At 32.3% G+C, this 67,407-nt stretch overlaps 8 protein-coding genes across 11 annotated transcripts; 3 read left to right on the top strand and 5 right to left on the bottom strand.

The window, feature by feature from the left end:
- Window positions 1-9,663: 9,663 nt before the first annotated feature.
- Window positions 9,664-13,662, bottom strand: LOC126686969 (ubiquitin carboxyl-terminal hydrolase 2). Its single transcript, XM_050381295.2, has 5 exons — window positions 13,553-13,662; window positions 11,636-11,682; window positions 10,968-11,014; window positions 10,776-10,878; window positions 9,664-10,661 (listed from the first exon to the last, which is right to left on the bottom strand). The coding sequence occupies exons 1-5, from the start codon at window positions 13,581-13,583 to the stop codon at window positions 9,882-9,884; spliced, it is 1,008 nt and encodes a 335-aa protein (XP_050237252.1). The 5' UTR covers window positions 13,584-13,662; the 3' UTR covers window positions 9,664-9,881.
- Window positions 13,663-15,223: 1,561 nt separating this feature from the next.
- LOC126686975 (B3 domain-containing transcription factor VRN1-like) lies at window positions 15,224-17,370 on the top strand. Its single transcript, XM_050381308.2, has 6 exons — window positions 15,224-15,347; window positions 15,825-15,939; window positions 16,054-16,432; window positions 16,500-16,690; window positions 16,766-17,027; window positions 17,112-17,370. The coding sequence occupies exons 2-6, from the start codon at window positions 15,835-15,837 to the stop codon at window positions 17,123-17,125; spliced, it is 951 nt and encodes a 316-aa protein (XP_050237265.1). The 5' UTR covers window positions 15,224-15,347; window positions 15,825-15,834; the 3' UTR covers window positions 17,126-17,370.
- Window positions 17,371-17,794: 424 nt separating this feature from the next.
- On the bottom strand, window positions 17,795-23,055 carry LOC126686996 (PHD finger protein ALFIN-LIKE 6). The gene is made up of 5 exons (XM_050381341.1): window positions 22,664-23,055; window positions 22,545-22,577; window positions 20,439-20,667; window positions 18,367-18,496; window positions 17,795-18,291 (listed from the first exon to the last, which is right to left on the bottom strand). The coding sequence occupies exons 1-5, from the start codon at window positions 22,758-22,760 to the stop codon at window positions 18,016-18,018; spliced, it is 765 nt and encodes a 254-aa protein (XP_050237298.1). The 5' UTR covers window positions 22,761-23,055; the 3' UTR covers window positions 17,795-18,015.
- A 4,183-nt stretch (window positions 23,056-27,238) lies between these two features.
- On the top strand, window positions 27,239-35,570 carry LOC126685893 (leucine-rich repeat receptor protein kinase HPCA1). Of its 2 annotated transcripts, none has more exons than XM_050379887.1 (19): window positions 27,239-27,347; window positions 28,632-28,752; window positions 28,912-28,983; window positions 29,482-29,556; window positions 29,645-29,716; window positions 29,810-29,971; window positions 30,070-30,144; window positions 30,554-30,625; window positions 30,714-30,785; window positions 30,897-30,965; window positions 31,068-31,142; window positions 31,456-31,527; window positions 31,682-31,819; window positions 31,965-32,443; window positions 32,529-32,684; window positions 32,775-32,914; window positions 33,668-33,887; window positions 34,111-34,346; window positions 34,888-35,570. In XM_050379887.1, exons 1-19 carry the CDS (start codon window positions 27,254-27,256, stop codon window positions 35,359-35,361), a joined length of 2,874 nt encoding a protein of 957 aa, XP_050235844.1. In that variant the 5' UTR covers window positions 27,239-27,253; the 3' UTR covers window positions 35,362-35,570. The 2 variants fall into 2 exon arrangements, with proteins under 2 accessions (XP_050235844.1, XP_050235852.1); XM_050379895.2 differs by lacking the exon at window positions 27,239-27,347 and adding an exon at window positions 27,853-28,205.
- Window positions 35,571-35,609: 39 nt separating this feature from the next.
- Window positions 35,610-37,172, bottom strand: LOC126685908 (probable methyltransferase At1g29790). Its single transcript, XM_050379908.2, has one exon. It carries the CDS (start codon window positions 36,978-36,980, stop codon window positions 35,718-35,720), a length of 1,263 nt encoding a protein of 420 aa, XP_050235865.1. The 5' UTR covers window positions 36,981-37,172; the 3' UTR covers window positions 35,610-35,717.
- A 2,573-nt stretch (window positions 37,173-39,745) lies between these two features.
- Window positions 39,746-45,128, bottom strand: LOC126669067 (uncharacterized). Of its 3 annotated transcripts, none has more exons than XM_050362390.2 (6): window positions 44,841-45,128; window positions 44,510-44,759; window positions 43,619-43,777; window positions 43,405-43,551; window positions 43,131-43,208; window positions 39,920-40,045 (listed from the first exon to the last, which is right to left on the bottom strand). In XM_050362390.2, exons 1-5 carry the CDS (start codon window positions 44,876-44,878, stop codon window positions 43,173-43,175), a joined length of 630 nt encoding a protein of 209 aa, XP_050218347.1. In that variant the 5' UTR covers window positions 44,879-45,128; the 3' UTR covers window positions 39,920-40,045; window positions 43,131-43,172. The 3 variants fall into 3 exon arrangements, with proteins under 3 accessions (XP_050218339.1, XP_050218347.1, XP_050218356.1); XM_050362399.2 differs by having other exon boundaries at window positions 39,946-40,045; window positions 43,126-43,208; XM_050362382.2 differs by lacking the exon at window positions 43,131-43,208 and having other exon boundaries at window positions 39,746-40,045; window positions 44,841-45,124.
- Window positions 45,129-48,063: 2,935 nt separating this feature from the next.
- Window positions 48,064-51,504, bottom strand: LOC126666124 (cinnamoyl-CoA reductase 1). Its single transcript, XM_050359076.2, has 3 exons — window positions 50,978-51,504; window positions 50,135-50,484; window positions 48,064-48,533 (listed from the first exon to the last, which is right to left on the bottom strand). Exons 1-3 carry the CDS (start codon window positions 51,461-51,463, stop codon window positions 48,380-48,382), a joined length of 990 nt encoding a protein of 329 aa, XP_050215033.1. The 5' UTR covers window positions 51,464-51,504; the 3' UTR covers window positions 48,064-48,379.
- Window positions 51,505-52,966: 1,462 nt separating this feature from the next.
- On the top strand, window positions 52,967-59,697 carry LOC126665318 (uncharacterized). Its single transcript, XM_050358082.2, has 9 exons — window positions 52,967-53,357; window positions 53,458-53,822; window positions 53,926-54,150; window positions 54,507-54,766; window positions 56,272-56,504; window positions 56,907-57,032; window positions 58,140-58,325; window positions 58,983-59,120; window positions 59,206-59,697. The coding sequence occupies exons 1-9, from the start codon at window positions 53,289-53,291 to the stop codon at window positions 59,506-59,508; spliced, it is 1,905 nt and encodes a 634-aa protein (XP_050214039.1). The 5' UTR covers window positions 52,967-53,288; the 3' UTR covers window positions 59,509-59,697.
- The last annotated feature ends 7,710 nt before the right edge of the window (window positions 59,698-67,407 follow it).

Raw genomic sequence — 67,407 nt, 5'->3', positions numbered from 1 at the left:
AGAAAGTCAGCTTTAAAGCCATTAAAAAAGATGGATGCTACAGGTTCGATGCTTTTCTGCTAGTTCAGTTAATTACTCCCTCCGTTCCACAAAGATAGGCAAAGTTGCTATTTTGGGCGTCCAAAAATATAGGCAAAGTTCCTATATTAATTTGAATAGTACCAATATTATCCTTCATTAATTTCAACCATTTTTATTATATTTATTAAATCATCATTAATTATCACTTTATTCAATACAAAAACTAATAGAAACTTACTTTTCCAAAATTCAATTACAATTCCCAAAACATAATTGTCTTTCCCATAATATAAATTAATTAAATTTAAAATATCTAAATAATTAAATTAAGGTTAATATTGAAAATTAACAAAAAATAACTAATTTAACCAACATTTCTTAATTCTTGTGTAAACCCTACTTTCCTATCTTTGTGGGACGGAGGGAGTATAAATGGAAAGGGAGTTATCAGACACAGATATTGCAAACATGAATCGGATTGCGAAAGGCATTCAGTTTAATGTAAGTTCAGAACCGACAAATGAAGCACTAGAATCATGGAAACTAGGTTTTGAGCTTGGTCTTTTTCATAAAGACTGTGAAACAAATACAGTGAAACAGCTGGCTCGGAATTTAGCTGAGGCGGTGGAGGTTAAGCAAAGATAAGTTTTTTTCCTTCTCAGGTTTTTTTTTTCACTTTTCTATAGGACTTAGTCTTCCTTAGTTCGAACTTGGTTCTCTTCGACTTATCATTTTTCGGCGAGCCCTGAGGTCCGCCTCGGTGAGCGAATCCTCTACGACTCGGTTCATAATGCTACTTTGTGAAATTGGATTTCCATCAATTATTCTTAAAATATTAAAAGTGAAAGTCATATAATAAAATTTAACTATATGTTCTTCTAGATTGTAATCTAACAAATACTTATAAACAACCAAAAATATAGGCAAAAGCTTAATCGAAAAGAAAAAAAATCAAGTCATGGATTTCGCTAAAGGTGTTATCTTGACTTTCAATAATGAACAAAATTATGTTATATGCAAGCACTTAACGTAACACTCTTTTAATTAAACTGACGATCTGTTTGATCCGATATAGTTTAGGACTTTCTGATCATCATCTGTAATGAGATTCTGAAAAGATAGATCACGATGCCACACAAAAAAATTGGATCATCAATTTTTTTTATTTTAAAGCCTAAACAATTATTATATATTGTTGAATAATTAGAAAAAACTACATACAAACAAACGAAAAATAAAATTATGAAAAAGTTTATTCAAACACATGATAAACTCCAAATTAGAAAAATTCATTGACTAGAGATGAAAAAAAAATCAAAAATCAGTATTAAATGGGCAGAGTGATGGTAATTTTTCGATGGAAACAAAAGAAAACACCTTCTTCCATTCTCTAAAAAATATTTTTAAAAAGAAGTGAAAATAAAAGTTTTAAATTGAGAAAGAATGTTGTTCTTCCTTAATTAATAGCAATACAGAAATTTCATTTTTTTAATTGCTCAAACACGTGATTTGATGGTCAAAGTTTTGTTTTGTATACAAGAAGTAACATGGTTTTACATTATAATTAAGTGATTACTTAATTGTTAATTCATATTAGAACATGTATTTGTGTATGCAAGCAAATGCCAAGTCACATGCACTTTCTCCCATTTTGGATGACAAACATAATCTAATACTCCACAATCTAAAATATTCTGATATTCGTAAATCTTACTAAATTCTAATTTAAGATGCATATATCAGCACTATCATATATGAATTCACCCATAATTATCAATTTTGAAAAGAAATTAAGTGTATAATATGAAAACTAAATTAAGTGTACAAATTGGAAAGAAACAAAACTAAATTAAACCAAAAAGTTCAATTAAATTAATTTTAAAATTCAGTTTAAAATATTTTAAATTGGTTCGATTCCTCACACAAGCGCTCCTCCTTCACAATTATAAAAAAAAGTATTTTAAATTATTGTATATTTATGTTGGGTTTTTTTTATAAAAAATAAAATTTCAAATCGATTTTCTTCGGATGGAATATACATTTCTAATGTTAACAATTGAACTTCCATCGTAGCATTTTATTATTTAATTTAGCAAGTAATTAATTTTTTACATGTTTCGAGAAAGGAATTGCCAAAAGCAAATATGACACACTTAGTTGACCATGTGCATACATTTGTTTTTTTTTAAAATAAAAAGTTCTATTAATCAAAATCTGATTGATCAGCCAGTATATAGATTTTAATAATGGGAGGAGTACATCCTAATTAATTAAATAAATTAAAATAACCATATGCTATCACATGAGATTTTTTTATTATAATTAAAATAATATTTATGCATCTCAATTAAAATAAAGTAATTATGTGTTATCAAACTGATAATATTACAAAATAAAAAGTTGTCGTTGAAGACATTCATTAAAACTTTTAAAATAAAGAGAATTAACTTGGCTTGCCATACTAATACTAACTTTAATCGAACGACTGTTATAACTAGCAGTTATAACTTCATCGTTAAAGTTCTTGATCAAACCTCCTGTGATATATCTCTTATCTTGAACATTAAAGACATCATCTATATTGACGCAAAACATACCTATATTTAGTGAAAACCGTCGTAAGATAGTGGCTCTAATTGTTTCAGAGATCCAGGTCGCTTGAATCGTAAAAAACAATTTCATCTCCAAAGATAAAAAATAAAGTATCCTTAACTTCGATTAGATAAACTCTAATAAAATTAAGATATTAGGGTAGAAAATAATTTATACATTTATACCAAAATTGGACAAGAATGAAACTTTATGCAAAACTGAAGACAAAAACTATGAAAAAACTAAAAAAAACTGAATTTGAAAGACTGAGGAGGTGGTTTTGGCCAAAAGCACCTCCCAAATAAACAAAAAGAAGAAAACTTAAGGGTTTGAGAAGTTTCTCAAAAGAGAAAGACGGCTAGGGTTTTGTGAGGTTTCACTATTTTATCATGTGCATACATTTGTTAAATCGTAAAAAAAAAGGTAGATGACGCAATATTAAAAATTACGCTTAATTGTTTTAAAACTTATTAATTTTAGCATGTTTGAAATTTTAACACAAATTTTTAATTTTGACACATGAATTTTATTCTTTCGCAATTCAAAACATCCAATAACTTTTTGCTAAAAGAATAATAACGTGGACACTAAAATAAATATTGCTTCGAATCAATATCAGCATTTTTTGAAGAAAGATTGCATGGTGACTTGGTGTTTCATTTATAAGAACTCAAAAATTAATGTTTGGCATTGATAAAATTAAAAATTCGTGTTAAAATTACAAAATCCGTCAAATAATAATTTTTAAAGCAATTAAATCTAAAAAGTAGAAGTCCATGATATACAACTTATGGAAAATTAAAGAAACTTAGGCATCAATGATTAAAATTGATCCCACCACCATGAATCAAGATGTAATAGATATCAATGGTTGTTTAAATTCATGAGCTTCCACCACACAAAAACATAAAATCGGCCCAAGATGACATCCAACAACATCTTTTGAGGTGTTCTAAGGCCCACTTCTTTTGTTTGTTACGCAAAATCAGGCGATATAGTTCTTGATATCACAATTGATAATTGAATTTGACAGACATTTTTTCAAAAGAAAAAAGTAAATTGGAATTTAATTGTTTGATAAAAAAGAGAGGGAAAAAATGGAACTTAATTTTTTTATGGAGATATCTATTTTTTCAGAAAAAATAGATAAAATATCCTCATATAGTGGTATATTTTTTAACATGAATATTTATAGAAAACAATAAAAATACTAAGAGTACGTTCTTATAAAAAATGTCACTACAAATGCTCATTAACCACTAATAATTTGTACCTTCGTGTTGGATAAAACTCGCAAGGGCACGACTACTAACTCTAGTAATATAGATTTAGAAGTCCGGTTATCAATCATTAGGAAATAGATATTCTTAAACATCAAATTAATAATTTTTAGAATTGTCTAGTAATAAAGAAGGATTTTTGGTTTTGTTTTTTAAAAATTAATAATTAAAGCAAGATAAATAAAAACTGAATTTAACAAAGGTTTTAAACTTATGGATTGAAAATGAAGGACTGATACTATGTTATATACTTATTTGAATAATGGATTATGAGCATTCATTCCAATTTTGAGTCGAACTATTGTTGGTAAAAATCCGCAAATGTATGGATGCCAACTTGTAATACAAACAGTGAAATTCAGATATCGTACCAACAGAGAAAACTATTAAATACACCAAATTATGATGCTCAATTTGAATAGGCAAAAGGATATTTGAATATTGTAAGAAAAAATTAAAATAACAATTATAACTAAAATTAACTAAAGATATAATATTGAGGTTTAAACTTATGAGATGAAAATCAGCGACTATTAATTATCATTATGCTATTAACCTAATGAATTATGAATTTATTGTCAAATTACGGTTTAGACTAATCGAATACACCTATAGCTCTCTTAAGCCGCTACAGGTCAAAACAAGCAATAAACAATTAACATACAAACTACTCACTCTCGTGTTATAATCAACCTAATTAACTAATCAATAGATGTTTATTAAGCAAAACCTAAGAACACGTATTCGTTAACTCAACCTTGTGTTATTAGCGCCTACATTATTGATTATGTTGGTTTATTTCGATTTAACACTCTCAAGACAAAAATAAAACACGAAACAGTGAATAAATTGGCCAATAATTCAAATATTAAGAACAATAAACAATACGTAATTATGAAAATAACCCATAAATTCAATGTGATTAAATACGCACAAGTCCAATGTGATTAAATACGCATAAATCCAATCAATAATCCCCGAAAATGAGTTTAGCTACTCGTAATCATAAAAAACTCAACAAAAATATAGATGAGATTCATAGTTAATAAGAAAAACAACAATAAAGATCTCTCTAGAATTGTTGTACCTCGGTCGCTAAATTCCCAATATAAAATTGAAGAGACCAGAAAATAAAGTAATCAAATGTAAAGCAATTAATCTATGCTATAACTAGGGTTTATGTCTAATGGAAATTAAACGAACCCTTCACAAGATGTTTTTGGATAGTATTTATACCCATTAAGTCTAAGGTTGAGTCTAAATTTCAAGCTTTGTAAAAATCCCAAAAATGCCCAGGTATTTAGTTGTTTAAATCAAATCTCGCAGGCCCATAATTGTAATTTCATTGTGCAGTAAAGAGAGGTAGCGCGACGCGCTAAGCCATAGCACAACGCGCGACAGAATTTGCAAAGGAGGCGTGATACCTACGTCGTGCCAAACTGCTGTTTGCTCAGCTGAAAGAGGCGCGACGTGATGAGGCCTAGCGCGTCGCGCCATGTGTCTTTTGGCTCCGAAAGCGCTCCATTTTCACTCGGATGCTTCCCGACTCTGGACATATGTTCAATATTGCCCCATTAAGTTCAAAGATCATAAGTTTACATGCATTCACCTGAAATACTTGGACATAACAATAAGAACCAAAACGAGTTTGATTTTAGTGATAAAAGTGCAACAAACATACCAAAAAGTACCTCGAAAATAGAAGTATTTCTACTCCTATTAACTATTCTAAGCCACTAATATCCTTCTCTTTCTTGTTGTTAAACATTTAAGCAATCAATTAAATTGGATTATTAAGTAAATAGCTCTCGTTGTTGTTAATTCTTAAACTCTTATTTATCGATTTATTTAAAACTAGCTCTTTCGAGTCTAATTCAGACAGAAATCATACATTCAAGTGATCAATTTAAACGTAAATATTAAGCATAATAAATAAGACGCAATCAGCTACGAAGTTCAAATCAATAAAAAGTATATTCAGGTAGTAGTCCTTAAAACTGGGATTTAGCTACTCAAGGTGATTAGACCGAAACACAAGAAAAAAAGAAAAAAATGACATAATAGCGGTAAAAACAATTGAAACTCTTACTAACGATGCCATTGTCTTTGTTCATAAATCAATCTTCAAGTCTTGTTACAAGTGTTCTTCAAAACCAATGAGTACTTGAGTAATATTAAGCTAAAAGTTTAGATAATAAAACTACTATAATGTTTAATGTAAGAGTTAATTCCATAAAAAATTATGACTTTTACACGAAATTTCATTTTAATCAAGACCTTTAAAAGTTGGCATTTAAAGGCAAGACCTTTTATTTTATTTCAAATCTATCACCAAAGTAAAATTCGGTATATTTTTTCTGACTAAAAATTCCTAATCCTACATACTCTAACCGAAAAAAGTGATAAATAAATTAAGACAAATAGTTATTTATATGCTTAACCCTTATACTTAATGATATCTAAATTGACTATTTGTCTCCATACATGCTAAGTGTATGATACTTAATCCTTAAATTTCATTACATGTGTTAAGTATGCGACATTTAATACAAATACATGTCTTAAGGAGGAGGTATGATCAACAATGAATAAGATTCATGTAACTTCTTCTTCTTTTTGAATTGATATACATTGAGAAAGATATTTAGGAAGATAAGAAGGAATAATTTTAGAGAAAGTTATATATGCTTGAAGAATTGTATGCATTGTACTTTCATAAGTCTTGTATATCCATCCATCAACTTGTATATCCATCAGTCAACATAATCTAAGAACATAATCTAAGAAATTAGAAATTTTCAAACATCTAAACAATGAAGTAATCAAGCAATGATAGAGCTTTGGGTCTCTATACAAGAGGAATTTGAGTAGATCATGTCAATAAAAAGATTCAACGGAAGCATTCTCGTGTTGATGAATTAGAGGTCGGCGTATTTTCAGGACTTTAAGAAACTTTGGAGAATCTAGAAGAGGTATTTCTCCACAGCTTTCTTAATGCATGCTACTTATACTCGATGATACATGATTCTACGTGTTAATGTTGATTTGATCAATCCCGGTTTGTATAATTTTTATTTTCAATTAAAATGTATGTTTCAAACTCTCGCTCTCTATTGCGCCTATAATGGTATCAGAACCACAGTATCATCGAGTCTTAATGTATTATTGATTAAATGAATATTAAATTGATTACATGATCATGGACTTCAAATTTTTTGATTGACATGTAATCTATAATTCCTAAACTTTAGGTCTTGTTTTGTATTTGTTTAGTATCGTATTCTTTCCTTGGTATTCCAAGGAGTTGTCATATAAAAGTGTGTAATCAACGGGACGGGCGAAACGAGCGAAACAAGTGGAATGACAAAATTGGAGGTTGTTGTACAAGAGGAGTTCTTGCCCGCAAACTATAAGCGGTTCTGCCTAAAAACATAAATAAGTTGATTTTTTTATCCTGGTAGTTCGAAGGTCGGACAAGGATGATCCTTTGGTGCCAAAACAAAGAACAAAGGATCACTTTACACCCTCAACTTGGCGCAAAGTATCAAAAAAGTCCATAACTCAAAAATAGGATTATTTTTACCCTAAACTTGGCAAAATCGGGTCAACCCCCCCTCCTCCCTCCCCCACTCTTACCCAAGAGAGTGAGATATACTCTTCGGTTTTGATAGTGGTTTTTTTTTTCTCAAAGTGGTTTTTAATAGTAAAAAATTTACAATGGTCCTATTTTTTTTTATAAACTAATTCATAGTAATTAAAAAGAACAACTTATTATTTTTAATTTTAAAATTTTACATATCAAATTTATATTAACTAAAAATATGAAGGATCTTTTGTACTCTTTGCCAAAAAAAATTCAATTTTTATTAATCTGATGAGCAGCTTCCAGAATTCTTCACCGGCAGCTGTTCATCGTCGTCTCTGATAGAGACGAGCTCGCCGTCTCTGTCAGAGACAAAGCTCTTCGTCTCCAACGGAGACAAACTATTCGTCTCTCGAAGCCAGATCTGGGTTCGTCTCCGTTAGAGACGAACCTAGATGGGTTCGTCTCTCAACGGAGACGAATCAGTGGTTGGTGTTTTGGACTGTTTTTGATGGGTTTGGGCGGTGGTTGATGGGTTTTGGGTGGTGGTTGGTGGAGGTGGAGGAAGAGGGACGGTGGCGGTGGTGTAAAAAAAACCCTGATGAATTTATCGTTTTTAAAATATAGATTAAATATTTAATTAAATTAGGTTAATTAGGGTTAAATGTTTAATTAGAATAAGTTAATTAGAGTTAATTAAAGTAAATTATTTAAAATTTAGAATCTCACTCTCTAATTAAGGTGCCACATCAGCAATGGATGAAAATTAGTAAGTGTTAGTAAACTATGCCCTAGAGCCATACTTTAATGAAGAATTGTGTCAATAACACCAAAAGCATTAGGAGAATGAGTTTTCCATATCTAAACATATTTTCTTTGGAAACTTATTAAAGATATTCATTCTCGAGAGTTGAGAATACGAGTGACAGATATTTTAGGACAAATTATTCTTATTCATGATCATAAATATATGCATATGATATTATACATATATCAAATAATCATCATCTCTATTTATTCTCTAGATTAGTATGAGATACTAATAGGTGGAGGTAGTACGTCTTATACTACTTGTTGGAGATCAAAATAAACATATACAATACTATGTGATTAGTGGATCGAACATTTGACGTTAGATAATATTTTACATGATATATCACCTAAGTGAACATGACATTATTTAGGTTACATATTACGTATAGTCCACAAATTTGAGGTGACATGATTATCTTATATATGGATGATTAAAGTTTGTACTTTTTATACCTAGATCTTTCATGAGATAGAGTCGTAGGATGTGTTAGCTCTACTTGGTTGTATAAGTTATTCTTAGTAGGAGTTCTCGGCCAAGACAATAATATATGGACAGAATTCTAAATCTTATTTCATAAGAATTAGAACTTGAAATAAGGTCTATAAATAAGGTCTATATGATCGAGACAACAGAGTTTGACTCACTGAATCACCTCAAGACTAAATTCTAATGTATGGTGATTATAATCGAAAAGTTCATCTAAGTCGATTAAGTTATTTATCTCTATTTTGATAGTTATGATATGTAATGATTGCTCATAACTTATGAGAACTAGGAATTACTAAACTAGCAATAAAATGTTTCTTATGATATCAAATAGTTTATTTATTTCTCATTATCATTTAAAATTAAACTTTGTTAATCACATACATAGGGATAAAACATTGCTCGTCTTACATACAAATTTATAGGAATATTAACTACTATAAAAAATTACAAAAATAACTTAAATTTCTAAAAAAATTATAAAAATAACACTGTATGTTTATAAAATTCAACTAATCCAATCAGTTCAATTAATTTTAAAAAATTAATGTGACAAATTAAACCAAGCCCAATTAACCAAACTTTCAAAAAAACTAACCATAAGCAAACTAAATTAACCAAGAAAACAAACCAAAATCAAATTTCAATTTGGTACGACCGGTTAATTCAATTAATGCATGTACACCCCTATTTAGAAGGGTTAATTAAGACATAAATATGATAGAATGTCACACATTAAAAACACAGAATATGATAAAAAAGAAAAAAAAAGACACCAATCTAATCAAAGAAATGTTTCAACTTGTTAGTTAGAAAGAAGGTATGTGTGAAAGTGGAGCTGATTGAAGTTAGGCTGTTGAAGGAGTAAATTTTGAATGCTTTCAAAATTGATAATGAACAGCTGCATTTCATGAGTTAATGAGTTACATCGACCCTCGGAAACCACAGCCAAAACATAAACATATTTAAAAACACAGACCCCAAGGCCCATAAATGCCATTTTGAAGCTCCGACTTCAGACATGCATATGCTTCCAGAGAATTATCCTAACAGTAAATCAGTTTGACAGAAATATTACCACAGTTAGACCATAAACATAAAACACCTATCCTTCAGACATTCCCGCCTTTTGCTTGGCCTTCTCGATAAGGGGCTTCAGCTGCTTCTTTTCAGCCAGAATCTTCAGGAAGTTGAACAGAAAGGGTATGTAGTTATGCTTCCTTCGAATATTTTCTGTTTTCCACTTCTTGAACTTTTCCTCCTCCACCAATATCTTTTCAGTTGCAGCCTCGATCCCAGAATTTACCTCCGATAGAGATTTGCTCAATTGCTCTGGATTGCTATTGTCCGCTAGTCGATCAGACTGGGATGCAGCCAGCTGCTGCAGGATACGTTCCCTCTTCCTCTGGAGCTCCTTGAGCTCAGCAGTGTATATTTCTCTCCTGTTCTTGATCACTGCCATGAGATTGAATCTTATTTCATTTTTGGAATACTTCTCTATGCGTTCTTGGATCACTGGTTGCACCATCCGCAACCAGTCCAGATCATTGGGCCCACCAGTAATTTGCCCCAGGCTAATGGGACCCTCTTTCAAGCCATCAAGCTCATAAAGCACTCCATCAACCGGCAAATAACTAATAAAATGATACACATCATCATCTTTTCCAGCAGCCTTCTGCTCATCGGGAACAAAAGGCTCAGGTCTCGCAAAACTATTATGAGCTGTACGTATAACGTCACTATTGTTAATAGCCAAACCTTTGAGCTCAGGTGGAAAATTCTTAGCAAATTCTTTCAATTTCGACAATTCATCGCCAATCTCAATATCCGGACAGTTCATCAGGATAGATAAAATTGCTTGGGTTGCACAAGCATTGTTAATGACCTATAATGCAATTCAAAGAGAATGAAGGGGTGAGACTCTTGAGAGTCACGAAACACAGAGGGTAATGAAATTAACTAATTTTAACACCAAATCATAAATATCATATAAACAAACCTGACTGGCAAAAAAAAGATTGGGATTTGAATCCTTAATCGCAGGGCGCTCATCTTTTTCCCCTGGATGCCATTTGAAAAGGAAAATCAATCCATATATAGGCCTGGGAAAATGAGGAGATTTTAATTTGACAAAGGGTAAAGATTAAACAAAGATGTTAAAAGAGAATAAGTAAAAAATTTAAACCCCAACCTAAGGTTGTCTAGAGAATCAAGATCCAAGGAATACAGCTCCTCAACCTGACAGCACAAGTCAGGATATCACATAAACATACAAGGGGAAAAAATGGATTGCAATTAGTTTAAAAAATTATGCTATATCTCACACCTACTGAGCACAAGACAGCCTTAAATGAGTAACTATTAATTATTGAACAGCCAATTGAGGACACCTTTAAGATGTACTTCTAGATCTTAATTAATTACCAATTAACTTGCAGAAGTACAAATGAAGAAAACTAATCATCGGACTAACATAATATACATCAAAAGCAGGATAATTCAATCTTAAGATAGATGCACGAGCCATTAAAACTTTACTCTGAAAACAGATGTTACAAAACTTCTACTGTCTGGATGAAGACTCGCTCTCAGTATTTCCATTTCAATAAATTATGTCATAGTTTCATTATGCATTTAAAGTGATGACAACAAAATCACGTAAGAATCACGATCACTAGGAATCAATGACTAAAGAAATAATTTTGTTCGAAGCAGAAAAAAGAGCCTGTGCAAAGATTCACTTAAGAATTAGATTGTAAAATTTACTTGCATATTAAAACAAAGTCATGTGAAACCAGGTAAATAGAAGACCATGATAAGGAAATGCAATAGAAAAATAACATATTATTTAAAGCTTACCTGAACACCTTTAACACGCATGTGTTGTATAAGTTCAGTAAAAACACCTGAAATTGAAAGTAAGAATCTTGTAATTCTCCATGTTATTTAACCCTTCTATTCCATCCCCACTTTTAAACTGATTACTAAAAATGGCATCTATCTTTAGCTGAAATGGCTTTAACAGAGGCATAGCATGTGAGAGCTTATGGTCAACACTTTAGAACAAATTTATAAATGTCTAAGTAACTACAGTGCAGGTTCTTGGATAATGAATGTGTTGCATTCTGTGGATGACAATTTGCATAATTTGCATTTGTATCATCTTTATACCAACACTGTGGCCACCCCTGTTTCCGAAAGAGGATTGCATGTGTATGCAAAAAATGATTCATATAGAAAACAGAATATACAAAGAAAAGAAACTGAACTTTTTTTTTGTTTGTAATTATAACACTAAATAACGCCTTACATATGGAAAAATTCCTTCAAAATCAAATACTCTATCACGATACTGACTTTTTCATGCTACATGATGTATTTGAATAAAAAAGAAAACCATAAGGAGTATAAAATAAAAAATGAATTCTTACAAAGGAATACATTCCCTTTTCACGAGTTACAAAAATCCAGAAACTAAAACTTTGATTTCTAAACCAAGAAACATTTACCTTGAGAGCATAAATCAAGTTTATGAGGAATTCATGCATATACACACAACTTTTTTTTTTCAAATGATAAATCTTTTACACTGACAAAAGCTATGTTTTCCCTTTCATTAAGAAAATATTTGATGACTAATTCCCAAATACCCACAAAAGTCAAAGCGTTTAGTAGATCTTTTGTGAAAAATAAAAAAATTAACTTTGACCAGACCAATTATCAACAGAATCCCAAATATTTGCTTTTTTGACATTTCTTTACGTGTTTGTTTGGATATTATGCGGTTCACATTTTATGCACCTTAAGAGCTAAATATTTTTCTCGCATGTCCATAATAGTGAACAACCTGACATAAGTTATCCTGACATGAGTTCAAGTCTAGTTTGGATTAATTAGAAGCAACATTCTCCTCATTAGCCTTTTTTTTCATTGAAGAAGTCTAGAGAAAAATCCAGGCTGCTCAATGGCACTTATATTTTGAAACTTCCATTTTCAACAGCACCAATAAGTTAACATAATCGGGTATTAACAGAGGCATGATATGTGATATAACACTTTTGCAAATTTAGTGCAAATTTGTGCCTAGAGTACAGGTTCCTAGATAAACGGATATGTTGCATGCTACGGATGATACTAGTTCACATAAATTTTCAATTATACTAGGCATATATGCCCACTCATCATTCATGGAAATGAAGTTTTATACCTATGCATATTATGCTTTCGGCTAAAAGCACATATAAAAATTGAACATATTTTTGTTCTTCAAGTTATAGCACTATATCATCAACTCATAACATGAAATTCAATATCAACGGCAGCAATCACATCGAGCATCATTACTGCTTCGACCATATAAACAGAAAGGTAATACCCAAAAATTAAAAAAAAAATGAGTAAATTATATTCTACTAGTGAACTCGATAAAGGTGTTTAACTAGGCATAAGTTGTTTTCTTTGCTTGGTGAAAACCCCCCAAAACCAAAGAATTCTGATTAAGCACAAGCAAGACAAGTGAAACTCGGATTAAGGCGTTAGATATAAATATGCTGAAGAATAATAGCCAAGAAAACGTATAATATGCGATAATTGGAACCTCAAGTAAATTTAATTAACCAAAAAAATTGGGGAAAATAAATTAATTAGGGTTTTAGCTGAAGTTTCTATAATGTAGCTCAAAGACTAAAAATGAAAGCAAATTGATGCAAATCTCAGAAATAATCAACAGACTGCGAATCTGAAAAACATAAAATAAAATTAGTGAATGAAAAATACCAGGATCTGACTCAATTGTGCACCAAGACATGATGATTCAGTGATGACTTTTCTATTTCTCTGTCAACAGCTTTGTGAGGGTTTTATTTTGTAGATATATTCAGGTTTTCATCTTTTGGTTTATAATTCAACAAAGGTCCATTTTGCCCCTTGAATTTAGCACAAAAAATCAATTAAACCTAAATTTATGGTTTTGAAAAATCATTTTGAACTAGGTATTTTGACTCGTTTTATTCCCTCAGATAAAATGTCAAAAAATAATTCAAATATTTTATACATATTAGAACTGATGTGGCAAAATATTATTATACAATTTAAAGCTGAAGAAATAAAACGAGTCAAAATACTAAATTTAAGGTGTTTATTTTTTTGAAGCTGTAAATTTGATATTAATTTATATTTATATAGTAATACATGGTTAAATAACAAAATTAATCTCGCATTTATATCTGATTTAGACTTTTGTGCCAGTAGTTGCAATAAAATCAATTATTGTGTGTTATTTGTTAGAAGCCTCTAAATTAAATATTTACCTGGAATTACATGTTACATGTTTACTACGATTAATCAGAGAGAGTCATGTATCATTTATAATAGACTTAATAGTGTAAGGTATGATTACAATATTTTTAAATTTTGTTAATTTTTAAAAAAAAATTAGTTCTTTTCTAGTTTTTTTGTATATGTTTGTGAGTAGAATTTATTTATGTTATTACTTGCATAACCTTATATATTTATCTTAGGTCTACCGTTAAATCGATAAAATTGATAAAATAACAAATCTTACGATATGGTTGTCTCCACAAATCGGATTTTTTCGGTCTGATGAACACCATCTTATGCGTCCATAAGTGAGTGAGATATTTTGTCGGTATAAAAGATATTTTTAGCACAATTAGGTGGTGACTCTTTTGTAGTACAAAACCAACATATTTCCATAAGTCTAAGCGAGCATGGACCTTCACGGTCCTTTCCGCATTTAATTATCCACTCATTTATTTTTTTTGGATGCATATTTTTACAATATAAATTGAGATATGCCGTTAGACTAAATACCGGTCTCAAAGGTTATCCCTAGAGACATATTATTTTTTTGTTCTAAGAGGATAATTGAGTTTGTACATAGCTCTTTTTTTTTTAGATATTGGCTCATTAAATTTTTTATCATCTATGTGCAAAGGAGCTTCCTCTATCAGATATAAGAATTTTCTAAGGTTTTAGACCAAATTATCATTATTCGTATTGGTTGTTTTGATTGTAGAATATGCAATAATGAGTATTTTTTTTTCATTTATAGACCATTGAACCGGTCCAACCGGAAACCGGTAGCTCCACCGGTTTCGTTTTTTTAAACACTGGGTATAGGTATAAATTAAGTTAAACTTGTTTTACTTTTTTTATATTTGATTTTTTCAAAAAATTATTTTCCTTAATTTTTTTATTTCATTTACTATTTAAAACTAAAAACTAAAACATATTTAAAAAGTTATTTTTTCAAAAGAATTAAACTTTAATAAATATTAAAAAAAGATTAAATTCATTTAATCATATATTTTTTATTTTTATATATTGAAATCATAAATTTAAGAATTAAAATGAATTTTAATTTTTTTAATTAAATTTTTTAAAAATGAATGGTCATATTATTTGATTTCTCAAAACGCTATATATTCCTGAAAAGAAATTGTCTACAGCCTCATTCAAACAAAGCCCCAACACTTCAAGTCTCACTCTGCACAGCATCACCCTCGTCTACAGTCGTCCCGTGCCACCAATACAGCGATCGCCACTCCATGTAAACTCTTTCTTTCGAATTCAATTCTTACTGTTTTTGTTTGTTAACTAACAACAATATGAACCAATGTAGTAAACCAACTAAAACTTATCTTTTTTCTTATCAAATGGTTGCATGCAACTTGATTTGTTAATTTATTTATTTTTTTGATAATCGGGCTTTAACAAGGCAGACCAAGAAGACCCCTAATATTTGGTCTGTGTGGTACTTTTCAATTTTCTAATAATCCTAGTTGCATGCATCATTCTTCTGGTTATACTTAGACTCTAGGAAGCACGGAAACGGATAAACGGGACACTTGGATATGAACACTGCGAAAAAAAATGAAATTTCGTGTTCCAAACATTTGTGAAACAGAACATATGTAAAAAATGAAGTTTCGTAATAAACGGGCACGTTGATTGAATAAAATATCCGCTCTATCTATGTTAAGTTTGATTTTGTAGTTAATGTGGTTGATATATTGGTTTCCAACAGCCTTTTGCCTATGGCTTCGTTGCTCAAGAAACAGAATGGAAGGTTACTGTTCGATGCAAAAAAAGCTCATTTCTTTAAGATAATACTTGATCGGAGCATTCGTGATGGCAAACTTGTAAGTAGAGCATGGCCTTTTCCAATTCTCTGCTGGTTATAATTTATTTCACTTTTAGCAAAATGTCTTCAGTTTCTCTTTTTATAGTTTACCAGTTTACATCTGTTTTTTTAGGGTATTCCAAAGAAATTTGTAAGAGAATATGGAAATCATCTGTCAAGTCCTGTACTCCTTAAGGTGGGGAATGGTAAAACTTGGAAAATTGGGTTAAGTAAATGTGATGATGGGATTTGGTTGCAAAAGGGTTGGCAAGAATTTGTACATCATTATTCTTTAGTACACGGGTACTTGCTAGTTTTTGAATTTCATCAAAGAAATACTTGTCATTTTAACGTAATTATATTCGACAATTCTAGTTTAGAAATTGACTATCCAATGTTTACCCAAATTGTCAATGAGCGTAATCTTGAAGAAGAGTGTCGAGAGCCAAAGATTAAAGAAAATGATGACGGTTTTAAGTCAAAATCGCCTTGTTACACAAAAAAACTTGAAGGTAAGATAACATATATTCTTGTAAGTTTTCATTTTCAGAAACAAAAGCTTGATGTTGTTTTCTGCAGTGAAAAGAGGGTATGGAAGCATAGCAGATTCAGACGGGATTGTGGTAAAGAAACAAAGATTAAACGAGAAGGAAAAGGCTAGACTTGTGCGTAGAGCAAACGCTATGTTTGAATCTACTAATCCTTACTTCATGCTTGTAATGCAACCATCGTATATATTTTCTTCATTAGATAAAGACAAAGACAGAGTGGTGAGCTTGAATTCTTTTAAAATCAGTATCTTCTGTGTTGAATGTATCACTTTATCTTTGGAATTATTGATGCAGAATATACCACCAAGCTTCGCGGTGAAATACTTTAAGCAGAAGAATGGTGAAGTAACCCTAAATGTTTTGGATGGAAGGAGTTGGTCTGCTAGCTACTCCATTGTATCTTCAGGAAACATAACACAGACATTGGCAACAATCTCCCGTGGTTGGAGAATGTTTGCTAGAGATAATCAACTGGAAGTTGGTGATGTTTGTGCCTTTGAATTGATTGAAAACACTAAAACAACATTTCAAGTTGCCATTTTCAAATGTAACCAAGGTATTGATTTCTGTCGTATTTGAAATGTAATTGTTTCAGAAACTTGCTCTGCCTTAAATTGCATTTGTACCTTGCATTTGACAGATGCTGGCCTGTGAAGCTGAATACTATCTCTATTCATATTACAAGAGAGGTAAATTGTTCTGCAACTTGTTTGAGCTGATTCATTCAGAGACTATGCTCATCAAAGTCTGTTCCGTACCTAATTTCATCTCCAATCTTGAATCTGTTCTACACTCTAGGTTAAGGAATATGACAACTTCTTTGATTTGCTTTTCTTGGGATTGAGGACAATCGTCCACTTTTTTGAATTGAGGGTAATCTTAAACCCTAAATCGTCCAATTTCTTTGAATTTTTGTTACAAAATTCAGGCGTTCTACTTCCGACTCGGCAACCATGTCAAAAAGATAAGCTTGTGGCATTTGACCTGGAAAATATAGGAGAACATTTGTCATTCTGATTGTCACATCAGATGTAAGAAGTTTGGATTTTATAAAATTTGTACTCTGTTAAATCTATATTAACATTTTAATTTATTGATTTAAAATTTATATTAATACTGCTAGTTAATACATGATTTTATCTAATGCTTTGATTTTATATTTTACTGATTGAATCCAAACTTTACACACCCCTAAATGGAAAAGTGCTTGAACATTGCTCTTGAGAAACAAGTCCCATAATACTCTTCCTAACATAGGCAATTCTTGTTTGAATATAGAATAAAGTCCTGTTGGCTGATATACCTAACCATAATTAATCTGAATTTGACTCACAAGCACATAAATTAATAAAACAAGAGAATCAGAAAATTGCATCAAAAACATGTAATAAAAAAAAAAATCTAATTCCTGAGAAGATTAGACATGACAGGAACAAGAAGTACTGAAACTTCAAATTCAATCAGCAGTCATCGACTAGAAACTGGTTCTGTTCCAGAAATTTCAAACCCAGAATTCTAAACCTTTGTTACTTCATCTTCTAATTTTAAACTCTGGCCCTCTTGCCGCTGCAACCCGGACACTTGTACTGCTTGATATGTTCAGCCTTTGCAGGTGTAATCTTTACACATTTCCCATGAAACCATCTCTCACAAATATCACAGCAAATCCAGAATTCATCAGTGCCATAGCTTTCACCGCATGCCCCGCAAGTAGCACCCTGTTCGTCGTCTTCTTCTTCCTCTTCCCCACTTTCATCCTCTTCCTTGGGGAGTGGAGTCATCTTCACTGCCTTCATCTGAGGTTCAGGTTGCCGAGGTTGCTTATAAACCACATCAAAACACCATTAAGATTTGCATAGAAAAATATTAGTAATTCAATTCATAATTTCACTTACCATTTTCCCGCTCGATTTGCTTTTGCTACTGTTGTTATTAATTCCAGATTGCTCCTTGGCTTGTTTAACATTTCCTGACACAACTTCAAATATTGTTGGAAGTTCATTTATCATCTGGAAAAGCCTCTTCCTGTTGATTACATTCAAAGCAATATCAAGCTGCCAATCTTAAAAAAGACAAAACTAGAGCTATGGTCTGCTGAGTGGGAACTTTGAATGACTGACAAACTTTTTAGGCGGTAATTTGTGCCACTACCAATAGTCAAATAGTTAATAGTTGGAGAATCAAATCACAAAAGTTAGAAGTTAGGAATCAACAATTTAGGGAGTTCTAGGTAAACATAACTGACTATACAGCACATACAGCTTTTGCACCATATACAATCCATCTTAGATACACTAGTGATAAGTATAACTACCAACGACCAAATGGTTGTCCAGTAAGCATAAAATGGTCTTCACACGTCTAAAATAGTGAAACCTCCTTAGGGCACGTGTATCTGTATGTGAGCATGAGTTAAATTATGTCTTCTTCATGAGTTAAATTATTTCTTCAGATTTTCATGAACAGCACTAAAACCAAGAATGCAAGTAAGCTAAAGCCATGTGATTTAGGACTTCTTGAATTTTTTTTTGAATAAGATAACATCAATTATTTGTTAGATTACTATGTCCTCAAAGAACATTAAAAATATTCTGCATCATAATAACAAATATCAAATTTAAATTTGTTTCCATATTGTATATGGTTACATAAATTTACCCAGAAGCGCACAAAATACTGAAGCTGTTTTTCTATGAGATGAGATCTTTAACTAGAATTAAAAGAGAATGCAATACTACCACATGGACACTTAGGAATTCTCCAACAAATTCCAGCACAAAACTACAAACAAAAACATGGAGAGGACTAAAAAACGTAATGTTGTTTAATCTAGTTGAACATGAGTTCAAGAAAAATCTCTTCAAAAGCTCCATTAGGATCAAACCATAGAGATGCATTAGTTAATGAGCAGTCAGCAGATATGTAAAACAAAAATAAAAAAGAAGCTACCAAATGAAATATCCAAACTTTATTTTTTTTATCAGATGAAACTTGCAGTTAAAAGCCTAAATGGAAGGGGAAATTGTATGAAAGAATTCCCGAAGCAACTAACAAATGCATGAACAAGAGACAATTCTCAACAGTCTCTGATGCAAAGTACACCAAATTTATTTTTAACTTCTGTACTACGCAGATAGGCATAAAACGTACTTCTCAACGCCCTTAGCAATTCTTGACCTTCTTATGGTTAAAAATCAAAGTTCCTATGAAGTCAGTAACAAGTAAGGTCACATATTTCATATACAATAACTAGATCTGTATTTTAATGAGAACAGTTAATTTGTTGAAGAAAAGATTAAGAACAAATGGTAGAATTGCTCATCCTAAGCTAAAAAAATGAAAATTGCATTCTCTCTCTACCCTGTTAGTCTAAAATATGGCTTCAAATGGTTGCTGATAGACATGTGCATGTTAATAACGCCCTTACCGTAAATTTGAACATTACATCTTCGTACAAAGCGAAGCATATATTGGTGTTAGGCACAAATACCGTTTGGCAAATCCAAAGGTCTTGGGTTTAGGGCTCACGTATTTTCGTTGAGTTGGGTTAAGGAAGATGCATGAATAAGTTTGTATTCTGTACAGTGGTTTCAAATGAATATAGCCTGAAGCTGCTATATTTTAAACAAATATTGGAGAAACTTCACCAATTCCATTAAACATGATTGCAAAATTACTGTATTTTGAAATATCCCACTAGCAAAAGCTACCACAATCATCCACTATCAGCATATTACTTTGCGAAAATTAACTGGCCAGTTACTGTTCACATATAAAATAAAGGGAAGCTCAAAGAACAAAATTCAAACAATAATATACTATAAGGAAAATACATTGCTTGTTAAACGTACGTACATCATATTAATTTACCATCCCATGCAACAGAACCTGAGCAATTATTAACAGCATGCTGCAAAAGCCAATGAGCTATAATTCAGTAATTGACATGAAGAAAAATAATACATACCTTTCATTCTTACCAAACCCAAAGCGGGCACCGAAGTAAAATGCTACAGCAAGCAACCATGAATCACTATGAACTGCAACAAGTGATAACCAGTCCTTCTCTTGCATCCCATCTCTAGCAAAATTTATACCCAGAGCTGGCTCAGGAAGCTCAGGGGGCACCTCCTCCACAGGCAGGTTAACTTCCCAATTCTCATTTGGAAGCCCATATAAACATAAGTTCTCCTTTTCTGTAAATGCAAAGTTAACAATTTCAGAAAATTAACAAAATAAAAAATTGTCTCAACTTGCTGAAACATAACCATTGTATCCTTATCTGAAAAGTGTACACATTTTGACCTTCCTCACCAACTATTCTTATCTATACGGTAAAGAACATGGTTTCTGGTAATACACTTTAAATATTAGATAATAGTAAAGGACTTGATAAAGATCAAAAGGCCAGTGTTTATCAGTCTGGTAACTTTTTATGGTAAAATAAATAAAGCTGGTGCTATTACTTTAAAAAAAATATGACTTCTCAACACAATAACTACAAAAATAAACAAACTAAACCAAATGAGATTTCATTGTGCTGAGTATTACATTCCCTAGCTCTTGTCCATCCAAAAGTAGAAAATTCATTAACTTTCGTGAGAATTCATGTCCATCCAAAAGTAGAAAATTCATAGATACAAAACAGAAGACTTTTAGCCAATACAGCATAACACTTAAAAATATCATTCATGTAAGTCCGATTAGCATTTTTTTCAATCAATCATCCAATAGAATTCGTGTTTAGAGCAGATTCACCCCAGTAATGAAGCTCCATTTTTAGTCATTATAACATCATTAGAAAAACACCTCCACCAAATAAATGTTCACAATGTGATGCTCAAGACACATCCATGACACAACTTCGAACTATGATAAGGATAGTCAAATGGTAATAATCTCTCATTCACTAGTAACTCTACAGCAAAACATACTTACATGAGAGCCTAAAAAAACTGTTGAATGATAAAGAGTAGTCAAATGGTAGTAATCTCTCATTCACTAGAAACTCTATACTAAACATACTCAAAAGAAAGCCTAAAGAAACTATTATATGATAAGAGTAGTCAAATGGTAGTAATCTCTCATTCACTGGACACTCTTACAGTTAAATATACTTTCAAATGCATAGCAGAATGCATAGCACAATGCAAGAAATTGTCATTCTCCTCCCCAATTATTAAAAATAAAAAAAGATACATTTTTGATGTATAATAATGTATACGTTTTTTAAGCATATGTTATATATATTTTGACTTTATATATGTTATAAATATCCTTTTGGCCATATTTAAATAATGTTTTCGCAAATGTTCTTTTAAAAAAAAAAAATTGTCAAACTATGATACACTTTGAAGATCAAAGAAGAAAAGGAAACTACAGCAATTGGCTTTCAGAAAATATCGCAAAAGAGGCATGACACGTTACACTTATACTGACATTAAGCAGGAAAACTGTCCAATTAATTTTTTAAATTCCCGAATGGAAATTTTTCTAATCCATTTTTCCTCCCATTTCCTTGAAACGATGAATATTTCTAATCATATTCTAACTAACGTCATTGCCAAAATTGTCAACATGACATGCGTACGGAACCAAGTCGACAAGTATAGGACCTTCTTGCGGTTACGAGCAAGTTGACAAGAAGTTGTGAGCAAGAACAGCCAAATTATGTCCAAGAACTGGAAAATTGAAAATAACCAATACTTTCAATCCGCCATAGCATGTAAGATATAAATTCAGCTTCGTAATCTGAATTACTAGCTGGAAATTACAGATTCCAGTGCCACATATGAAAACAAAGAAATTGTAAGTTCATGACATGTCATAAACTCAGCTTTGTAACATAAATTACTAGCTGCAAATTACAGATTCAGAAACTTAATGACAAACAAGGGTAACAAAATTACCAGCTGTAAAGAATCAAGAACACAAAAGAGCAGACACCCAGATACCAAATTGTTTATTAAAGAGTCAACGTAGCAGTAGTTCCATTAATAACCGAATAACAACAAAAACCCACACAGAATTCCAATTCTAATTCATGAAAAACAACAAAAAAAAGAAAACCCACCTGGGTCACACTGTTGGTAGAACTTCTCAACATCTGAGACAAACAAAAACATAAACAAAACATGAGAATTTCAGAAAATAAACAAGGAAGAAGAGAAGTTCGTTGAAGAATTGAGATACCGGAGGTTAGAGCTTTGATTAAACCAGAGCGTCTTCCTTTAAAGTCGCTGAAAACTTCTTCAACTGTTCTTGGTATTGGGTGCGGTATTCCCTCCATTCTCTCTTCTTCCTAAATCAATTCACTAATTCTCAATCTATATATATATATATACAGAGAGCTTGATAATTATGTTACAGAAATTTAATTGAAAAGTAAATTATGAAGATTGGATAATGAGTAAACATATATGATAGTTTTTGGTGGTATTAATTTATGGTATTAATTAGGGTTTTTGGGCTTCTAATTTCAATTCATCAGAATTTTTGATTTAAATTGGAGTCTATGGAAAGAGAGAAAACAAATACTAGCATTAGGGTTTGCTGTTTTGGATTTTTTTTTTAATTTTTCGATTGGAAGTAATGGAAAGTGCTTTTTTTTTTCTATTAAATTATTCAATTTTTATTTTTATTTTCAAAATTGAATTCTAATTTCATTTTGCAAGACTAATCTCTTATTTCACAAATGAGCTATAACTCAACGCGAGACTTCATACTGTTAAATTGTGATTTAATTCCTCCCACAAGCACTCTTCCTCCTCAATTATAAAAAAAAACAAATTATTTTTTAATATTATTTGATATAATTAAAAATTAAATATTGGATTTAAGTGTCAAATATAATTAGAGCTGGCCATGGGCCGGGTCAGTCCGTGAACCGGCCCGGTCAAACCCGGCTCAAAATCGGTTAAATCTAGAACCATACCAAAACCGGCCCGAAACCGTGAAAAGACCAGTTCCGGGCCGGTTTCAAACTTTTGAAACCATGAAATGGCGGTTCCAGGTTGGAACCAGCGGCTTAAAGTCGAACCCGTCGATAAAAATTTAATTATAAGGCCAAAGGACTTTAAATACTAAACGTTTAATAAAAATCTTTATTATGTCTCAACGTTTAAAATGGAGTATTCGTTATAATCCAAATTATATTATTTTATTTTAAAATGTACATGTTTGAAAAGGCGCGTGCCTCTATCGATGTGGCTTGCCACTTATTTTCTACACATGAAAATGAACAGATAAAAGGTGCAAATAAGTCGTTGAAATTCGTTTTTAAAAACTTTTACAACTTTAAATTCTAAATTGATTCTCACTTCTTATATTCAGAAATAACATTAATTTTTTTATTTAATATTATTTTATGATTGAATAAAAATTATAAACTTGTAATTATTATTAAATTAATTACAATAAATCTTAATTAATAAATTTTAATTAATTTTTGTAACTAATAGAAAAGATTACACTAGTGGTGTCTAAACTTCTTAAAATCTTCTATTTTAGATGTTTACACTTTCATTATGATTATAAGTGTTTAAACTAGTTGGTTTTGTATCAAACTAGTGTTTGTAACATCTTATAGCGGGTTTTTCATATTAAATGAAAATTATTTATAAATTTTTTTTCAATTTTTTTTATAAATCATTAGTTTAAATCTAATTAAATTTATTTTTTTGATATTTTATTCAAATTTTCATTTTTGATAAATACTATATAGTTATTTTATAAAATAAACTCAAAATTAAAACCTCCAGGCCCAAATCTATAAAATCCAATAATATATAAAAGCCTAAAATCCAAATGTAAAAGAAAAAAAAATCAATTAAGCAAATTGTAGTTGTAGACCTACTTTTCGGACAGATAAAATGTGATAAAAGATTGAAGCGTCCAATGATGATTTGTAGAGAAATTCGTCCGGGTGACGAGATATCGATTTAATTGTTTGAATTCAAGCAAGTGTCGTCAGTGCACATTTGCAAATTTAAAGGATTGAAATAAACCATAAATAGCTTATAAAAATTTCAAGAGATTGTGATCTAAATCTAAAAAATTGGACTAATTGCAATGTCTTTAAAGTTTATGGGCCAATTTACAAGTTTGACGGGTTATATTGACCATACCCAAATTCATAGGTCTTAGAAGTCTTTTTTAATACTTTTAAGCACTAAAATAGTCTTTCAACCCTATTCTATGTAGCACACCTTAATAAATACAAATTTTAATTAAATAATAATCTAAATTGTATTTAAATCTAGAACACATTACTTTAAGACCCCTCACGTTTGTCACAGTTTAATACCCCTTATATGAAAATCAAACGATTTGGTACCTCACTTTTGATTTTTAAACTATAAGACTGACCCTTCTGTTAGTTCCGTTAATGATTTGGTACCTATATTTGGTACCTCACGTTTTATTCCGTTAATGATTTGGTACCTATATTTAACAGAAGGGTCTTATAGTTTACAAAATCAAAAGTGAGGTACCAAATCGTTTGATTTTTAAAAAAGGGTTATCAAACTGTGAATTATGACAAACGTGAGGGACATTTGAGTAATTTGCTCTTAAATCTAATCCAAACACCTAATTGATAGACTTTAAACCTAACCCAAACACTATAAACTCTAATCTGATCACTATAAATAGGACCCTTAGTTGATCTAGCTAGGGTGGTACCAGTATGTAGGCTGTGCAAATACAAACCAAACCGAACCGTTTAACAGAACCGAACCGAAATTATAATTACGGTTCGGTTTTTTGGCGACTATGGTTTGTTTTGATTTGTAATTAGACAAAATTTTGGTGTTCGTTTTTTGGTTCGGTTTGAGCATTTAAAAAAAAAAAAAAACCGAACAATCAAATGAAAATAAAAATATAAATATAAATTTATATAAATTTGTATTTTTTGGTTTTTATTATTTTATTATAGTTGATATATAAGTTAATAAATTTCATCTAATAAATATAAAATTTATTATTTAATATTTGAATTAATTTTATGATAAAAAAATTAAAAAAATAGAGAAAGTAAAAAATTTAGGTTTTTAGCCGAACCAAATCAAACCGAACCGAAATTTTCGGTTCGGTTGGTTTAAGCCAAAATTAAAATTCAATTCGATTTGGTTTGTTTTGAGATTTTTACAAACTTTGGTGTTCGGTTTGGTGACCAAACCGACCGAACTAACCGAATGACAACCTTATCAGAACGTATCAAAAACAAATACAAACCCTAAAATCTACTAGTGTTGGCCGAACCATACACTGCCCACCCCCTACCACACACACACACACACCATTCAATTTTTTTGTTTATAATCCAAATTTTTAAAATATTTAATTATTATACCTAATTTTTTAATTTTCAATTTCAATTATAGCAATTTGTTTGAAATTGAAATAATTTTTTTTAATACATCATTCATATTGTTTCATATTATTTCAATTTGCCTACTATCAAAAATGTCCAAATATTGAGCAATATAAAGAGTATATAAATCCTTCTCCACTATAATTTACACAAATGAACACAATTCAAATTAAATTTTAATTAGCTAATTTAAAAAATTTGGATAATAAATAAAAAATAAAAAGAAATTAAAATATTTTTCAATTAGTAAACCAAAATACGAGATATTTTAAAGGACAGTAAAATCTCGCCCCTGACCAAAAAATCATTGTCCAAACGCGACCCTAAAAATCGGGCTTGGATGGACCTGAACGAGTATACAAGTTTATGAACAGGTCCAGCTACGCCTAGCGACCCTATATTAAAATATGGGAATGTATTTTTGTTAGGAATCTCTAAACTGAAATGCAACAACAATGAAACAATTTTAATTTATAGATAGTTGGGATGCAATTTTTTTTTTGTCAAAATTAAACTTCATTGATTAAAAAATGATATATACAAATAAAAAATGACTCATCAACACTAATGAATAATCCATTTTAAAAGTAAATAATGAGAAGTGCAAAACAGTCATCCACAATGACTTTTTTTAGCCACTGAATAGGCCATCCAATTGAAATCTAACTTCTAAAAATTTGAAATTACAGTCGACCCTCTAATAGTTAATATTCAATAAATTAATAATTCTAATAATTAATAGAAAATTGAGAGAACCAACTTCGTTCCACGTTGGATAATTAATAATTCTAAAATTTAATAATTAATAAAATTTAAAATATATTCTACATGAATATTAATTATTAGAGAGATTTTTTTAAAAAAATATATAACAATTGATGATTTATTTGAGGCAATACTAACCTTAATTCATAAAGTGGAAGTTAAAATACCATCAAATTATGACTTTTTTATTCTTTTGAGAAATTTTAAAAGAATTTATTAGATAAACAAATTAAAATAAGTAAAGTATCTCTAATATAAAAAATATTAAAAATTATTTTACTTTATAAATACAACTTCTTAATAATTATTTTTTTAGTTTAATATCAATTGATATTTCTTAAATTGAATATAAAATTATTTTTTTTAAATTGAGTGATTGTAAAGTGTATTTAGTTAGTTTTTTTATAATATAATATTAATATTAGGTCTATTAATGTAGATGTTTTAAAATATTTTTTTTAATTTTTTTTATATAAATTAATAAATTAATAATTTTAATAATTAATAAATTTTTAATCCATCATGTGTATTATCAGACGGTCAACTGTAGATTGAAGATATCAACTAATATTACTCTAGTATTTTTATCATCAGACAACGATGCGCGGGAATCGGGAACTCCTCTATTGCTGTTCGTAGTCCTAATGCATCCACCACTGGGCACAGAGTTAGAAGTGAGAAATGGGATGTGCAATAGTATGTGCGTCCGCGCTACCTTATGTGTATTGTACAAAAGTGGTACGGTAGCAACTAATTTGCCCTACTTTCCAAGCTATGATTTTTATTTGTCGTCATCATCATCATCATCATCAATGTCATTATGCCTATAAAGGAATTGGAAAGACGATTCTAAGTGCGATTATTTTATGAAAAAAGGAACAGGTGGGAAGATGAAATATTCAGAAGCTCAAGACTTTGGGCACTCTTATTTGCCCCTTTTTTAATAGAGTAAGAAATTTGAAAGTGTCTCTGATAAGGACTTTAGCAGCTAACAAATACCAAGTAGCAATCTTTGGAAGTGAATTTTTAGGAATTAATTTAGAACCCACCAATAAGGACATGAATCCACTCTGGTGTGTTTATAGATTTTTATTTAATGCGTTTTCTCTTTTCTTGGTGGAAGAATTTAATGTTTTATTTATTAGATTAGCCCCACTTTGATGGATTGTTGCATAAACCACCTTTTCTTTCTTGTAAATGATATCTACTAATCTTTTATTTTCTACAAATTAAGTATTTTGGATATTTTGACTTTTGTGCTTATTGTCAACTTGTTTTTTCTTTGAACAATCATAATGGGCGACTTGTCAAATTGTTGCACCAATGAGTTCCATTTAAGTACTTTCACATTATGTGATTTCTGAAAATATCAACAAATATTTAGCTGCCAATAGTTTATCAGTTTGAAAGTCATTTTGTTTCAGAATTTCATTGCTTATGGTAAATAGGTTTTCAATTATGCAAATGTTCAAACTTGGAACATAGAGTTCTTGAAGGTTTTGTTGAGAGATATGGTGGATTCAAGCATTTTGCTGTTTCTGCTGCTTCTTTGCTTTAAGTTCTGTATCATAGCAGCAGAAACTAATAGCGGTGATTGTAAGTTCCTATTATTGACTATTCTTTGTTTTCTTTGTTTGATTGATCTATTATTACTTTGTCCATATGTCTAACATTTTTTGTCCTCATTTTTCAGATGTTACGTAGTTCTCATTTGATGAAAATTTCATATTTTTATATGTTTAGGGCCTTAATTAACTGACTTCGGTTTAACTAGAGATATATATAATATATGTGTGAATATGCTTATAGTAGTAAATGCATATGAACTTTCTTTGATGCAGCTATGCAATTTCTCGAGCCTTCGAATGATGTAAAAGTTTGCCATGTCTTTGGAAAAGAGAGTTTCTGATTTAGGATGTAATAGTTGTATATGTAATCATATACAGATCCTACATGCACTTTATCCAAATAGACGATAACAAAGATCAATGAAACTACTTGTTTTTCATAATCGTGATGCAGTTACTGGATTGAAGGCCCTCAAGGATGTCTGGCAAAACACACCACCGAGTTGGAAAGGCATAGATCCTTGTGGAAACAAATGGGATGGAATAGAATGCACAAATTCACGTGTTACTGCCATGTAAGTCATTAGTGTTAAGATAATGAAACTATTGCCCAACAGTTTGAACTTTTAGGTGAACTGGTTATTTGAGAATTAGATGCACTTAACCTTCAGATGTTTTCTGCAGCTGATCTATTAATTTTTCTTGTTGATTGACCCTGCTTTTCTGAACTGTAGAACAATGTCAAGCATGGGATTAGCAGGACAGCTGTCTGGAGATATCTTAAATTTACCAGAACTTCGAATTTTGTAAGTACTCAACTTGCATCTCATGTCCATTTAAATGTGCTCGAGATTCTACTCAGCTATTACTTTTGTGGATGCAAGCCTATATTCCTTAAGGATCATAGTCAATACATGAGGCACTTAGTGGGCACATGTCTGAGCCATTGAACTTCTTTCGCTTTTGAGATGGTCTAATCAATTAAAAAATCTAAACCTTTATCAATTCTTACTCAACCTTTCAATTTCGTCAATTTTAGACTGATTTGGATAATTGCATTTCAATTATAGTAAAATGCCCCCATTTGAATGAGTAGCACCTCAGTTACATCAAATGGGACATTTGGCTATAATTGAAATGCAATTAGACTAAAATTGACGAAATTGAAAAGGTCGATAAGGTTTAGATTTTTTGGATGTTTCGGCCTTTTGAGATTGCTTCTTTTACGCTCACATATAAATTTTCTTTCGTTTGAAAAGATGTATTATTTTCCAGAGGAATTGATTATTGGAATCTTTATGCAGGGATCTATCATACAACACAGATCTGGGAGGACCCCTGCCAACATCCATTGGGAGTTTGAAGAAGCTAACAAACTTGTATGGACTCACACACATTGGTTTACCTTACTATTAGCCAATTTGCCTGCTGGTTATAGTCCACTAATTAAGTTCTATTTTGTTTCAGAATCCTTGTTGGTTGTAGATTCTCTGGTCCTATACCGGATTCTATAGGATCACTGCAGGAGCTGGTCTATTTGTAAACATTTCAACTTCCAATTCTTCTTTTGTTTTAATAAAGTTAACATCCAGGCTTAAAATCCTGAAAAAAATTCATTCTGACAAATTACAGATCCCTAAATTCTAATGGTTTCACTGGACGAATTCCACCATCAATTGGAAATTTAGCTAAGCTTTATTGGCTGGATATAGCTGACAATAAGCTTGAAGGGCCCATCCCAATCTCCACAGGAACTTCACCTGGTCTTGATAAGCTAGTTAATACGAAACACTTGTATGTCAAGATAATTCCGCTTATTAGAGCTCTTCTTTACAGTACTTTGCTGTTCAACCATTTTCCATATTATAATGCATATTTGAAATCTATGACAGTCATTTCGGGAAGAATCGGCTTTCAGGCACAATCCCACCTGCACTTTTTAGCTCGAACATGACTCTAATACATTTGTGAGTTTCACTGAAATGCTTTTAGAATGATAGGCTGCACAACAAATATCAAGCTGCAGTATGGTCTTACTTATTATAATATGTATTGTGTTTGTTGACTACATTTCCGGTGCATTTTCCAACACTCTAATCACTAGCTTTTTCTGTTTCTTGAAAATTTACAAGATAACAAAGGAAAAGGGGAAACAATGTATTTCTGCAGTAGCTTCTTCTCTAATAAAACTAGCCAATTAAGTTTTTTTTGGGATTGATAATGCAGAAAAATAGTAATACAAAATCAAAAAATCCTTTCTTGATTGTTCTAGACCTAAATTTCACAAAAATCATAAAAGTGCGCACCTGCCGAAATTTAGAATTGATGTTGATGGAATGTTGTTTTTTCTATTATAACTTTAAATTGTGTAATCAGGCTTTTAGAAAGCAACAATCTCACCGGTAGTATCCCTACTACCCTTGGCCTTGTCCGGACATTGGAAGTTGTGTGAGTATTCTTGGTTACGAACTTGGTTGATTTCATATTGACATTCCTGCTGGCGAAGTTTCTCTTAAATGTCTATTTTTGGCTGCAGACGCCTCGACAAGAATTCATTAACTGGACCTGTCCCTTCAAATCTCAACAGTCTTACTGGTGTCAGTGAGTTGTAAGTGTATAAGAAGAGGGCATTCAAAATAAAACTGATCTAATGGTTTCATTCCTTTGTTGCATGTTGATTTCTACTCTGTTAAGGGTGTCTGTTGATGATCATTTTCAGATTCTTGTCCAACAATGGGCTGACTGGACCATTTCCCAACCTAACTGGGATGAATGTTCTCACTTATGTGTAAGATTTTACGCGTTATTATCACTATTAGTTATTTATACATAGCAGAACAAACTTTACTATTCCCTGTCTGCTTACTCTAACCTGAAATTTCTCTTGCAGGGATTTGAGCAATAATACCTTTGATGTGTCAGATTTTCCTTCTTGGTTTTCAACCTTACAGTCTTTAACAACATTGTATGCTTCTCTCTCTTCCATGCTACTCTTTTTCTCCTCTTTAGGTTCCTTATTCATCAAGTTAGAACACATTAATTAACTGTTACTAGAAAGAGAAATCCGTGCCTATGTTGCACGGAATGGAAATGCTGAAATGGGAATATTGTTACAAATATAAAGCTTTAAAATTTCATAAGCATTTCCGGAAACATAAATGAAACGCCAAAAAATAGGTTTATGCGCTTGCCGGTGCATGCCTAGGCAGTGTCTTATATCAAGTTGTAAAAGATATTAATCTCCTGTCTTAGGTAAAGTTATTTATTTTATGTGGCAGGACGTTGGAGGACACGCAACTTCAAGGACAAATTCCGACTGAACTCTTCAGCCTTTCTCATTTAACTACTGCGTATGTATCAACTTAATCTCCAGTGCCCATCACAGATCTAAAAATCATCGGAAAAAACATCTTGTTGCTCTTTGGATTTGATTAAAGGGAATCTAGCTAGGTGTTTTTATCTCACATCGCAGTGTGTGGCAGTTATTTTTACTTTTTCTCGCAGGGTGCTGAGGAGCAACAAACTCAATGGTACTCTAGATATTGGAATAAACCACGGGGACCAACTGCAACGTATTGATTTGCAACATAATCAAATTTCTGGCTATACAAACAGACCAGGAGGAAATCGAATCAATGTGGTGTAAGTTGCATTGCATACTGATGGTTGCCATCTTCTTAATCAAAGATGCGACTAAAGAACTTAATATTAGTGTCCTGGAAACAAAGAAGCTGGTATCTGCTTTCTGTTATGCTCTTATTATTGTTATTTCTGTTCAACTTTGCAGACTTGCGGGTAACCCTATCTGTCTAGAAACAGGAATAACAGAAAGTTACTGCTCTGTTTCAACGACAGATGCTTCCTTTGCGACACCACCAAATAATTGTGTACCTGTTGCATGCAATGGAAATCAAAGTTCCAGTCCCAACTGTAGATGCGCATATTCATACAAAGGACTTCTAGTTTTCAGAGCTCCTTCATTCTCAGACTTGGAAAATGCATCACATTATGAATCTCTCCAGCAATCTTTGATGAAATCTTTTCGTTCCAGTCAACTTCCCGTGGATTCAGTTTCTTTAAGTAATCCAAGAAAGGATTCATCTGTGTATCTTGATCTAGACTTGGAAATATTTCCAACTGGCCAAGGTCAATTCACTCGAAGAGAGATTTCTGGGGTTGGGTTTGTGCTGAGCAACCAGACTTTCAAGCCTCCAAAACTCTTTGGGCCCTTCTATTTTATGGGAGAACCTTATCGGTTCTTTGCTGGTACTTCAATACTCCATACACAGTACACTATTTAAACAATTGTTTGCCTTCTTTTAATAACATCTCTTTTCCCCTTGTACTATAGGACAACCCACAAAATCAAACTCATCAAACACTGGCATAATCATTGGAGCTGCAGCTGGTGGACTAGTCCTAGTGTTACTATTGCTCCTTGCGGGGCTTTATGCTTATCGTCAAAAGAAGAGAGCGCAAAAAGCTACTCAACGGAACAATCCTTTTGGTAAAATAAGAATTTATCAACTATTTGGTACCTTGCCATTAATATAGATTATCTTGAGTTCACTTGTTCCTTTGCACCCTGAAAATGCAGCACACTGGGATTCAAGTAAGAGCCACGGTGCTGCTGTTCCTCAGTTAAAGGGAGCCAGATGCTTTTCTTTTGAAGAGCTTAAGAAATACTCCAATAACTTCTCAGATGCCAATGATGTTGGATCTGGGGGTTATGGAAAGGTTAGTTTATTTTCTTTCTTTTCCTACAACTGACCCTGTCTGTCATAACCTTGCCTTCTATGTAGCATGGAACAAAAAAATGCTGAAACAGAAAATATCCGAAACGGAAAATGGTGAAATGACATTCTTACAAAATTTGTTATAAATATAGAGTTTCGGAATTTCCAAAGCATTTCTGGAAACAGACACAAAACGCCCAAATGTAGGACTCAAGAAGTTTATCTGAAAAATAACTCATGGTGGCAACTCACATCAAGCCTCATCTAACAATTGTTATTGGAAATTATCTTCCACATAATCAAATTTGTTGTGAAATCTACGCGCGCAGCGGTACGATTGACACGATAGCAATAATGCGAAAGAATAAGGGATTTTGTAGAATATAGTTTAAATAAGAATAATAAACGAAATCGAGATGATAAGAAATCAATCACACACAAGAACACAATATTTAACGAGGTTCAGCAATTGCTTACGTCCTCGGAGCAGCAGAGAGTTTTACTTATATCAAATCAACGATTACATTAAACCTAGAGTTATTAATGTTTATATACTAAAACTCTAGCCTAGAAGCAATTATATGTTTGTCCATGCTTCTATCCAATGGGAATAGAGTCCCATTGCCCCTAACATACCAAAATACCAAGAAACTAAGTAATAGGCCAAAAATTCCATGAATATCTAATTTTTGACACTTTTCAACAAAATTTGTGTGCTGGATTTTATGATAACACATTCAACACTTGCTTGCAGGTATATAGAGGAATCCTTCCTAATGGACAGCTGATTGCCATTAAACGAGCTCAACAAGGATCATTGCAGGGTGGTGTAGAATTTAAAAATGAAATTGAACTTCTGTCTAGAGTCCACCACAAAAATCTAGTAAGCCTTCTGGGTTTTTGTTTTGAGGGAGGTGAACAGATGTTGGTGTACGAGTTTATTGCAAATGGTAGTCTCAGTGACAGTCTTTCAGGTAATTTCAGCAGCTGTAGAAATTGTTATTTCGTAGTTTATGCATAGTCAAGTAGATTACTCTCGCTGCAAAAACTCAGCAAGCTAATAAATCGCAGACGAATATTTAGAAAAAAGATTTTATTTTCTGTGCATAAGAATGAGCAACAATTATACTGAAATGAAGATATTATTTTGAAAGCATCATTACCCCCTTACATTTATCTTCTGTCATGTCGATGCAGGAAAGACAGGAATCAGACTGGATTGGATTAAGAGACTGAGGGTGACCCTTGGATCAGCAAGAGGTCTGGCATACATGCATGAGCTTGCTAACCCTCCCATTATACATCGGGACATAAAGTCAACGAACATACTTCTAGATGAACGCTTGAATGCGAAAGTTGCTGATTTCGGTCTCTGCAAGCCCATGACTGACAGTGAAAAGGGTCATGTAACCACTCAAGTTAAGGGGACAATGGTCAGTACATTCATACCCCTACTTTTTTTTCTTCTTTTCATTATTTGAATTTCGCTGCAACTGAAGTATAAAATATTTCTATCTTTAGTTTATAGCACTTGTTAATACATTTTTGTGAAAATTGTTCAAGATTTGATAACAAAAAAGCAGAAGTTTTTAGGCGAGGCAAGTGAATAGATTCGAGCTCCTGTATATAAATCATTTTAAGCTTTTGTTTAAGAATACACTCTGGTCATACCCTTCCATCTTTGCTCTTACCCTCTTAGTCTATTGATAAGCGAAAATTCAATTCTCATGATCTTATAGACTTCCGTAAAATACTAACCAAGTTTCTTATGGTAATAGAAAAATTTTGCTGCAGTCAGGATCATTGGAATTTCTTTTCATGTTTTGTTTTATTTGTCTTAGAGTATAGTTTGAATGTAATATCCATTATCTTCTACTATGCAGGTTAACATGTTAACAGGCATTGGGCAAAAATGATTTGAAAAATGAATTACACCATTGGATAAAACTGACTAAATTATTGTATTTTGTATAGGGCTATTTGGATCCAGAATATTACATGACTCAGCAGTTAACGGAGAAGAGTGATGTTTATAGCTTTGGCGTGGTGATGCTGGAGCTACTAACAGGAAGAAGGCCAATAGAACGCGGTAAATACATTGTGAGAGAGGTAAAATTGGCAATGGATAGAACAAAAGATTTGTATAACCTCCACGAACTTCTCGATCCAGGCATTGGTTTAGAAACAACATTAAAAGGTCTGGATAAGTTTGTGGATCTTGCAATGAAATGTGTGCAAGAATCTGGAGCTGACAGGCCTACAATGGGCGAGGTGGTGAAAGAGATAGAAAATATGTTGAAGCTCGCAGGGTTAAACCCCAATGCTGATTCAGCAAGCACTTCGGCTAGTTATGAGGATGCTAGCAAGGGAAGCCCTCACCATCCTTACGGCAAAGAGGCCTTTGAGTATAGTGCGCCTTTTCCAGCTTCAAAGATAGAGCCACAATGATTATTTTTCTAGTAGCTTTAAGTTTTCTAATGTGGTTGCTATTTGTTGTCTTGTTTGAAGCATGTAATGAATCAACTGTAGCTGAATCGAATTCTTTGTTTGTTAATATGTAGCAAAAGTATTGTATCTGAATTTGTTCAAGAATGTATATGAACAGAGAAGTTGTAAAGACAGATTAGCGATTTTGAAGAAATTTTTAATTTGATTTACTTGTTTGTATATCCTCTTGAATCCGACAGAATTATTAATTAGTAAAATTTTCTTTGTTTTCCATGTTCTTATACCTTTGCAGTGTTTTCAGACTAAGTACACTCTGTCGTTTGCATCAAACATGACTATGATTTGCTAGTTCCTGATCATGTCATTGGTTTCTCCAACAGGGCGGAGAAATACCACTCGTTTTTGTGCATTCCTCGATCCAGCTTCTTGCCAGCGTTCCACCTTAGCTTCTTGAATCCAACGCGGTCCAGCATTGGAATGTAAGTCTCATTCAACTGTGATCCTGTGCAAAAGAAATGATCAAGCCAAAAAAGTCCTCCTGGCCTCAACACCCTATGTATGTCGTAGAGTGTGAACTCGAGCATGGCGTCTGGAATCCAGTTGCTCAGGATGTGCATGGAATGAACTATATCCAGCGTGTTCTCGAAGAACGGAAGCCTCTGAGAAACACTAACATGAATTGAGATTAATCCCCGCGATGCAATAAAGCTGTTGAAAGGACCATCCAGATTCATTGAGCTTGTAATGATGGTAACATTTCTTTCCTTCATTCTTGCAGCAAATGTGCCACTCCCACCTCCTATGTCAAGTCCGATACGGATAGTTCCTGGAGGTTTGTACTTGAGAACTTGATCAATTCCATAATCGATTCCTCCATTGTCGAACATCCACCTCGTCTTCTCCCTCCCAAGCAAGTCGAAACAATCCTTGCAGTCGAAGTAGCCAGGCGCATTTTTGCGGTTGACAAGGCACTCATAGCTCTTACAAGTATAAGGATCCCAGATAATGCTGGTATCTGCAGGGATTGCCCAGAGGCTGTCCGGTAATGGAGTTGGCTCGACATAGTTAGGCGGAGATCGAGGGCGACACCTTCTACGAGGAAGAGGTTCACACCCTTTAAGTATCAACCTCTGAGCAAATGCATCATCAACTGGACATTCCCCACCAACTTGGTAAGTCATGTACTTGACCAAATCCTCTTGATACCTCATACAGGCTGCACCGGCGGGCGGATATACCTCATCAGATCCCGCTCTTGGAGAGTACCCGAGTGGGAGCTTATGAGGGCCGATCGCTAGCATAACTTCATTGGAGAGATTATCAATACCATTGAACTTTGCAGGAAGTTGGGTGAGTTTCTCATTCTGCTGCAGGGTACTAGTGAGTTCAATAAGAAGAGCTTGCACAAGAAAGTTGGTGGAGTTGAGCTTTTGGAGGAAATCAGCAATGAGTAAATGAGTAGCAGCGAGCTGGTGATGATTAGCATAGGGTGAAGAAGGCAGTTTCAAGTTTAAAGACGGACCGGCGAAGATGTAGGCAGTGAGAAGATTGGTTAGAATGACTAAGACAAGTATCTTGAACTTGTACTTGTTTTGATGTGCATGCTTTTTCAGTTCCATCTCTGGTTTTTGTTTTTAACTTGACTTGTTTGTATCTCTTTAAGGAGAGGAATGGAACGATCAAGAAGACATGATTTAGTAGTAGCATGTTCTAAACGGGTCTTTGGTCAGTGTTAGTCGCCGGTTTAGACGTTCAAGATATATAGCAAACTTTTATGAGTTGAAGATCACAATGTCAACTCTTTCAGCACACTCTACGGATCCAGCCTTTTGCATTCATTTCAGAGAGAATTTAAAATGCGTACCTTTATTTTCTATACTATAGTACTTCCTTTTTAAACATTTTTTTTATTCCTCTCTGTGTTGTCATTTTGTTTTTTTAACTTTATTTTAAAATTAAGATTTTAGAATTAAAGTTAGTAGCTCAAGCATCACCAATAGGTGCTATCTATTGAGCTTATGAGACTTTTGTAGTCAATATCATTTAATCATTTTGTATATACAATTTGCCAGATTAGTAGGTTGGTTTCAAAGATTAATCAGCTGAATTAAATTATGTTTGTCAGGTGAAATATCGGGATTCAAAATATGGATAAATAATTAGATTAGTTAATGGAGTTTGCCTTTTGAAAACCTGCAAAATAGAGTAGACGATCAATCGGATAGTGGTTGTCCGATTAACTCTCCGATACCAAAGTAAGTATTGAGCTTTGAGTAGAGTATTTGCGTATTGAATATAAATTATATAATTGTTTGTTTAGACATATCTCAAACTCCTTATATTGCAGTGAGGAAATACCTTATAGAGTTTGAATAGGAAAATAATTTCTACTTAAAAACTTGTATTTCAATAGAAAAAGTATTCCTAATTCATTAAGAGTCTTATTTAGGAGTGTTTTTCTAAATAGGTTTATCTTCTCAGATAAGAGTTTGTCTTCAAATAAAAAAGTGATTCCGTATATCTGATCTTTTAAATATTATTCCATTTCTGCATAATCAGGTCTATGGCGACGCCCTTTAGACTTGATTCTGGTTCCTTACCGAATCCTTTGGAATTCGGTCTTGCTGAGGATTCGGGTGAATCCCTCCTCACCCTCTAAACATGGTGATGTATGACAATTCCACATCAACACCACGTAGGCGTCATATCAGCAAAATCGCGTAGTTGGACATTATTAAAACGAAATTCTGCGTTTTCATGACAAATTGGATAAAATTGAAAAAAAATTGGTTTTTGATTTTTTTTTTTTAAATATTTGGCCTTTTTTGCTAGATTTTTTAAAACTGCAATCAATCAAAAAAACAAAAAACAAAAAGCCATAAATCCAAAATAGCTGATTGAAACCATATTCTCTCCTCTAGCCGCCATCTTCTAAGTAAATTATATTATTCTTTGCCTTCTTCAAGGCCACCGCTGATCAATATTTTGGTCTGCGGTGGTCTCATTTTATTTTATTTTAGTTTTTTTATATATTTTATATTTGGTCGTTGTTTTTTGTTATTTTTTGTTTTTTATTTTATGGTTGTTCTTATCTCTCCTTCTATGGATTTTATATTTTCCTTCGTAGAAATTTTTATCCTGCCCTTTATGAGATTTAATGTTTTCTTTATGGATCTTCTAATGCGGTGCAGATTTGAATCATTTATGATGATTTTTTTTTAAGTTTTTCAATCGGATTCACTCAAAAATATAATCCAGTTGAACAATTCAAGTTGAAACTATCAGAGCTGTAGATTATATTTTTGATAAAATGCGCTTTGAATCTAATGCCCAATTGACGAAATCCAGACCAATTGCTTGAAGAAGATATTGTGATGCTTATAAATAATTTGCAATTTTCGATTTCATATTGCTATCATCGGAAATTCTTATCTCATTGATTCGTGCAAGAGGGTTGCATCTTTTGTTTATTTATTTATCTTTTAATGTATTCACAAGATTATCAGCAATCTTCCCATTCAAAAATTCAACGTCAGCATCATCTCTTTCACCCGAAACCGTAGTTGGATTGTCATCCCTAAGCCACTTCTCCCCCACTTTCACCTCCACCCGCCGGAAATTGAACCTCATATTTTGTTTTTTAATCATTAAATCGTTTTTAATGCAGATTTTTAGATCTTAAACTGAAAAAATTCAAAAATTATTTTTTTAGATCTGAGAGTTAAAATAAATCGTAATAATCATCACAAGTTAAGAAAATAATCGCTAAAATTAAATATGGAAGAACGACGAATCGACGGCGGAGCAAAGACGAAGAGAAGGCGGGGCGAAGACGAAGCGACGGCGGAGCGATGACAGATCGTTGAAGGAACGACGGCGGAGTGATGGCAGATCGTTAAAGGAAAAGCGGCGGAGTGATAAAGAAAAAGAAAAATAGATGAAGAGGAAGAAGAAAATGAAAAAGAAAAAATAGAAAAGAAGAAAGAGAAAGAGAGAAAGAGCGAGAATAAAAAGAAAAATCTGAAGAAAAAAAAGAGATACACATATTAGAATAAAAATAAAATGCTTAAAGTAAAAAATAATAAAAAATAAGTATTATTATAATAAAAAAATAATTTAAAGTAAAAATGCTAAAAAATGAGGCATTTTCTCTATCTTTTTCTTATTGAAATAAAAATTAGTATTATTTTAAAAAATGGAATGATTTCCTTAAATAAAATTGTCCTGCTTATTAAGATAACTACACTTTTTATTTTGTCAATTTGCCAGCTTGACGAGAAATGTTTAAATAAATTCAATCTACTATCTCATTCATAAATTAAGCGTATCATATTATAACACGTCATTAAAATAGTGACATTATCGTAATATCAACATTAAAAGGTGATATTAATACTCTACTGGCACGTTTCTTAACGTGATAAAGATATATACAAAGGGAGATAGGCAGAAGTACATTTTCTAGTTACAAAATAACTGTATAATTAATGTATTGCCTTTTCTCTTCACAATTTGATCATTATTTTTCAGTTTGTTATAATTATAATAGAAAAGAGAGATTATATTATGCATGAGCATGAGTTGGACAATCTTGTGCTAATTTCCTGAGGTTCTCAATGATCATTACCAGCTTTGTGTTGAGCCTATTCACAAACCACTTGGGCAGCCATCCAGCAGGATCTAACTGCACAAACAATAAATATGCTTTGTTAATTTCTCACTTTTTAATGTGTGTTTTTATTTGGAAAAACTATACAAACGGTATCTGAAATGGTATTTTAGTGCATCAATAAAGTTCTTTTAATTATTTTCAGATCATCACACTATTAATAAGATCATAAACAAAATTAATTTACTGATATGGTTTTTTTTTTTTTTTTTTATCAAATTTACTGATATGGTTGATATTGTTGATTCCACACATATAAATTGTAATATGTGTATCCATAAAAAAAAGGGAAAAGGGGCAAATATGCCCTTATCGTTTAGGTATGGAGCAAGTAGACCCTCTTTGAATTTAGGATCTCAATTAAGCCCTTAACGTTTCAGAATCAGATCATATAAGCCCCTCCGTGTAACAGCGTTAATGAAATGTTAATTTCTGCCTACGTGGAATGTCCATATCATATCCACGTGGGCAAACGGAAGCAAATATGTTCTTATGGTTTCAGATGAGAGCAAATATGCCCCTATAGTTTAGAGTGGAAGCAGATAAACCCTTTATGAATTTTTGATCTCAATTAAGCCCCTGGAGTTTTAAAATCAGCACATCTAAACTCCTTTCTCTAACATCGTTTACGAAACGCTATATGTCATTACATGGTTACGTGGAATATCCATATCATTTAATATCTCGGATAAAAAATCACATAATTTAAAAATTATTTTATTTTTCAAATAAAAGTTTACAGACATTTTTATCCCTTTTTCATATTATATAATTCTCTTCGACTCTTCTCCTTTCTTTTGTTGGTTATCCACCATATTTACCACGTCTTTTTCCATCTGTCACATCAATTTACAACCATCTCTATTTGTCGATTCGAATCTAGGTAGGTTTGAGCTAACAAACTAGGGGTGTAACCGAGTCAATCTTGCTCGCGAGATACTCGAAACCCGGCTCGATAAAACTGACTCGAGCTCGAATTTTTAAAGCTCGTTTAGTAAACGAGTCAATCTCAATTTTGGTGATACTCGACTCGAAAGCTCGCGAGTAAGCTCGCTTACATATTTATATTCTAATTTAATATATTATTATTTTAATTTTAAACTTTAAATATTTAATTCATATATTTTTTATTAAAAATAAATATGATTTACATATTTTAAATTTATTTATATGTATAAATAAATATAGTTTTAAATTATTTTACCAAATTATTAAAAAAATTTAGTTTTGATTTAAATTTATTAAAAAAATGAAACTCGATTAAACTCGTTAAGCTCGTGAGCTTTCGATAAGCTCGGGAAATACTCGATATATAAACTCGAAACTCGACTCAAAAATAAACGAGTCAATCTCAATCCTCTGAATACAGACGTAAGCATGAAGTAACAATATAGAGCGTTTCGTTAATAATATTAGACAAAGGGGCTTGGATGTGCTGATTTTGAAACGTTAAGGGCTTAATTGAGATCGGAAATTCATAAAGGGCATATCCGCTCCTTCCGTAAACCATAGGGACATATCTGCTCCTGTCTTAAACCATAAGGGTAAATTTGCCCCATTTTAGCCACGTGGAATATGACATGTACATTCCACGTGGACCGAAAATAACGTTTTGTTGACGCTGTTACACAGAGGGGTTTATATGGTATGATTTGAAACTTTAGGAGCTTAATTGAGATCCGAAATTCAAAGAGGGCCTATTTGCTCTATACCCTAAACGATAGGGGCATATTTGCCCCTTTTCCCTAAAAAAAATGTAGTATGTGTAATACAACCATTTTTTTAACAAAGGATAAGTTTACCCCCTCAATTTGATATGAAGTATCAAAAAAATTTAAAACAGAAAACTCATATCACTTATACCCTAAACTTGTGAAAACAATTTGCCTCCTTACTCTCACCCAAGGGCGTGAGACACACTCTCCGGTTTTGATGGTAGTTTTTTGTTAAGGTGGTTTTTGATGGTAAAAAGATTTAATATGCTCCTAAATATTTTTAAATTTTTAAATTAATAATAAAAAAAATTAATCCTTGTAATTTTAAAATTTAATATATCAAATTAATCCCCATTAGTTTGTATTTTTTACAAAAAAATAATTTTTTTTTTTTAAATTTGTGGTCATCCTTCTCGTTTGAGAAGAAGAGCAAAACGAGGAGCGGATATGCTCCTCTCAAAAACGAGGAGTAGATCGCTCCTCGTTGAAGAACAGATCCACCAATCTGCTCTTCAAGAGCAGACCGAACGAGGTCTGTTCTTCAAGAACAGATCAAGGAGCTGCTGAGGAGCAGCAGTTCCTCTTCTCTGGCGAAGAGGAGGAGCTCCTCCTTGCCGGAAGTCGAAAAAAAATGATTTTTTTTGAAAAGGGTTCAAAACCTTAGGTTAATTAGAGTTTAATTATGATTAATTAATATTTAATTATGATTAATTAGAGTAAATTATGATATTTATGAAACTTACTCTTCAATTAAGGTGCCACGTCAGTATAGGGGTTTTTTTTTAAACCGGTTTGGACAAGTTCAGTGTATAAGTGATACGGGTTTCCACCTTTGGAGTTTTTCGATACTTCGTGCTAATTTGAGGGAGTAAACTGGTCCTTTGCTCATTTTTTTTACGAAGATGATGGAGAAATTTAAATAAAAATAGGACTTATTATTATTTTAGTTCGATGATGACAAAGCAATTAAAAACACTTATTTGATAAAATTAAAAACACTAATATAGAAAAAAATGTTAGACACTAATATAGAATATTTATAAAAGTTTCGAGACCAATAACGTAATTTCATATAGCGGGTGTTTGCATAGAAACTTATCGGGACATTTTGTTCCTGTTTTTCAAAAATAATTCTAAAACTCTAAAATTTTATATTTGTAACATATTTTTGTAAAAAAAATATCTATACTGTTTTTTTGTTTTGTTTTCGCATTTTCCATTTCGGTAAAGTTTCAATTTACCCTTTAATTTGAAACAAAAGATCAAATAATATTTTTTTTTGACTTTGAACAGAAATATAAACTAGGCATTTTAAACAAAAACGTCCTTAAAATATGCATTTTGAATAGAAGCACTCTTAAAATAGGAGTGTTAGCTCACTTTACCCCTTCAGCTCCAAATAGTCTAATATAGTTTGTTGCCACTTGTCACCTCACTCCGAATTGCTCCAATTGCCACCTCAGCTAACGGGATAAAATGAGCTGAACTAGTCAATTTATAGGTGTTTTTGTTCAAATCATGAGATTATCTTTAATGATACTTTATACCGAATTAAGGGGTATAATGAACCTATATTGTTTTCTGTTTTAACATTTCTGTTTACTTGCAAAAAAAGAAAAAGAAGACTGTAGATGGGATGATAGAAAGAAATGAACGGACCTGAACAACATATGTAACCATACAAGAGTCATCATGAAGCTTTTCCACAACCCAACCCGAATGCAGTAATAAGCCTCTGATTGCATTATTTTTCTTCGGATGCAATCCTGCTGCTATCTCCTTCGGTAGCGAAGCAACTGCTACTACCTATACGCATTTAAACATCAATACGCTCTCTTTAACAAATTCAAACTCTTCCATTATTACTACTCACCAAGGTTCCGTCTTCCATTGTTTCGCGACGCTCGTATACTATGAATTCTCTGTTCCTAAAGAGAGGCTTCGAGTTATCTCCGAACCTCAGTCCAATTATGCTCAGATTTTCCTCAAGATCTCTTATGTATCTCGCTTCTACAAGATCTGAATCCCATTGCTAATATTTATATGTTCAGGGTTATTAAAAGCCATAATGGTAACTAACATTTATAATATATTTTTATTTGCTATCAAGACTTCTATTTTAATTAAAAGGTATCAAAAATTGAACTTTTATACAAGGCAATGGTATGATCTTATAGCGCGACCATCTGACGTGATGCCTTATCTAGGCGTATTTTAATCTCAAAAATATAAATGAGCAAAGGGGCATTCCGGTCTCTGAATTGTACATCATACTCGATTAACTTGCACTCACTTATTTTAATCAATTCGGTACAATACTCTCTATTTTTATATCAATTAAGAATAAAATTGTTCAAAATAATAAGTTAAGGAACCAAAATGACCTATTTTTTTCCTTGAGAGTATTGTCCTTAATTGATTAAAATAGCTAAATAGAAGTTAATTGATTCTGATGCACAAATTTAAAAACCGAAATGACTCTTTACTCTAATTTAGATTACTCGGGCTTAAAATTAAAATTGAAATTTTGGAACCATTTCAATTTTAATACGAATTAATAGTATTATCTCTAATTAATTAAAATGGCTAAATATGAGTTAATTTATTGTGGTGCACAAATTCAGAGATCACGAAACCTTTTGTTTCAAAATTGAATTACTTGGCTTAAAATAAAAATAAAAATATGGAACCGTTTTGATACGAATTACCAAATTGAAATATAGAGTAAGGATTTGACAGGAATAAAAAATGAAAGAAAGAGTACCCTGGCAGCATCAATGGCATTAGCAACGGTGAAGAATTGGTGAGGAGAGACAGATGTTAGGAGCCATCTGCTACGAAAAGCATGAAAAGAACCAGACCTACGTTTGGAAATCTCTACACCATTTTCTGAAGTCTGAAGAACCTTCCATCCCTCGCTTCTGTTGGAGTCGGAGGAAGCCGCTAGCAATTCTTGTATGCAACTTTCACTTGCAAACTCTACATATCTTCTCAATGAGTCCTCGCTTATCGACCTGTATACACGTCCGATTCCCGAATCAAACTCAAACATAATAAATTAATAAACATAATAAGTTCATTATTAGAATATGTACCAAGATCGGGTGCTAGGTGTTGGACTGTTCATTTGCATTTGCAAGATTTGGTTTGTACTTGAAGAAGATGAAACATTATATATATAGAGAGAGAGATAGAAATGGGGGAGGATGGAGTTGTAAAATAATGGGAAGTGGGGTGAGGTTAATGATGCACATGGAATGCCAGGAGAAGCTCCATCATTGCAACTCTTTGTGGTATCCGAAGAGAGAAGAAAGATGATTCTTTCTTGACTTCAAATTCAACTACTGAGGGTAGGGAAGGGAAGAGAGACCACATGAAATGTTTGTGGTTTTCTTTTCTTTTTTAAATAAAGGATAAAATTTGGTTTCTGAACTTCTCACTCGGAATTAAATAACTCGTCGTTAGTTATTTTGGTCAATTAGGATAAAACTCTCTATTCTTCAATTGCGTTAATAAAGTTCTCTGACTGTTTTTCGCGACAATTCATATACTCCACTCAGCGATTAACAATGGAGCCCTTCCTTTGTTTTATTTCTTGTACTTTAGATATTTTTTACTGAGTAGTATTTCTTCCTTCATCTAGCTCAAAATATTTACGAGTAATTCTCATCAGATTTGAAAATGCGATTAGTTTGTCAATTAACTTGTCGAATCATGTTTTTTTATGAGAATTTCAGTTGCCATATCAACATTTAATTTGTCAATTTTTATAGCTTTTTAGTAAATTTAGTTTTATGCGAGTCTTCCCTATGCTCTTGGTTTAGCTAGTTCAGCCATATCTAGACGGCGTTTGAGGGTGTTGTTGGAAAGACCCGTGTGGACACCTCTTTTTTTAGAAAGGTAGAAAAGCGATAAAAAAAACTAGAGTGTTAATAATGATGTCTAAAAGCATCCATCCTGGTGATGAGCTAGTGATTTTTTTAACAAAAAGCAAACTACTAAATCGACATACAAGATTTCAAGGATTGCATCATATTTGCTGCATATAACCATAAAATTCTAAAGGGAGTGCACATATAAATCTAATTTTTTTGATATTGCCTTATAAATTTATGGATCAATTTATAAATTTAATTGACATGTGCGCGGAAATTAGAACCCTCGGTAATCCTGAAACTCATTCTAACTTTAATATCTATGTAGTTTTTAAACCAAGAGAAAGTGTCTAGTTTTGTAAATTAATATATATGCGAGTCATTCGAATTGGAGTCGAATAAATTCAAATGAAGGAAAAAATTGTGGCCAATTCGCCGTATCAAATTGTAATAAAGATGCATACTAACTGTTAAAACTGATTAGCACTAATTAATGTAGAAAATGAGTGGAAAATTTAGAAGCTACAAAAACAGCAATGGAGGGTTTAAAAGTGGTACATATATATGTAGTTGTATTATCCAAAACCAAAACACTTCATCTGGTACTTATGGGTAATGAAGACCCTACCAAAACTGACTCATTCACATGCCATGCCCATGCCCACCAAACAACAAATCATGGACAAACCAGGCCACCGGGTCTGATTAACGAGTGTTTGTTATTTCCAAGAGTTCGATAAAAAAAATTAATTTAATAAAAATATTGGACAATTGATAAAAAAAATACTAATTTAAAGTATTTATTTATAAAAAAAATTCCTCTAATTCACGCGGATATTATTTTATATAAACCATGCGGGGTCTTTTTGTACTATAACTATGCGGGAGTTTTTTTGTATTTAGCCACGCAGGTGGTTTAATATTTCTTTTACTCTGGAATCTAGAATTGTAATGAAGAGGTGAGAAATTATTAATAAAACCATATTAAAGTGTATGAAATCATATGAAACTATGTGAAACTAATTGAAATTCATTTTTGTGAATCTATACAAAAAAATGAAACCATATGAAACTTTGTTAAACTGTCTAAACCTAAATTGAAAATAACTTCTAAGAATTTATATGAAACCTTTTTAAAAGAACTGAAATTGTCTGATATCTAATAAAACTAGTTGGATTTAACTTCTGCGGATCTAAATAAAACATTTTGAAAACAAGTGAGAATGTAAAACTTTGTTAAACTATATGAAACCATTTAAACTAATTAAAATTAACTTTTAATAACTAAATGAAACTATATGAAACCTTATAAAAACCATTCAAAATATGTATATAATTAAATCGCACATATATGTCAACATCAACAAGAACTATCAATAGTAAATGTCATATTATGAAAAGTATCAAATATCATTCAATAATACAAAAATAGTGAATATTATTGTCAATTTTTTTAAACTATTTTTGAAAAATTCAACCTCTTAAAAATGGTGCGTAGCTTCAATACTATAAAATGAAATATACGCATTCAGTAGTTATGAATCTTATGAAACTTTATAAAACCTTATGAAATAATAGCAAAAAATTATTGATGTATTTAGTTCAACCACGATCAAAAATAATAAACAACAAAAAAAAGTTACAAAACTGTCAATCCATAAAGTATGCACTTTAAGTAACTATGAAAATGTAATTTTTTTTTTCGGAAATTGCAAAAAAGAAAAAAATCGACGTCATGACATCATTTTGAACATATTTTTTCAATAACGAGACGGGGAGAAGTGAGGTTGACATCGATCGCTTAAAAATTATAATTTAATTCAAAATTGTAATATAAATGCGAAGTGAGAAGAGAAAAATAGGAAGGTTTAAAAAGAAATCAAAAGAAGTAAGTTATAAATTTAAAATAGGAACAAAAAAATTAGCGGATAAAAAATGAATGTATAAAAATAAGGTAGGATGGAGAAGGTTACTGATTGCTAAACAAATAATTAAGTGATACTACTTTACGGCCATATTTGATTCATGAAATGAAATAGCATGAAATAGAATAACTATTTCATGAGGAATGTAGTAGCTATTCTTTACTTTTTGAAAGGAGTAGTTATTTTACAAAATCATGGAATGACAAATCCATAGAGTTACTATTCTATGAACCAAATTGAGGAATAACTATTCAATACGGAATAGCTATTCTATTCCGAACTTATTCCACAAACTAAACATGGCCTACGATTAATCCTAAAATATTATTTTCGTGTAAGAAGAGCAATGCTGAAATACAAGATCTTGGACCTATTCTATGCGTAATCACGTGCTTACAAATCAATTCTCATCGTAAAAGACACAAAAGTGAATCTCAGTTTTGTGGTAGTGGTCCCAGAACAAAGATCAAAAGTGTACTTTTTATTTGCATTAATTTGTACAAGTTGACATGATGTAATGAAATCGAAAAACATAATGATAATCTGATAGAAGTTGTCAAGTTGAGATGATAATTCGATGGTTAATTATACAAAAATAAAGAAAAGAGGAGCTTAATTTATTCAAGAATTCGTTCTTATTGCTGATAATTATTAGCAACTAGTGGTGTAACTAAATTGCGCCAACTCGCAGGATTGACTCGAAATCAAGTCGATTATAACCAAGTTGGAGCTACTAATGAAATAAAAATTTCTTATGGTTACTTCTTTTTCTGGGTTTTAAGGTAACTAGGGCGAAATGGGATTCTACCGGGGAAACCACCATTGGTTACAGGACTATGATATGTGGTTGAGGAAGCCTTTGGATTTCAAACTTTCCACCGTTTCTCGAACAGCGTCTTCAAGAGGAGTGAAGATTAGCCCGAGTTCATTCAATCTCTTGGCAGCATCTTTGCAAGCTGTCAGGCCTGGTTGAGTTTCTCCATTAAACCTGTATGTCATAGAGATAAAGGAAAATCCGAGTTGCATCAAAACCAAGAGGACAGTATTTAAATATGATAAATTGAATCACAAGAAACAACAACAGAACTTGGTGATGCCTTATAGTTAAAATTTTCAAGTTAAATAACATATTTCAGTTACTGAGTATGCTGCTTCATTTGGTTCTATCAAATAAGACGACACAGCGAAATAGCAAAGAAAAAATACAGTTTGAGAGTGTCTTTTAGTCTAAAAGCACTTCTACTGTTAAGACTTCTATTGCAATCACAAATATAGTAGTCAACAACTTCAAACAAGTAATATTTTGGAGGCAACAGTTATCTAGTCTGAAGATGCTGAGTTCTTTCTAGTTTCTATATGTTCTTTTACTCGAAAGTCTATTTTGTTTTGTCAGTATAATTTACAAATTTTCAAACTACATAATGTGTAAGAGTTCATCATATATAAGAAACTTCGAAAGGGCTCAAACGAGAATATATTCCGTAAAGCAAGCTTCAGGATGAAATAGCATCTGATACAATAAAAGCCACACTATATATGCAATATCAGTAGCTCACATGTGCATTGATCTGACCATCTGAGGACTCTTTATTCCAAAATACTAAAAGCTGAATTATTGGAGCTTTACAGGACCCCGGTTAAAGAAATATGGCACTATGAAAAAGTGAACACGTTTAAACAACAAAGATGGAAGACCTACTATCAGAAGCAATCGACCCTACAACACTGAAATTACAAGGGGATAAGCTCTTATAATTGTCTAAGGAAGCCAACATATTTAGACAACCACAAGGAAGAGACAACACAACGTGACCACATAGTCGCTAGATGGAATTCATTATTGAAGAGATAGAGTTAACCCCATGTCCACCTCTGAACCACATGAGGTGCCATTATTAGTGTCATGTAGACTAATTATATTTCATTGTGGACTACTACAAACGAAATACAATTTTGGATGCTTTTTATTTTGAACACTTAATTATCCCTTAAATTGCAAAAAAATAAGTGAACTTCTACCTGAACCACTTGAGATGGATATCCTCTTTTTAAGCATTAGACACACATGAGAAAATATTTCATATGTGTGCATTATTTGACCCTTTTTTACCCTAAGAGAAAATATTTCCAAACTTGATTCAATGACATTTAAGACGTGGCGTCAGAATACGAACAGAAATGCTAAAACCAAACATTCTACGGATGAGGTAATTCAACGATTATTACACAATTCCTACCACCACATAATAACAAATTTTATACATATGAACCGGTAATAATCTTTATAATGGGATTTCATAAATGGACAATGTTTGCATATGCATCTGTATGTGGGTGTAAAGTGGTAGGAAAAATAGTAAATGACTGGCCAATGTTAGTGTATTAAGGAGGATGCTGTGTCATCTGCCCTAGAGCAATACATTGTCATCACGAAAACTTTTCAAATCCTAAGTTTCGGCATTTCATTTCCGTTTTCGGATTAACTTCTGAAATTCTATATTCTAATAGAAAATATTGTTTATCCATTTTAGCATTTCAGCGTTTCTATTTCCATGCTATATGAATTGTCATAAAAAAGAAAGAACAAACCTGTGAACAGGAAACTCAGGGAAGAGCTTGGAAACAGTATCAGCAAAATCTCCAAACTGATAAATACCATTGGAGCATAGATATCTACCAGAAGCAGTAGGAGACTCGAACAGCAAAACTTGTGCCTCAGCCACATCTTTGACATGCACAGCTCCTAACCAGTGATATTCTTGAGTGTCATTTGAGCCCTCCAACAGTTGAAGTAACACAGCACAGCTAGCATTTAAACTGGGCTGCAATAAGGGACCTAAACATGTAGCAGGATGAATTGTCACCACATCCATTCCATGCTTTTCTGCAAACTCCCAAGCTTTTTTCTCAGCAAGTGTCTTCGACACCGGATACCATTTCTGACATACCCAAAACAGACAGAAACCAAGAAAACACAAAACAATAACAAATCTCAGTTGATCATCTTCTATTAAGAATTAGGAAGCAAAGACACTTCACTCAATCAACATTTTCCATTTCCGAAACGTGTTGGACACTTGCATTTTGGACACGCAACTTCAATTTTAACATAGGAAACCTTAAAATAAACGTGTCTGTGTCTGTTCTCAGTATCCCATTAACCTGTAGTCCGTGTCCGTGCTACCTAAGATCCGAAAACACAAAACAATAACAAACTAGGTAACACGGACACTTCGTTCAATCACCATTTCCTGTTTCGGAAACATGTTGGACTTGGCATTTCGGACACAAAACTTTAAATACAACATAGGAAAAATTAAAATAATGCTGTTTCACCGTGTCCGTACCGTATTCAGTGTCCGTGCTACCTAGATAACAAACGTTTCCTTCGCATGATTTCCCAAAAGAAATGGAAAAAGAAAGGAAATTTACCTGCCTAGACTTGCAATAATCCAAATCAGTCCAAGAAGATTCATCAAACACCTTGCCAGAAGGCCAATTAGGATTAGGAACCAAAGCAGAGATAGAGGAAGTGACAACCACGCGCCTAACCTTAAACTTCAAAGCAGCTTCAAGAACATTAACAGTACCCTGAACGGCAGGCAACACAAGCTCCTTCTCTGGGTCTTTGGGGTCTTCCAAGGTACAAGGTGATGCCACGTGGAAGAGACCCTGACAACCCTGGACGGCCTCGCAGAGGGCGTGGAAGTCGAGCAGGTCTGCTTCGTAGAGTTTGAGGGTGACGTGGTTAGTGGGAGGTAGGAGGTTGAGGAGGTGAGATGGGTCTGAGCCGGGGTAAATAGAGGCGTGGAGGTTGGTGTAGCCGTGGTCTATTAGGGTGCGTATTAGCCATGACCCTATGAACCCGTTGCCTCCTGTCACGCACACTGCTTCTTTGTTCTTGTAATTGTTTGCCATCACTCTTCTTTTGTTGTTTCTTCTTTTTGTTTGGTCGACTAAAAATTAAATCGTAAATATATTACAAAAAAGGATTGGGATTCCCTCAAGTTCATTTTCAACTTGAGGGGGTCATGTTCAGATCTACACCGTTCATTGTAAAATAAACGGTGTAGATCAAAAAGATACAATTTTAATTAAATTAATTTACACCGTTCATTTTATAATGAACGGTGTAGATTTAAACATGACCCCCTCAAGTTGAAAATGAACTTGAGGGAATCCCAATCCTACAAAAAAAGCCCAATGTCTTAACAAAATTCTGACCTTATAGCACATTTTCCATCCTATCCTAATGTTAAAAACTTGTCAATTTTATCCTATTTCGCATTTTGTCGTTTCTATTCTAATTTTTTAATTTTTGTCATTTTTTTTACTTAAATGATGAATCATTCAATTAACTATATTTAAAAATAAAAATAAATTCATTTTCATTCAAATAAAGTACAAAGAAATTTTTTATTTTTAAAAATTAACTAAAAACCATAATCAAATTAAAACTGATTTAAAATTTTAATTAATTTAACTAAATATAAATAAATTTTAAACATGTACAATTAATATATGTTATACATGGAGAACGTTTTTAATTTTTTTTTCCAATTGAAAAAGACGTCAATTTAATATTACAAGGTACAATTGAAACAATAAAATACGACACAAAATAAAATTAATAAATTTTCATCAGGGTAGGATCGGAAATAGACTATAAGGCTAGGTTTTTTCAAGATAGTATCTTATAACTCATTATCGTTTCTCTTTGTTTTTGGCTTAATGAGTTATTGTGCTTTAGAAAATAAATTGTTACACAAAGAGAAAATGAACTATATGTGACATTTCTTTTCAGACACTGAAAATCGGCTTATAGCAGAAAATTTGAATAAATACTCAACACAACGTGTTTATAAAACAAATTGAGTTTTTCTCATGTTCATTTTAAATTAAGAAGATAAGTTTAATAAACCTACGTTCTTCATTATTAGGTTCTTCATTATAAAATGAATGATATAGATCAAAAATTTACAATCTTAATTAAATTAATTTGTACCGTTTATTATAAAATAAATAATGTAAATCGTGAACTTAATCTCATTAAATTAAAATGAGTTTGAAGAAATCCTAATACAAAATAATGATACGAATGACTTTTGGAAGGTTGGATTTGGTCTGGTTAATCTGTGGCCCGCCCGTTTCAGGTTATGGGACGGGGCATTTGTTTTTGGTGGGAGGGTAATGCCTGAGGCTGGTTATGGTTTTACCGAGCCGGCCTCTCGCTCCTGGCCCAATGTTTTGGGTTAACGGGACCATTACTTTTGCAGTGCCTTACAATGCCAACGACGCCGTTATGAGGCTGGTTATGGTTTTACCGAGCCGGCCTCTCGCTCCTGGCCCAATGTTTTGGGTTAACGGGACCATTACTTTTGCAGTGCCTTACAATGCCAACGACGCCGTTTATGAGGTATTACATAAAAATTTCCGATCCAAATTTCCAATTCCTTTCTCAAATTCTGATGTCGTTTTGCCGCTGGATTTGCTAATATTGAAGGCATTGTGTTTGCTTGTCCTCTCCATACGCACATTTTCTGTTTGACAAAATTCGTCGATGAAAATCATATTCAATTGAATGAAAATGCTGAGGCAATACGGGAGAAGCATCATATTCTGATTTGCACGACGTCGTTTTCCATCTGAATTTGATAAAAACTGAGAGCTCTGTGTTTACTTATTTATTATGCTATCTGTTTGATAAAATTCCTCAATGAGAATCGTACTCAATTGAGTGAAAATGCTGGGACAATACGTGAAGAAGAATCATACTCTACTTAATGGCTGTCGTGTTTTCTTTATTCCTTACGTAAGTCGTGATCATCATCCTCGTCATTCTTTTCGGATTAATTTATGCTTACTTTGAGTTGTTAATCTGACGTAAATTGTTTGATTTTGTTATGTTAAAGAGGAAGATGCATAGTGGAAAAAAGATGGCAATGGAATTCACAGGTTTGCTGTTTAATAATACCAGTGTTATACCTGATCATAGAGCTGTCTACCCAGTTTGGCGATTTTGTCGATTAATAGAAAGATGGCAGCTTAGTCATTCATTTTGCACAAATAATCAAAATGTGAAGTCAGTATTAGACTCTCAGGATGTAATATCTAGTGTAGAGAATGGCGAGTTAGACTGCGGTGATGCCAGTGTTGTCAAGGGGGAAAATATTTTGGATGAAAAATCGATTGACTTTACCAAAATCAGCAGTAGTTTGCTTCCAACTGTCATTCTCGTTGGGCGCCCGAATGTGGGAAAATCAGCACTTTTCAATCGGTTAGCTTCATTGTTCTTATGTGAGAGGAGATTGATTTATTGTTTCTTAAGTGATTAGATGTTAAATTTATCTAATTTAGTTATTCATTTGAAACACTTGTAGGTTGATTCGGAGGAGGGAGGCTCTTGTATACAATACGCCAGATGATCATGTTACTCGAGACATCAGAGAAGGCATTGCTAAATTGGGTGATCTCCGGTTTCGTGTGTTGGACTCAGCTGGTTTAGAAACAGAAGCAACTTCAGGGTCTATTTTGCAAAGAACAGCGAGCATGACTGCAAATGTGCTTGCCAGGACTCACTTTGCAGTTTTCCTGATAGATGTTAGGTGAGCATATAGCTAATATTCTATGTTGATATGAATGGGATAAGATGATGAAAAAGCTGGCAAAGTTTGTGAATGAATTAGCTGCTAAGTACAATGATGAGAAGTATGCATACCTGTCATATATACGTAACATTTTCCACATTTATGTTTACTCAATACGCATTGTGATGTATATTTTTGGCTATTGTTCATCTTTGTGCATGATTAGTGCATTTCTGTTCTGACATTCCACATGTATAGCTTCAATCTTAAAAGGACAGCTAAAAGATAGAAATAATGGAGGGTCATCTGCAATAACCTATTAAAGTACCTAGAGATGCCTTTCTCACCATTTCTTGGTCTTATATCTTAACCAGAGCTGGACTACACCCATTAGATAAGGAGGTCGGAAAGTGGTTGCGTAAAAATGCTCCCGGAATTACTCCTATAGTAGCAATGAATAAATCTGAATCACTTTGTGATGGTACTGGATCTATTATTGAGGCGGCAGATGAAGCACGTACGCTAGGATTTGGGGACCCTATTGCCATAGCTGCTGAGACAGGGCTGGGTATGACAACACTGTATGATTCCCTTCGGCCTTTGCTTGTGGACTATATGCTCAAAGTCCTTAAGAGTAAGATTTTCTTTGCTTTGTTAACTTTTTTCTTTTTTCTAGAGCAAGTTACTTTCATATTCTCACTGTTAATTCTCGATATTTTAAAATATACTAAAACATCCTTTAGTTTTAATTATATTGTACTAAAAACCTTGAATTTTGGCATATTACATTAATTGAACCTTAAGATTATAAAAATATATTAAAACGTCCTTTTATCAAAATAAAGGATAAAGAATGAAATATGATTATCCACATTAGTCATCTATTTTTTTCTTTATAAATATTATTTTATTCAAATCTCGTTTTTATTATTTTATTTATCAAATACATATTTTTTTTTTCAATTTCTCTTACTTATCTATTTTTTTTAATAAAAATCTGTATATATATTTATGTCATTAATATATACTCATCACTGTTTATATTTATTTTATATAAAAAAAAATACATTGTAAGATGATATATCAGTTTTTATTATAAAGAAAACGTAAGTGAGAATAAAAGATGGAAAAAGTTCTTTTTTTCTTTTTATTTTTTATATGCTATTTTTTATTATGTAAAATTCGGAGATCTAAATGTGTTGGAAAAAAGATGGTGGTAAAGTATGTAATATGTTATATTGAAATGATCAATTAGTGTAATATATCAAAGCTCAAGGGGTTTACAATATTTTATTTTATTTAATGTAAAATTTAACTAAAAAATGTCAGGAACTGGTAAAAGTCATCTATTTATGCATGCATCAACATGAACTTTGTTATGACTTTGAGTTTTTTCGCATGGATCTAGATAACTTGCAAGTTTCTTAAATTGGACTAAATGTTAGAGGCACTTTGGCTTAGTTATGAGATGTCTTTTGCTCTAGGGAGGCAAGTATGGGAGAGGGGAGGAACTTCGATTGTATTTTAAGCGTGTTGTTAGTTATACCTTCAAAAAACCCAACATCTTATTCTTATCAGTTTGTACTATTGGCTTTTACACAAAACTAAAAGAAACTCTTCTTTTGATTAAGAAAAGACAGGTGATTAGTTTGTAGTCATATGTCGATTGAAGAGAGAGAGAGAGGGAGTCTCTTCTTCAGCTTTTACTCAGACGTAGTTTGTTCTGTTCTGTGTTGCAAAGCTTGAGAGGGAAACTATGAGTTTAGTTGATATCCTCTTTGTTGATTTGGTACTTCTCATAGGATTTACCGAAAAAGTCTTACGGTAATAGGTTTGAAATATTACTTACCTCTGTTGTAGGCTACCTAGCCATTGCAATATTTGGATCCTCCAACAGGGTCCTGGGTCTTGCATGCAATAACAATTTAGATTCTTTTAGACAGTTTTACTCATCTATTTACCAGACATTGCTGATCTCGGACCTCAATTGTATAATATTGGCTGCTAGCGCAACCAGGTCATCACTTTGTTTGATTAACTGCATTGTAATATTTGTAAATGGTCTTATGATATATTTAGCAGTACATGTTATCCTTTCAAACCTTCTTTCTGACCTTACTCTACCTTTATTAATCCTAGATAATTGTAACCAACACAATAACAATGACTCTAGTCATGCTGATGGCTCAAGTGAAGTTGAGGAATCTAAGTTGCCATTGCAGTTGGCTATTGTAGGGCGGCCAAATGTTGGAAAGTCAACCTTGCTAAATACTTTGTTACAAGAAGAACGTGTGCTGGTAGGCCCAGAGGTCGGTCTGACTCGAGATGCTATTAGAGCTCAGTTTGATTTTCAAGGAAGAACTGTATATCTGGTAAGTGTCAAAAGTGATATTTTGTATGATGTCTACAAATTATTGGTTCGGTGAATTATGCATATTCTAAGTATTCTTGTTTGCAGCATTCTGACGTGCAAATTTTGAAATATTTACTTCTTTAGTGTTAATGAAGAGAAAAATATTAAAACTTGTGAAACTAAGGCTGCTGTTCTGATTTTGAGCTTATCCTAATTCACGAGTATGTTCAAAATGTCTCTTTGTTTCTCATTTGAAAAAATCCATGTGATGTCATTATGGAATCATTCTCAAATTCAATATAAAAGAAGCTAGCCTCTAAATATAAAAGCAGCTACTACTTTGTCTAATTTGTTCAGTTGATACTTGATTCTACTGGTTATATGTATGAAAATATCTTGTTCACTACATTTTATTTTTCAGGTAGACACTGCAGGTTGGTTGCATAGGACAGGGAAAGATAAAGGACCATCATCCTTGAGCATAATGCAATCAAGAAAAAATCTGATGAGAGCTCATGTGGTTGCATTGGTACTTGATGCAGAAGAGGTGAGTCACAAATTTATTCTCCTTTTGCCTCTCTGCACTTTGTTTACCTATTTATCCTTGAGCATATAGTTGAACTTGATGGAGAACAAAATGTGAATAATGGTGCTTTTCTTGTATGATTTCAATATGGTATGGTTCCCTCTCTTTGGCGTCTTTATAACTTTTGACTTATCAGAAGGAAAAAATGTTTAATAAATATTTTTGGGCATCCAAGTTTATCATCAAATTGGATGGATTTTAATTATGAAATTATATGGGTTAACTGCCATGTTTACCAATATTGCAGATATCTATTGATGAAGGTTTCTGCAATCTTGAATTCTATAATTGGTGATTATATTTTTTATGTTTACATGCATAGTTGGTCCCTGGCTATCTATAAATTTTATGTATCACTATTCACTTGTTCCAAGCCTGATAACTAAGGGGTGTTCAAATATGGTTTATATAACCCATGAACTTTGGATGGGACAGTTTTTCTAGTGTAAAATTGATCATTCAAAAGTTTTTTTTAAATTTTGGCTCACTAAAAAGCTGAGCTCTTCAAAATTTATATGACCAAAGAGTCAACGCGCCCCCTGAACTTGTGACACAGGGTCATTTAACCCAGTTTTAACTTGTTTGAGCAACTAACCCCAAAACTCTTCATTTTTTGGTCAGCAAACCCCATAATTTATTTTTTTATTGCAAAAAATAAGTTTAGGATAATTTTATCGCAACAATTAGAAAACTTTTTAATTTCTATTTCGCATTCCTCACCTCCGATTTGTATTTTACGCATTTTTAAAATACAATTATGGGGTTATTTGACCAAAACATGAAGAGTTTTGGGGTTAGTTGATCAAACAAGTTAAAAATGGGTTAAATGATCCTGTGTCACAAGTTCAGGGGGTGCGTTGACCCTTTGTTCACAACCCAAGTTGTACGCGATAAGAGAGAGAGAGAGGAGAGGAGAGGGGGGGGGGGTAGGTGACAGTCAGCAACTCAGCATATAACTTTTATCTCATCCCTCCCATTCCAATTAACTTGCTATTAAGGCTTAGTTGCGTTGAACTGTATTCTTTTTAGCTAATACTTCTGCTTCATTACAACATATATGCTGATTAGATCGCAAATGCCAGACGTAGTATGACACATTCTGAAGTAGTTATAGCAAGACGGGCTGTGGAAGAAGGACGTGGGCTTATTGTCATTGTGAACAAAATGGATCTTTTGCGAGGAAAGCAAAATTTGAAGTTATTTGAGAAGGTTATGGAAGCTGTTCCTTTAGAAGTTCAGACAGTACTACCGCAGGTACTCTAGACCTTAATGATACTCTTATTTTAGGTTCTTATTTATGCATATGTTTATATCATGTACTTATGCTGATTTTCCATTCCGTCCAATAATTGAAGTGATTTTCCATAATTAAATTGCTTTTACTATGTTCAATGATTTTTCTAATAATTCACTTCCGTTTATATTTGCTTTAGAAAATTTGTACATGGTAGGGCTTTGATTATTTGTGGGAAATGGGAAGTAAACAGATTACTAAACTAATTATACTTGGTTTGAAAATTGAGATCTGATACTCTTGCCTCCGCTTCCCCCTTCTTCTGTCTTTTCCTTTTGTGGATAGACTTCTTCCATATACTTCTTTTAGTGGACTTGCTAAAATCATAAAGCTCCTGTAACATTTTACATTTGATTAAAGAGATCGCTAGTAAGCATCGCAGTAGCCTAAACTAGCCCAAAGGAAAAATGTTGAAAGTCTCGGCAACGTTTTAAATACTTTCAGCATAACAAATTAGCCCTATGTCAAGAAAAGAAGATTCATAGTTTGAGAAGATCTGTTGTTAAGAAACAAGAAACTTCTGATACTTTATTTTCGTATTCACCATGCTTAAACCATCTGTAATCTTTAGGAGGCTTTTTTAAATTTATTCGTTGGTTCTGCTACATCATCTGCAGGTTTCAGGTATACCAGTTATATTTATTTCAGCATTGGAGGGTAAGGGCCGGATTGCTGTCATGCATCAGGTCATTGATACATATGAAAAATGGTGCTCGAGATTATCCACGGCTCGGCTGAACCGTTGGTTGCGCAAGGTCAACATTCTATTTCCTCTCTTCTAACCAGTTAGATGTGTCATTTGTAAATAGGTCCGTTCTTATCTTTCCTTTTCTTTGACAGGTTATGGGCAGGCATTCCTGGAAAGATCAGGCGGCGCAACCCAAGATCAAGTACTTCACCCAGGTGAAGGCCCGTCCACCAACTTTTGTTGCCTTCACAAGTGGAAAGACTCGGCTTTCAGATACAGACCTGAGGTTCTTAACAAAGTCTTTAAAGGAAGACTTTAATTTGGGCGGCATTCCCATCCGGATCATGCAGCGCGCCGTTCCTCAAAAAATCCCAGTGAGTAGGAGCAAGAGCAGTCATTCCACCGGCAAGATGGCTGAAAGTATTGTTTCTGACAAGAAGCACATTACCGTGTGACGCACAAACTTCGCTTACATGCTCGCTATAGATTGTTTTCTTTGATGTAAAAAGCTTGGTAGTTCTAGAATGAATTATGCAAGTTTCTCAAGATACAGATGTGGCTTGCTCATATGTTGTAAGATTCAATAGCTTCTAAGGTATGTTAAGATTGTGGGCCACACTTATATGGGTTTTATTTTGAGGAAATTAGATTGTATACTTAAAAAATTAAAAATAATTGCACTTATATTTAGGAGAAAAATTAAGTAATACCCAACTTATATGACATAATTTGAAAATTACGGAGCTATCTTTCAAAATTGAAAATTACCATGTCCACCTTTTATTTTGCAAAAGGCCAAATGATAAAAAAAGGCCAAACTTTTCATGAAAATTTCATAAAAGTCCAAACCTTTCAATTTTATCCAATTTGTCCTGAACTACATGATTTCGTTTCAATTTTGTTCAACTACACAATTTTACTTATGTGGCGCTATGTGACAATTTTATCCAATTTGTCCTGAAATACATGATTTAGTTTCAATTTTGTTCAACTACACAATTTTACTTATGTGGCGCTGATGTGTGGCATTGCCACATCAGCGCCACGTAGGCGCCACATGAGTAAAATGACATAATTGGACAAAATTGAAACGAAATCATGCATTTCGGGACAAATTGAATAAAATTAAAAGGTTTGTACTTTTGTGAAACTTTCATGAAAGATTTGGCCTTTTTTGGTTATTTAACCTTTGCAAAACTAACTTTTCTAAATTAACAAAATACAAAGTTATTGAGAAAGGTAAGTCTCACCTGAAAATCAAATATTCTCTTACAATCTCTATGAAAATCAAATTTTAAGATTACAATTAAAATCTTTACAAAATTGAAGAATCTAGATTTCGCTGCCAAAGACGAAATTCTGCCGGTGCACAAATCACCGCCGGTTGAACAGAGTATGTTTGCCTCCGTTTCCAGGAAACCATCGTTGTCGCTGCCGCTGAGAGGAACACCATTGACGCTGAAGAGAAAAACCAGTGCCGCCATGAGTGAAATAGGGAGCCGTCATTATTGGAGATTCTGATTTGATTTTATGTTGTCTCTATGGCTGTCAAAGATTTTAAATCTGGAAATGAATGAGACGATATTGTTTTGACTAATGATTCTAATTTTTAGAGTTACTCAGGTGTTTGAAGAAAGCATTGTCGGTGGTGGTCTCACATTTTGATGTTGCACTCTTAGTATTTGAAGAAATGCTTATGAGTATCTGTATTGTTTCGGGTGTTGGTAAACCAATGGTTAATCATGAGTAAACTGTTGGTTAACTTGTTGGTAAATTTGAATTGTGTATTTTAAACAAATTGTACCTTTTTTAAAAAAATTATTAATTTTACTTTTAGTCGCTAATAAATTTATAGTGTATTAATTAGTTATCCAATGGTCAATCAAACGATGACCAACTATATACTGAATTAGTAAATTGTTGGTAAACTTGAATTGTATATTTTAAACAAATGGTACCTTTTAAAAAAATTATTAATTTTACTTTTAGTACTCCATTAGTGAACTGTGAGAAAAACGCTGATAAATTTATCTATTAATTAGTTAACCAATAGTCAACGAAACGATAACCAACTATATACTGAATTGAACCATTTCATTAGTGTTTCAGAAGTTAGCCAAAAGTTGACCAAATATTATACATACCGACGAACGATTTATTTATTAATTTACCAATATAATACCAACTTTACAATTGATAGTATAGAGGAATATTTAATTTAAGAAAATATTATACAATAGAAAAACAAAATTCATCAACACTTCATTATACCAAACAATGTGCATCAGTCCAAAAGATATGGGTTCATGGACATAATTAACACTAAGATTTGTTGGATTATTAATTTTATCAATTTACAAGTATACCCCAGGTAAATATAGGCAATAACAACTATATCACCTCATCTCACAAACATACATCAAAATAAGTGGAAAGGTTGGAGATTAAAGGGTTGGAAATGAATAACTGAAAATAAATGGCTAGAAATACTGTAAACATGCATTACATACAGACTGAATTGATAATCATTTTACTTTCCATTAATTAAAAAATAGTTTTTCTTTGTAGTTCCACACTTACTCTCAATAACTTATCCACAACTAATTTCATAACTCATTAACATGTGTCAACATCTCAATAGTCCGATATATGCAATCATATACAATTATCATATAGCATCTCTGCCCTGCCACTGCCACTATCAACCACCTTCGGTCATCGCCGACAACCAATTTATTTTCTGTTAGTTACTCTTATAGAACTATTAGTTAACTTTCCACATCTTTTAAAACTAGTTTACAATCAGTTTACTAAGAATTTACTTTAGATTTATTTTGGTATTATAAACTCTTAGTAAATTATTTTTGTTAGATTAAATTTATTTAAGTTAATTTATCATCAATTTATTTTCAACTCCATAAACTTTTAATCTTTTAAAAATAGTTTACAATTATTTTGCTAAGGGTTTATTTTAAATTTATACTAGGTATTATAAACCTTTTTTAAATTATTTTACATTAAACTAAGTTTACTTTAAGTTTACCCCCAGTTTATTTTTTTTTACTTTATAAACTTGTAATCCTTTAAAATTAGTTTAAACTAAGAGTTTGCCTTCGGTTTTGTTCTCTCCTTTATAAATTTTTAAAAAAATTATAATTACTAGTATAGCCAAGTAAAAATTTATCATGTTATATAGATAATAACAATTATATCATCTCATCATACATCAAAAGAATAACAGGGAATACACATGCTGAAAATAGTGGTTAAAATTGGAAATACTGTAAACATGCAATTCAGTTAACGACTGACATATGTCTCGATTTGGACTGCCATAACAAGCTGGAAACATATATTTTTAAACAAGCATCTAACCCTGAGATTTTCAACAAATAATAAGTAGGAGGTTGATTTTATTCAAATTGCATGCTTAAAGCCGAAACTGGACGTAAAAGTGAGATTGGTATTATTTAATTAGCATCTTTAATGCATATATAAACACTAATTATATTTTCATGGTAGTTCTAAACATTTTAGGCGTTTGAATTAATCTGAAACTGAAGATTATCTTGACTGGCCTGTTAATATTGGATATGGCATACACTCAAAGCAATAAACAGGTCCTACATTCATGTACCACTGTTGATATATATACATAGTTAGATATACTCCTTAACCTTTGCGCCGTCTAGCGTCTGTCTTGGATGTTGTCTGCCATTACAAATAGAAACAGCGGCTGGCAAATATATAAAAATATTTTGGACGTTAATACAAGACTACTGGTTTGATTTGGGTGCGATTCCGAGTCGAATCGAGGTCCAAAAGGTGAAAAACCTAGTTCCAGTGCTTCTGGTTGTTCCCTGGCTCAGAGCCATCAAGTAATAGAGCCATCCTAACTTAGAGGCGGCACCATCAACATATGGCGGCAAGATTCTGGGCAGTATGAGGCCAGCGCCATCAGTAGATGGCGACACGATTCTAGGCAGTGTGGGGGTCGGTGCGCCATCAGCAGATGTGCTTCCTTTATTAGAAAATTTCTTCTCGAGTGTTGCACCTGAAAAGGACGTCAAGGTAAGTCTTTAATTCAAGTGAATGCTTTCTTTCCCAAGCCCTTTAAGACTAAAGGTAGATAGGAAGTGAACTCTCTCGGTAAAAGGAAAGGTGATGAAATCAGAGAAGAATTCCTTCCTCTCCGAGCAGTGAAGTGGCGGCAAGGAAATACAAAATAAAAATGCAAAGTAAGGTTATGAGATTCTAACATCAATAAATAACATAAACAAAGCTAATTCCTGACCAAAAATGCATTGAACGGTAGTTTAATGAAATCAAGGCATACGTGCACAAAAGCATAAAATAACCTAAAACATGCAATTCTAATGAAATTAGATGTAAAAAACGTGAAATAGATGATACTCATGTGATGCAAGGCATGGTTGAGGTTTTCTCAGAATACCATTTTCAGTTCTTGGTCGTTTTTCTAGCGCTCCGGTTAAAGAATATAGTGCAATTCTTCGTATAATCGATGAATCTGATGACTGATTTGTGTTTTATCTTGATTTGGATTGACTGAAGTGGCTGGTTAGGGCTGTTTCTGACTTAATCTTGCTAGCAATATTATTTCTTTCTAATTTTGTTATTAACTAGCCTCCTTTTTCTTCTCAAATGTGTTAAAAGTTTCTATTTTCGGATTAAATGTGGCATGCCATGAAAAAAATAGACTTAATACATAGTTTAACCACTGAACTTGTACCCTTTTACCCATCTAACCTCTAAACTTAACATGTATCCTATCGAACCTTTGAACTTGTTAAATAATCCTTTTTAACCCCTGAAACGGAAATTGAGTCTCAAACGCGCTGACGTGGCAAAAGACCTTTGACCGGGCTGCCAGCTCGTTTGCCACATCACCAAAAACATAACGCTTAATACATCGTTTGACCCCTGAATTTATACTAATTTACCTATTTGACCCCTAAATATTTTGTTTAGCTCATCACACCTCTAAACTTATTAAATTATCATTCTTAACCCATGAACTTTAGAGTTTTAAATTTATTTTAATTTACATTTTATTTTTAATATATATTTAGTTTAATTAATAAATACTAATAAAAAAATATTATTTTTCATACTTTATATACTATTTGTTTAAATGATACCGTTTATTTTGTATATATTATCAATTCTGATAAAACTCCAATAAAAAATAGTTATTATTTATTAGATAATTATTTTTATTTAATTTTATTTATTTTACAAAAGACGAGATAAAATATGAATGATCAGGTGAGACTTGTTAAATAAATATTATATAAGAAAATAATAATAAAAATTAATTAAAAAATAAAATAAAATAAATATTAAATTAAATGAAAATAATTACTATAAGAGGTATAACTATTTTTCATTAAAATTTTATTAGAACTGATAATGAATACAAAATAAATGCAAAATAAACGATATATATTAAAGAAATATTATATAAAGTATTGAAAAGGAATAGTTATTTTATTAATAATTATTATTAAATCAAATATATATTAAAAATAAAATATAAATTTAAATAAATTTAAAACATTCAAGTTTAAGGGTTAAGAAGGATAATTTAACAAATTTATAGGTCTGATGGGTTAAATAAAAAATTTAGGGGTCAAGTAGATAATTTAGTATAAGTTCAAGGGTCAAACGACGTATTAAACTATTTTATTTTGTCCACCGAAGCTTTTCTTTTCTGCCATGACGCGCCAATTTTTGTTTGAACGCACGCGCCAAAGCCAGGTGGACGAGTAGGGGGTTAAACGTTTTCAAATTATCAAATTCAGGAGTCAAAAGGGATTATTTAACAAGTTTAAAGGTTCGATAGGATACACGTTAAGTTTAGAGGTTAGATGGGTAAAAGGGTACAAGTTCAGGGGTTAAACTATGTATTAAGCCAAATAAATAGCAAAAGAGCTATTTTGACCCATAAAAGTGTCAAAAATGACTCTCATGGTCACTAGAATTTTGATTTTAGAAATTAGGTCAATTAAATCTACAAATTGATCCATAAACTTTAAAGTATTGGGATTAGTCTAATTTCTCGGACTTCTATTCACAGTTCCTCTAAATGTTTATATGTTATTTGCGATAAACTGAGATTCAATAATCCTTTAAATTTATTGTCACATGTTAAACTAGTCCATTTAAATCATATTAAGCGGATCACTTGTACATATTTCTTTTGAAACTATCCTTGCAGGCTGAAGTCTCTTATCACATTTCTCCCTTTCCGAAAAAGAAATGTTTACAACCATACTTCCAATAACTTCTCTATAACCAATTTTATAATTCATTGGCACACAATATCTCGTTTGTACTACACATGCACTCTTATACAATTATCATACACTATCTCGTCCAGACACCACCACTTCAAGCCACCTCCATCGACCACCGATCATCGCCAACCCTAAATTCTTAGTGAGGAGTAAAATTCTGGCAAACAATAATGATTAATGAGAGAAAATCTAGCTAGCCAAGAATGCATTTTTAGTTGGAAAACCTCTTGGTAGAGTAAAACTTAAAATTTGATAATCAATTTGAAACGAAATTAAAATTTAAAACTTAAGTGTTCGATCGTTTTGAGGTAATCACAGCAAAAAGGAAGTGGCTAACCTGAAACTACTACAGTTTTGGGTTGTGCACACAAAGACTGGCATGGGATCCGAAATTTACACATTAAACCCTAATATAATAAAGAATAGGCAAAAGGAATTAAAAATAGGGGAGTCCCCATCCTAAAATACTCATATTTAGCTGCTTCTATTTGGAATGAGCGTAGGAAAGGAATAAAAAGTAGCTTGGAAATAAAGGAACCTAAACATGCATATGCTGGGATATATAGAATTAAAGTACTCCACCATGCAATGGACCTCTCTACCACCCAAACCAACCCACTATACCATCACAAATTTTGCAGTTCTTAGTACTGACTTTGAATCATTATCTTTAATGCATCTAACTTTCTAACAATTCCTACATTAATAAGAGATTTATTATGTAAAGTAATCGATTTTCATACTCTATTAAATAACTAAATTATTCAAATTTTAATTAAACTACTAATAGATAAGGGTTCAGTTATGGTTCTGTTATCTCCTAACCACATTTCATATAGAAAATCTGAAAACTGTTTTAACCTAATTAAAAGTAAAGAGCTGATCTTGTATTTATTTGTAAAATTTCAAGTTGTACTTCCTCGGACACTTCTAAATTATAATACACTTGATTATTATTTTATTAAATAACCGTCAAGTACATCCTTATTAATGATAGTAGAATGTCTTATGAATATAATAAAAATCACAAAAAAAAGAAACGAAAATTATTATTATTATATTAAATAAAGACAAGTGTTGTATTTTTTTTAAATGACTCATTTTATTTAATTTTTTAAATATTTTCGTATCGATACTTATTCAAAACTGTTTATCGATTTGGGACAAAAAAGAGTGTAAAAAGTAAAAAGTGGAGACAATCTCTTCATTTGGTGGGTTATTTTTTAGTCTCTCCTTTCTTGCCCACCAAACATTCAAATGAGACAATTTATATGTCCATTATGCAAGGGGTCCATTATTAACTTTCATTTTTTCTTCTGTATTACTATGTCAAAGTGTATCTTCTTAATTTGTCTCCATATATGTATAGTCTCTCTGGCTCTCTGATAGTCAATCATAGCATCATCATTATCTGAACTTGCATGCACTCGATCGGCACTTTTGAGATAGAGATGCTGCAAATCAACTCAATCTCTATTTTAAGGACTAGACAGAATATTACTGAGTCCAAAAATGGATTGTGGAAATGAAACTACTTTCTCTCTCTACTTACATTTATAAATATTGCTATGATTATCAAAAATGGCAGAGCCAGAAATATTATATATTAAAAGGAGCAAACTTTTGTTTGCTTGAATGATGAGTTTGGCTATTTAAATTGGTCAAAAGTTAGCAGTGGTGAATTTCTTTATTTGAATAATGAAGGTTGAAAGGTGAGAAGGGAATGTGAGGCTCTATTTAGTTCATGAAATAAGTCTGGTATAAAACAGTCATTTTTCATAAAATAGCTATTTTTTATTTTGGTTATATAAAATAGTTGTTTATAAAATTGATATTTTATGATTTTACGAGATAAATATCCTTTTAAAAAAATAAAGAGTAACTATTCTTTTCTTTGAATATATCTATTCTATTCTATTCTACATCTACTTCATTTCATGAACCAAATAATATGAGACATTATATGAGAGTGTATATTCTTATTTATTTATAGCTTAGTTTTTTGATAACCTAAACTTTATTAAATTAAATTATGCA

The sequence above is a fragment of the Mercurialis annua genome, linkage group LG1-X (assembly GCF_937616625.2).
Source record: "Mercurialis annua linkage group LG1-X, ddMerAnnu1.2, whole genome shotgun sequence".
NCBI lineage: Eukaryota > Viridiplantae > Streptophyta > Magnoliopsida > Malpighiales > Euphorbiaceae > Mercurialis > Mercurialis annua.
This window is presented reverse-complemented; position numbering and strand designations above follow the sequence as displayed.

What these genes read in the sequence shown, in the direction of transcription:
- LOC126686996 (XM_050381341.1), bottom strand. Translation starts at nt 22,760, where the DNA reads ATGGAGGGAATACCGCACCCAATACCAAGAACAGTTGAAGAAGTTTTC. An exon ending in AATCAAAGCTCTAACCTCCG is followed by an intron (nt 22,578 to 22,663) that starts GTATCTCAATTC and finishes TGTTTGTCTCAG; the next exon opens with ATGTTGAGAAGTTCTACCAA. An exon ending in GCAAATCGAGCGGGAAAATG is followed by an intron (nt 18,292 to 18,366) that starts GTAAGTGAAATT and finishes GTGGTTTATAAG; the next exon opens with CAACCTCGGCAACCTGAACC.
- LOC126686975 (XM_050381308.2), top strand. Translation starts at nt 15,835, where the DNA reads ATGGCTTCGTTGCTCAAGAAACAGAATGGAAGGTTACTGTTCGATGCA. An exon ending in GCATTCGTGATGGCAAACTT is followed by an intron (nt 15,940 to 16,053) that starts GTAAGTAGAGCA and finishes CTGTTTTTTTAG; the next exon opens with GGTATTCCAAAGAAATTTGT. An exon ending in ATAAAGACAAAGACAGAGTG is followed by an intron (nt 16,691 to 16,765) that starts GTGAGCTTGAAT and finishes TTATTGATGCAG; the next exon opens with AATATACCACCAAGCTTCGC.
- LOC126666124 (XM_050359076.2), bottom strand. Translation starts at nt 51,463, where the DNA reads ATGGCAAACAATTACAAGAACAAAGAAGCAGTGTGCGTGACAGGAGGC. An exon ending in ATTATTGCAAGTCTAGGCAG is followed by an intron (nt 50,485 to 50,977) that starts GTAAATTTCCTT and finishes TGGGTATGTCAG; the next exon opens with AAATGGTATCCGGTGTCGAA. An exon ending in CCTGAGTTTCCTGTTCACAG is followed by an intron (nt 48,534 to 50,134) that starts GTTTGTTCTTTC and finishes TATGACATACAG; the next exon opens with GTTTAATGGAGAAACTCAAC.
- LOC126685893 (XM_050379887.1), top strand. Translation starts at nt 27,254, where the DNA reads ATGCATCCACCACTGGGCACAGAGTTAGAAGTGAGAAATGGGATGTGC. An exon ending in AATTCACGTGTTACTGCCAT is followed by an intron (nt 28,753 to 28,911) that starts GTAAGTCATTAG and finishes TCTGAACTGTAG; the next exon opens with AACAATGTCAAGCATGGGAT. An exon ending in CTGCAGGAGCTGGTCTATTT is followed by an intron (nt 29,717 to 29,809) that starts GTAAACATTTCA and finishes GACAAATTACAG; the next exon opens with ATCCCTAAATTCTAATGGTT.
- LOC126665318 (XM_050358082.2), top strand. Translation starts at nt 53,289, where the DNA reads ATGCTGGGACAATACGTGAAGAAGAATCATACTCTACTTAATGGCTGT. An exon ending in GTGTTTTCTTTATTCCTTAC is followed by an intron (nt 53,358 to 53,457) that starts GTAAGTCGTGAT and finishes GTTATGTTAAAG; the next exon opens with AGGAAGATGCATAGTGGAAA. An exon ending in AAGGAAGAACTGTATATCTG is followed by an intron (nt 56,505 to 56,906) that starts GTAAGTGTCAAA and finishes TTTATTTTTCAG; the next exon opens with GTAGACACTGCAGGTTGGTT.
- LOC126669067 (XM_050362382.2), bottom strand. Translation starts at nt 44,878, where the DNA reads ATGCAAATGAACAGTCCAACACCTAGCACCCGATCTTG. An exon ending in ACACCTAGCACCCGATCTTG is followed by an intron (nt 44,760 to 44,840) that starts GTACATATTCTA and finishes ACGTGTATACAG; the next exon opens with GTCGATAAGCGAGGACTCAT. An exon ending in TGGTTACATATGTTGTTCAG is followed by an intron (nt 40,046 to 43,404) that starts GTCCGTTCATTT and finishes TTGTTTGTGCAG; the next exon opens with TTAGATCCTGCTGGATGGCT.
- LOC126685908 (XM_050379908.2), bottom strand. Translation starts at nt 36,980, where the DNA reads ATGGAACTGAAAAAGCATGCACATCAAAACAAGTACAAGTTCAAGATA.
- LOC126686969 (XM_050381295.2), bottom strand. Translation starts at nt 13,583, where the DNA reads ATGTCTTGGTGCACAATTGAGTCAGATCCTG. An exon ending in TGCGTGTTAAAGGTGTTCAG is followed by an intron (nt 11,015 to 11,635) that starts GTAAGCTTTAAA and finishes TTGTGCTGTCAG; the next exon opens with GTTGAGGAGCTGTATTCCTT. An exon ending in ATCTTTTTTTTGCCAGTCAG is followed by an intron (nt 10,662 to 10,775) that starts GTTTGTTTATAT and finishes ATTGCATTATAG; the next exon opens with GTCATTAACAATGCTTGTGC.